We start from the raw sequence: 72,089 nt of genomic DNA, 5'->3' as shown, positions 1-72,089 counted from the left end.
GAGTTATTAAGACCGGGAAGCATTCCTCCTGTCTGACTTTCTGAAGAACTCTCTGGATCATCACGAAGGGGGGAAATGTGTAAGCCTGAATTCCTTTCCAGGATTTCAGGAAGGCATTCACTGCTAGAGCACCTGGGTCTGGCATACAACTAAAATATATCTTCAATTGGTAAGCCTGCTTCCAAACAAGTCCAATTTCAGTGGACTCCACAGGACGTACAGTTTTCTGAGTACTGATATGTTAAGTTTCCAGTCACTTTAGTCCCTCAGAAACCTGAAATTCCAATCTGCTGAGACATTGGCTTCCACAGGCAAGTATTCTGCTTTGAGGGTGATCTTGTGTTCCAGACAGAACATAGATAGATCTGTGGATTTTGTGACCCTAGATGATTTATATAAGCTACTGCCAAACATTGTTCATTTTCAGTAGTACTGATCTGCCCTGTAAAGAATACTGTAAACTCATAAGAGCATAAAGTCCTATGGTTAACTCCAGAAAGTTTATATGGTGAGACCTCTCTGTTTGGGACCACAGGTCCCTGGTATTCTCGGTTGCCAGATGAGCACCCCATCCAAGGAGGCTCGCATCGGATTCGAGGATGTGATCCAAAGATTGCACGTCCATTCCAGGCACCCAGGTTGTTCAACCACCAACTCAGCTCAGATTTGGACTCCTGATCCAAGGAGATTTTGTCCCCATACCACAAGCCTTCGCTTGCATTCTCTGAAGAGCCGGGAATTGAAGGGGCCCGGAAAAATGGCCTGGATATAAGAGGACAATTTCTCTCAGGGTTAGAAAATTTGGGTTTTAATACACAACGTATTTCTATGCTATGTTTGCCAACTTTCTTCGAAGGAAAAAGTAGAATAGACAATAGAATAGACTTCTCTGTGTTCATAGTGAAGCCCAGAAATTCTAGGGATTTCGAGGGTGCTAGAATAGACTTCTCTTTGTTTATAATGAAGTCCAAGCTCTCTGGTAGATATCTAAGTTTTTGAGAATTTGAGTTATACATTGGGACATTATGAGAATGTTAATGAGGCGTATTTCTCTCTCTCTGATAAAAGACATGCCCGTTCTCATCACCTTGGTAAAGCACCAGGGTGCTGAAGCCAGTCCGAAGGGAAGTGCCTGAAATTGGAAAATGGTGGTTTTGCCAAAAGAACTGGAGGTAACATTTGCACTTTTTGGCCATTGAGATAGAAAAATATGTGTCTTTGAGGTCTAGTTTTACTAGCCAGTCTCCTTTCAATAACATATCTCTTAAGAGGTGGATACCTTTCATCTTGATGTGTCTGTATATTAGAAATCTGTTCAGTTCAGTGGGACTTCTAATTTGGCGCCTTTTTTTAACAGGAAGGACACCTCCTTCTCTACTACCCTCTGTTGGTCCTGGGATAGACTTAATTCTCTCGGGGAATGAGGCTGACGTAGTAGTTGTAGTAGGTCTATTTGTAACCCTTGGATAGTTTCCAGAACACAAGGGTCTCAAGTAATTGAATGACAGGTTTGGGAAAAGAGACTGAGGTGCCCCTTACTTCTTCCTTGAGAAAGGAGAAAGGTTGAAAGTTTGTACTCACTGTTAAAGGTGTTTGCGTTTTGTCCACATCCCTGGAAACCTCTTGATCGGGAACATCATCCACGTTGTGGGTAGAAGGATGATGGTACTGTTGGTTGGAAGCCCCTACCGGAGCCTCTTTGTCTTAAGTTTTGGGCTGTAATAGGTACAGACGGTAGATAGGCTCCTTCTTCAGGTCCATCCAAAAACACTCTGGTTAAAGAACCTCCTCATGTTGGATTGGGCCTTATCTAGTGCGGTACAAGTAGCCACATATTTACCCAGGGATTTAATCATGCATTCCCCGAATAGGAGGGCTTTGGGGTTTTCAAATGGTTCTTGAATGGCTAGTTCACCCAGGTGGGGTTTATCTTGGTCAAGATAACCCTACGCTATTTGGCGCTAATGCTAGTGTTAGCATTACCTAGTAGGATTAGGACCCTCTGGCACCAACCCCTTAGAATAGGGACATCCACAGGAGTTTTGTCAAGGTGGCATTCCCCAGTCATGTCAATAATCCTGGCTAGGGGCCCAGTATGTCAAGGACGCAGTCTTAACATGCCTTAAGAGGCCTCTGCTTGCCCTTTCTAGGGTCTCTGTTCATTTTAAACAAGAATGTTATCAGTTCAGTGTCAAGGTTTGGGGTTAAAGAGGTCTTATCCTGTATGACAGGCCTTGAGCATTCGGCTCAAAGAAGGTTATGTGCCTCCCTTTCAAGTGGGTTCCTTATCCACTTCTTAATACATTTCCCCACATGTTCCTGGGGTCCCCATTCTGCACTTCTGAGGTGATAAATGTTATTAGGGTAGAACATCTCCTGACCAAAAGAGTCCAATATTACGCCCTTAGATTAGGAGGGAGCATCCTCATCAGTAAGGAGTCCCCCAACATCCAGGTCATGTTGGTCCAGATTGAATATATATTTATCCAATAACTCTTCATACTGAGATTGGCTTTCTTCCAAGGCATTCTCTTACGTCGTTCTCCAGGAAGTTACAGACAACTAAGCAATTTTGTGCACTCTTCCAGTTTGTGTCGCGTAGGGCACCCAGCATATTTGAGGTGCTTAGACCTCCAGTATTTTTTGAGGTGCTTGAACCTCACTTTACATTTGAGGTGCTTAGACCTTAAAATAGGTGCAAAGGACCTCCCATAATGCCCTCGGAGGAAAGACTGCCTACATGTTTACTCTTTTCTAACCTCTTTACCCCTTGCTTACCGGTATCTGAGTCCTTACCAGATACTGAGTTTGGATCAATTTCAGAAAGAATGGGTCTTTTATTGCCCATCAATTGATGTAGGGTTTCACGCACACAGGTGCGCATTTCCTGATGGATTAATTTTCTGATCAAGTCCTCGACTACACTTGAGAGGGGTTGGGGTCTGGGCTCTGGGTGTCCTGATCAGACATTTTAATAATGGAAGGTTTTTTTGGGGGAGGGGGGTTTGGTGCTACGCTAGTGGTAGTACTATTTTTCGCAACTAAGTGCCAATTTAGTAAATAAGGGTAAATAAGATGTATTTTAATTGTTTCTTGCAAATGCCCAATGGGATTAATATCTATTTTGCTTTCCCCACGCAATACCTACCCGGGAACAGTGCATTCTGGGCACTGTAGTTATGACTGTCCTACAGTGGGTGTGCCACCACGTGATCTGGGGTCAGAACTCTCCCACCAATGGGGGTGAGACAGGACAAGCTGTCTCAATAAAGGCTTCTAAAGATTTCCCAGAGTGGCCTCTTACCTTTCTTCATTGGAGAGGTTTGTGAGTGGATTAATGCGCGCCAGCCAGAGGCGTGAAAGAGGCCCATTCTACAAAGTGGTAGGAGCATCACTGGCATCAGCTGCTGCAGCTTTCTTTCATCCAAGGGATCGGAAAAAGCTCCTGCCCGCCCCGAGTGCAGGCCAAGCCATGGGCTGCTGCCAGGTGCGGCTCGTGATTCTATGAGGAGCCGAATTCACTATAATTTTCGACTCGAGGCCCAGCCGACACCTGCATTAAGGGCTGGAACATCAAGGGGACCTGAGGAAGCCTTAGGACACACAAACAAACCGGGACTCTCCATTCGGACATACCGCGCCTTGGTCCTGATTAGCAAATGCCCAATGGGGTTAATATCTATTTTGCTTTCCCCACGCAATACCTACCCGGGAACAGTGCATTCTGGGGGTTTTAGTTATGACTGGACTACAGTGGGTGTGTGACCACATGATCTGGGATCAGAACGCTCTCACCAATGGGGGTGAGGCAGGATATTCAAAGGCGTGGGTGGTGCTATATCCTGGTAACAGCGGCATCAGACAAAGGCTACTGACGCCGAAATGCATCATGCCCAAGCTGTCTCAATAAAGGCTTCCAAAGATTTCCCCGAGTGGCCTCTTACCTTTCTTCATTGGAGGGGTTTGTGAGTGGATATAAATATATATATATATATATATATATATACATATATTTCCACAGCGAGGACTCGTTGTTGGCGGCATTTGCCGCTCTTGGCGGTGCGAGAATTGTGGAGACGGCAGAGTCAGCCGTTGTAAAATTCAATCAAGGCTCCTGGTTCAGGAAAAAATCCACACGCACTCCCTGGTATGGTGCAGTTCCAAATCAATTTAATAACATCCCAAGCATGGCAAGCAGGTTTTGTAAACCTGCTTGCCATGCTTGGGATGTTATTAAATTGATTTGGAACTGCACCATACCAGGGAGTGCGTGTGGATTTTTTCCTGAACCAGGAGCCTTGATTGAATATATACATATATATATATATATTCACTTAAAAAACCATAGGTTTCACACATGTTATAGTTAGCTGGACATTTTACTGATAAAAAACCAATGAAATTCCCCCGTTATAGTTACTGTAGGCAACTATAACTCACGCGACCGCAATCCTCTGCTGATGCTAATACTGTATTTAGACACTTATTTGCCCATGTCTTCTTCCATTAAATTTTAGCTATACATATATTACAAATATTTTTTTTTCATAAAGACACATATGTCATCAGCAGAGGATTACGGTCGCGTGAGTTAAAGTTGCCTACATTAACTATAACGGGGGAATTTCATTGGTTTTTTATCAGTAAAATGTCCAGCTAACTATAACATGTGTGAAACCTATGGTTTTTTAAGTGAATTTGCAAGGTTTTTTAAATGCTAATTCCTAACTATAACGTGTGTGAAACCTATGGTTTTTTCAGTGAATTTGTACGTTTTTTTAAATGCTAAGTTACTTTACGCCATTTGTGGCGTGCGCGCCCACTTAACGCAGTTCGTTCCGTGTGCGCACGGTGCGCTTCGCGCACCGTGCGCGCACAGTGAGCACGCGGTGCGCTTCGCGCACCGCGTGCCCACGTTACGCTAGATGGGCCATGAACGCACGATGCGCTTCCCGCACCGTGTGCACATGGAGGACATATGATGAGCATCGTTGTGACTGATAAAATATAGGTTTTGTTTGAAACTAATAAGCCATGCTCAAATGGTGCCCTTCGGGCACCATTTGCACACGGGGTGGGGAGAATGTGGATATTTTAATTTTTTTTAATTTATTTATTACCGTACGCGTACGGTAAGCGTAATCGGAGAAATTTTCGAAAAAATTGAAATTGCCTTTTTTCACTTGGGGGATCGTTGGGGACTCCCTCGACATGGCTAGGTGCTTGGGAGCTGTCTAAACAGCCCCTTTACTTGTTTTTGCACTTTGTTTTTCAACCCCCTGTCAGAGTGCGAGAGAGAAAATGGCGGCCGCCGCTTCCTGGTTTCGACCGATTCGAATGTTTACTAAGATCTAACGGCCAATCAGAATCGCGCTCGCGCACGTCACCGTACGCGTACGGTAAGCGCACCGTAAGCGCACCGTAAGCTGGCTCAGATATATATATTGATTTAAAGGCTATTTTCTCAGAATCTACTGAACAGATTTACACCAAACCTACAAAAGGCACTTCCTTGACCTGAGGACTACCTCTCTGCCAAATTTCAAGTAATTCTGTTCAGCCGTTCGGGCTGTAGCTGTGTCTAAAGGTCCTATGGAAAAATGCATGGGAAAAACGCGTTTTGGGACCCCCCTTTTATCTCAGCCCCCACTTGACGAATCCCCCCGAGACTTTCAGGGTAGGAGCGGAGCGTAGCGCCCCACCTATTTTGAAAAATTCGCGAGGATTCGTCGACCGGCGCCAAAGTTATTCAAAATAGAATGTTGCGGATTTCCTATGGTAAGAGGGTCCTATCTATAACTACCTACTGGCGACCGCCAGTAGGTAATATATATATATATATATATATATATATATATATATATATATATTTGAACTTCTCGTTTCACAATTTTCTGAGGAAAGAAGACGAGTATGGACCCAAATCCGTGCTGCAATAGGTTTTATTCGTTACACACCACCAGTTAGTCCGCCATGACGCGTTTCGGCCGTCCCTCGGCCTTGATCACATGACACGCTACAGACTGTGAGAGCTATTTTTAAAGTGCCAGTGCTTCCATAGTGCATGATAGACATAGACAAAATACTTATGATTTGTTAAGAATACAGCGAGCCATGTGTAAATACATATGTCTTTTACCTAGATACAAATCTACTAGTAATTCATGTCCGCTATACACAAAATTATATATAGTATTTATTAATTGCATAAATGCTAACTGAAGTTAATGAGTATATATAATGTGTAGTGTCATAGGCCTATCATGTGCAAAATAGCAAAGTCTGAATAAGTGAATAAATAAATTAAATATTTCTTGTTCTTACATAACAAATTAATGTCATTGTTATGGTAAATCAGAAGGAGCAAAAAAATATAATAATAATAAAGTGAGATTATGTGTTTGAATTCTTAAATCTATTAAAAGTTATATTATAAAATTACATATAATATAATAAAGTGCAGTGCTGCCTAGATGTATTTGGTATAAATACCTTATACTAGCTTGGCTTAAAATGAAAACTATATTGAGTGCTTGGCAAAAGCGGAAGGAGATGAAAGACAAGGATGAAGTTAAAACTAAGTGCGAGGGGTAAAAACGGTTAGGAAGGGAGAAGTGCGAGCTATGATCTGATGGTATAGGAGGTGATCATATTTGATATAAACCTGTCCTAATACCTCCTAGGCTGTGTAATGGAGGATAGTTGAATTCAATTAATAAATATTACATATAAATACACTTAATAAATATAATACACTTGTTAAACAATTTGTAAAATAACGTTCAATTTAAATTAGTGCATATAAATATAAATATAAAAATCCGTAAAATATGAATTATATAAATATTCTAAAATCCTACTTCCTAGTCATTGCTCTAACACATCTCTCCTATCCATTCCTGAATTTACCTTCTCTGGTTGGTATATCATATATGGAGTTTTTCTATTATATTTTCGCATGGGGTACAGATCTGTCTCTTCTCAGTGATCATGAGCAGTGCCTCAAATAGTCATTGTAAATAAGTATATGTGTATTCTCGAGTCTTACGGGGAATCACCAAGTATAATTACTATCACGTAAAATAGAATAGAATATAAAATGTAAAATTAGACTATAAAAGGAGTAAAATACTATGAGTAGTATACCAGTTAGCAAGTTAAATCTTTTATGAGGGTTTATTAACAATAACGGGTACCCCAATTGTTAAAAGGATTTCCCTGTATTGAAAGCATGTATGAAACACCTCAATCGGTATAAATTACTTGGCGGACCTAATAAAACTCGTAAAATCACATTTATACAATACAATACTAAAAGATGGTAAAATGATAAAATCATATGTATGTGTGCAAATCTTCTGTTGTGTTAAGTCCTTTCGGATGTATGGAATCAAATTCTAGAATGTATCTGGTTTCCAATCGTCTTAGTTTACCCTCACGGTCACCACCTCTCTTGTGTACTGGAACTGAATCTAGAGCGTAATATCTAAGGTCTTTCAGATTGCTATCATGGATTTCTTTAAAGTGTCTTGCAACTGGATATGTGACATCGTTATTCGTAATGGCTCTCATGTGTTGGAGGATTCTTTTGTGCACTGCTAATTTGGTGCTTCCTATATACTTAAGGTTGCAGCTGCATTCCAATACGTATACTGCATATTCTGTCTTGCAGGTGAGATGTTGTTTTATAAGATGTATTTTATTGTCAAATGCAGTGCAATAGGACCTAGTATTAATACCTTGTTGGCAAGCTTTGCAGGTGGTGCACTTAAAGAAGCCTTTCCTAGCCGTTAGCCACATTGTTTTGCCTTGATCTTCTGGGCTGCTTTTTACTAATGCATTGCCCATGCTGGCAGTTTTCCTGAATGTTATAGAGGGATTGTTTGTTATGAGCTTCCCTATGATAGGGTCATCCTTAATTAATGGCCAATTGCGTCTAACGATGGTGCGAATTTGTTTATCCTGTTTAGAGAACCCCAGAATAAGTCTGATTGGGTCAGCTGCATTTTTCTTATTATCAGACTTATTTCTATATTGTAGGAGGTCTGTCCTAGCTTTCTGTTTGGACTTCATGATAGCTGCTTCAATAATCTTACTCTTGTACCCCTGTGCTAGGAACCGATTGCGACACTCTCCCTGTATTTTGTCTACCTCTTCCTCTTCGCTGCATATGCGGCGTATGCGTAGCATTTCCCCATATGGGATGCTATTGATGAGGTGTGTCGGATGTGCACTCGTTGCATGGAGAAGCGTGTTACCCGCAGTTGGCTTCCTAAATAGGGTAGTGGTTAATTTGTTATTGACTATTTTGATTTGGACATCCAAAAAGGTAACCTGTGCACTGCTTATATCATGAGTAAATTTAAGATTGACATTGTTTATATTGAGGAGTTCTATGAATTCTAATGCGCTTTTTTCACTGCCTCTCCATATAATAAATAAGTCATCTATAAATCTAAGCCAACTTACAACGTGGGTCTTAAATGTTAGTTCATGCTGCCTCATGAGGACCAGCTCCTCCCACCAGCCCATAAATAAACAGGCATAGCTGGGAGAAAAGCTGGCCCCCATGGCTACTCCCTGAGTCTGTTGATACATTTGACTGTTGAAGGTAAAGAGATTATTATTGAGACAAAATGTTAGCATATTGTAGAGCATTTTGTTGTGCTGTTCAAATTGAATAGCTCTTTTGGATAAAAAGTGTTCTACTGCTTTGAGACCATCTATGTTTTTGATGCAAGTATAAAGAGACGTTACATCCAGAGCAATAAGTAAATAACTCTCATCCCATATTATATCTCTAACCTTTCTCAAAAAGTCGCTAGTGTCTTGTACGTATGACTTCAATTCTTTCACATGATCTTGTAGGAAGTAGTCAATATATCTAGACACATTTTCTAGGGGTCCATTGCAGGCAGCAATGATGGGTCTACCCGGTGGCCTCGTAGTGTTTTTATGTATCTTGGGTACAAAGTACATAACTGGTGTGGTTGGGTGATCTTTTTTTAAAAATTTATATTCATCCCAATTAATCATGCCCACACTTTTCCATGCCAATAATAGAGAGAAAAATTGTTCTTGCATCTGCTTGTATTTTAAGATGGTACATTTTCGATAACATTCCCCATCCATAAGTTGATTACGTGCTTCCTCTAAATATTGTTCCAAAGGCCACAACACTATATTTCCACCCTTATCTGCATTTCTAATGACAACCTTCTTGTTCTCGTTAAGTTTCTTAATTAATGCAAAATAACTTCTTTCTTGATGGGTGTATTTTACTTTTGACTTATTTAATGAATAATTGAGACTTTTGATCTGTGCCACCAATTGCTCACTGAAAATGTCCAAAGAGTCACGTAGCATAACAGGTACATATTTGGACTTCATCTTAAATGGAGTGCTCGGTTTCACGCCTTTCACCGTCGGTCTATCCAAACTTGGATCCTGATTATCTGTAATAGTTTGTGCCGTCATGTTGCTGGTTGTTTGAAATTGTTCCATTTGAAGATCTTGCATATCTTGCAGTAAACCTGCATCTGATACCATTAAGTTCCATGGTTCTTTCTCTTTGTCTTTGTCACTGATTGTGCTCTCAATAGGGTTGGTTTGATCCCTATTGGCCTTTGACAAATGATATTTAGCCAATTTTAATTTTCTAATGAAACAATAAATGTCCGCCCTAGTTTGCACATAATCAAAATTGGATTCCGGGCAGTATGATAGCCCTAATGATAGTAATTGCTGTTCCGCTCTGGTTAGATTGACATTAGCCAGGTCAATAATAGTATTTTCTACAGTAGCATTGGGGGCCGTGGTGTTAGTTATGGCCATATTGGTTGCATTTATCTGCGATTGCCTCGTCCTCGCCCCCTCCTCTTGTTTTCTCCTACTTCTTTGGGCCTTTCTTCTCCCCCTTCTCCTCTGGGTACTCCTGCTGCCACAGGTCCCTTGTTTCGGGGTCGCAATGTGTCTCTCCTGCTTCTTTTTAAAATGTCCAATTCTTCCCCCGGGGTTAGTCTTAGTGCCCCTTGTTCTCTTCTTCTTTGCCTGTTTTCCGTATCCGATTCACTGTCCACTGTGGAGCTTAGTTCTGACCCAGATTCCGAACCCTTTTCTTGTTGATTTGAATCTTTGCCAGCAGCGCCTTGCATCCGTCGGCTCGCTGTGGCTGTTCTCAGCGTGTCGTATCTCCTTGCGAAGGTAAATATTTGGCCATTTGCATAGTCGTCTCGATCGCGTTTAAACTTGTATGTTTTCCTCGCCTTGATTTTCTCTTCTTCTTTGCCGAGTCGATTGACCATTTCTTCATGTAATTTGGCTCTGCTCTGCGGGTCCCCTTGCTGTTGAATTTCACTTTCTAATGTCTCTATTTTAGTTTGAAGTTCCGCTCTATCAATTTCGGCATATTTAACTAATATGCTCACCAAGCGTCGTGACGATTCTAAGTTGCATTGGGCCCACTCTGTCATCATTAATGGGTTCGGAGTCTCGTAACTGGGGGCAATCATGATGCGGAGACCCCTCGGGATTCTCCCCACATCAAGATACCGCTGCAGAGATCTTGCTTCCCACCATTTCGATTGCTCCTGTTTTTTTAAGTTTCTCCAGTATACGATAGTTGTCTTTAACTCCTTTACTTTTGCCATTATTTTCTCCTCCCGTTACTTTGTTCGTGTTAGGGCTTGCAGCTGGGTCGTCCGAAAACATTTCCTCCGCCGCCATTTCCCTATTTTTTAGCGTGTCGGCCGACATATTAGGCTGGTGTAACTACAATATATAACTATGAGTCCAAAAGTTCATATACCTTGCCTCTATGTTGGGCTACTTGGTTATATGATTTGGTGCACACCTCCTCCCCTGTTCGCAACTGTTTCAAACGTACCTGACAGCGGTACCTCCGGACGAAGGAATAGCTTCCAATCCCGCCTTCACTCCTCCGAGTAATCCACAAGTTGAATGCCGCTCCTCTTCCTGTGTTGCCTGTCAGGTAATATCCGTAAACTAGAAGTTGCTCAGGGGGCTTCGGTTACTCCTTTGCGGGAATTATAGTTCAGTGCCCTTGGGGTCCCTGCTGACTCCAACTAACGAGCCCGCGTCGTTGTCAGCTTTGTTCCCGTCCGGGCGGTAGACTGCCGTTCCGAAGCCTGCTTAGTGAGGAAGGGGTCCATAAATTGGAGGCAGACACTCCATGCAATATTTGAACTTCTCGTTTCACAATTTTCTGAGGAAAGAAGACGAGTATGGACCCAAATCCGTGCTGCAATAGGTTTTATTCGTTACACACCACCAGTTAGTCCGCCATGACGCGTTTCGGCCGTCCCTCGGCCTTGATCACATGACACGCTACAGACTGTGAGAGCTATTTTTAAAGTGCCAGTGCTTCCATAGTGCATGATAGACATAGACAAAATACTTATGATTTGTTAAGAATACAGCGAGCCATGTGTAAATACATATGTCTTTTACCTAGATACAAATCTACTAGTAATTCATGTCCGCTATACACAAAATTATATATAGTATTTATTAATTGCATAAATGCTAACTGAAGTTAATGAGTATATATAATGTGTAGTGTCATAGGCCTATCATGTGCAAAATAGCAAAGTCTGAATAAGTGAATAAATAAATTAAATATTTCTTGTTCTTACATAACAAATTAATGTCATTGTTATGGTAAATCAGAAGGAGCAAAAAAATATAATAATAATAAAGTGAGATTATGTGTTTGAATTCTTAAATCTATTAAAAGTTATATTATAAAATTACATATAATATAATAAAGTGCAGTGCTGCCTAGATGTATATATATATAAATATTAATGGAGGGGGATGACCCGCTTACAACGTTGCCAGCCATATCTGGACTTCCTTGGCTATCTGGTATTTCGTTGAAGAAAGGGAGAGGAGGAGGGTGTCCTCCTTTTTCCTACAACTTCGCTGCTGAAGCGCACATTTTAGGAATACTGCAGAATTTACTTAAGCACTTGGCAACAATATTGAAAAGCAATTGGCAGCAGAAATATAATTGTACCGTCAGGCTGGCAAAAGTATTAGTGATACTGGGTGAAATAACGCTATTGAGCAGAAAGACACAAGTCCAGTACACCTGCGGATACCTACCTGATGCATGCTGGGACCCGCAGTTCAGCAACAGCGGGACCAAGCCCACTTGGAAATAATTAAGACACACCTACCTATGATTAAGGCGGAGTAACGCTGAAACGCGTCAGGACTACTTAAGTGTGTCACAAGCTGCAGTGCTCGAGACGAATAAAGTCGACTTCTTGCTGTTAGACGAAGTTGGGCTCTTGTGTGTTTTGTGAGAAGTTACAAGCGGCAGGATCTCCATTCCTGCCTTTGAGAGCCCGCCCTGCAGGATCGGAGCCCTCGGTAAATGGAACTCTTTTGAAATATATATATATATATATATATATATATATATATATATATATATATATATATATTTACTCAAAAAACCATAGGTTTCACACATGTTATAGTTAGGTGGATATTTCACTCGTAAAAAACCAATGAAATTCCCCCATTATAGTTAGTTCAGATAACTATAACTCGCGCGACCGCCACTCTATCACAAGGATGATGTCATCAGTGATGTCATGAGTGATGCCACTGACCGTGTCATGAGTGATGTAATATGTGACGTCATGAGCAGTGGATTGCGGGCGCGCGAGTTATAGTTATCTGAACTAACTATAACGGGGGAATTTCATTGGTTTTTTACGAGTGAAATATCCACCTAACTATAACATGTGTGAAACCTATGGTTTTTTAAGTGAATTTGCAAAGTTTTTTAAATGCTAATTCCTAACTATAACGTGTGTGAAACCTATGGTTTTTTCAGTGAATTTGTACGGTTTTTTAAATGCTAATTTATTTATGTATTAATTTTTTTATATATTTATTTTACAATAAACTACGTATTAAAAATTATTATTTTTTTTTTTTTGGTTTTCACCGTGCGATTTTTAAAAAAATAAATAAAATAATAATAATTTTGGGGGGGGGTTTTCATGGTGCGCGCACTGTGCGCGCACCCCCGCGATTTAAAAAAAAAAAATCGGGGTCCTCCAGGGACCCCCTGACAAAGGCTAGGGGGTCAGGCACTCTCTACCCTGCCCCCTTTTCACGTTCGCCACCTTCCTTTTTCACTCTCGCACTGAAAACAAACAAAATGGCGGCCGACACTTCCTGATTTCGACCAATTCGAACGTTGACTAAGATGTAACCACCAATCAGAATTACGCTCGCGCACGTTAGGGTGCTCGCACGGTGCGCGCACCCTGCGCGCACCCTGCGCGCGTATAGATGTATATATTGATTTAAATGCTATTTTCTCTGGAAATACTTTACAGATTTACATCAAACCTGCAAAAGGCACTTCATGGACCTTATGGCTACCTCTCTTCCAAATTTCACATAATTCTGTTCAGCCGTTCGGGCTGTAGCTGCGACTAAAGTCCCTATGGAAAAATCCATGGGGAAAACGTGTTTTGGGACCCCCCCTTTTTCTCAGCCCCCGCTTGACGAATCACCCCGAGACTTTCAGGGTAGGAGCTGAACGGAGCGCCCCATTAGTTTTGAAAATTTCGCGAAGATTCGCCAATCGGCGCCAAAGTTATTCAAAATAGAATTTTGAGATTTCCTATGGAAACACGGTCCTAACTATAACTACCTACTGGCGACCACCAGTAGGTAATATATATATATATATATATATATATATATATATATATATATATCAGCACCACTTCACGCCACCGTATGCACAGACGAGAAGGCAGACCCAATGTTAGTGCCAAGAAAACTGATTTATTTTCGGAAAGCCTGCACCACCACCATAATATATATATTTTCTTTTTACATATAGACAAAAAACATCTTAAATTAGCGGCATGTAGCAGGTAGACTATCTGCTGTTCTCTGAGATGTGGCAATTGTCAGTGTTGTTCATTACATGTCAAGCAAACAGTTGTGTCTATGACGGAGGCATGTGGGCCGTTGCTTCCCTCATTCCTCTAATTTCTCCCGATGTGCATTGATGACTTTACGCATTGGGAGAGAGGTTTCAAGAAAGGAGGACATGGGGAACGACTGTCCACTCACTTTAGACTTGGGAAAAGCAGTCACAAGTGCTGTTCGCGAGGAGGAGGCGTGTCCAGTGAAGGTACGCAGTAGATTTAGCTCCGCATAGTGTGCGCTGACAATAGCTGACAAGCTTGCGACCACGGCACGCGTTTAGTCGCTACACCGGGTGCTTGCAAAGAAAACAAGCATTTGCAATGCAATAGGTCTCGCAACTGCGAGTTTTGGAGCTATTGATATTGTAAATGACAATGCCTTTAATTTATTCACAAGCATCAGACATCCACAAGCATCAGACATCAGGCATAAGACATCCACAACCATCAGACATCAGTCATGAGACATCAGGCATCAGACATCCACAAGCATCAGCCATCAGTCATCAGGCATCAGACATCCACAAGCATCAGACATCAGTCATCAGGCATCAGACGTCCACAAGCATCAGACATCAGGCATCAGGAATCAGACATCCACAAGCATCAGGCATCAGTCATCAGGCATCAGGCATCAGACATCCACAAGCATCAAACATCAGGCATCAGACATCCACAAGCATCAGACATCAGGCATAAGACATCAGGCATCAGACATCCACAAGCATCAGACATCAGTCATCAGGCATCAGACATCCACAAGCATCAAACATCAGGCATCAGACATCCACAAGCATCAGACATCAGGAATCAGACATCAGGTATCACACATCAGACATCAGGCATAAGACATCAGGCATCAGACATCAGACATCCACAAGTATCAGACATCTACAAGCATCAGACATTAGACATCAGGTATCAGACATCTACAAGCATCAGACATTAGACATCAGGCATCAGGCATCAGGCATCCACAAGCATCAGACATCCTCAAGCATCAGACATCCACAAGCATCAGGCATCAGACATCATGCATCAGGCATCAGACATCATGCATGAGACATCCACAAGCATCAGACATCAGGCATCAGACATCATGCATCAGACATCATGCATCAGACATCAGACATCCACAAGTATCAGACATCTACAAGCATCAGACATTAGACATCAGGCATCAGGCATCAGGCATCAGGCATCAGACATCATGCATCAGGCATCAGACATCATGCATGAGACATCCACAAGCATCAGACATCAGGCATCAGACATCCACAAGCATCAGACATCAGGCATCAGACATCCACAAGCATCAGACATCAGGCATCAGACATCATGCATCAGACATCAGACATCAGATGTCAGACATCATGCGTCAGACATCCACAGGCATCAGACATCATGCGTCAGACATCCACAGGCATCAGGCATCAGACAGCCACAAGCATCAGACATCCACAAGCATCAGACATCAGGAATCAAACATCCACAAGCATCAGACATCCACAAGCATCAGACATCATGCATCAGTTATAAAGGTCTGAAAGATACTTCATATCGACACACTTATGCTTACTGAAGATTCACTGTGTGTTGTGTGAGACCTGGTAGAAAATAAACTGAAGAATACACCTGTAACTGGGCCAAGGCTAATATTCAATCTATTGTGTACTGTCAGTAAGTTAAGGCAGAGTGGAACATTTAAGTCACATCTTTGGCAGTCTGCCACAACTGGCCAGGAACAATTCAAAGAGAGAGGAGGTGAAGCCGACGGGAACTCAACGCCCAGCTTCTGCAGCAGACCTAAACTTTTTTAATCCATGCCGGGAGACAGCGAGCTGCCCGCCCAGGGTCGAAGTTTGTTAAGAGGTGGAGCCAGGGGTACGCTTTGTGAGTTCTTTCGAGCCTTCAATAAGTGATGCAATTGATTAATTCAATGGTTTTCACTGCTTGACCTCAGAAGGATAAAAGTCAGAGTCCTCAGAGCTGGTAACAGAGATTTGAGGAGTCACATTGGTATAACGTAGGAGTGGGAAGTAAGCACGCACCACCTCTCCTGGTGCACGCCTTCCCCAAGCGCTTCTAAAATGTTTGAGCTCGGCTAGCATGCGGTAGAGAGATTTCTTGCCAGCCTATCACGTCCGACAAGCCGTCAGGGCTGGGGCAAGCAGCAATGAGTCAGGCTTTCCTGAATGGCAGGAGTGTATCTGGGCCTTCATGCTGTGGAGAGTGGTTAATAGAGACACCAGACACTGGGCTTGAATGCACGTAGCTGAGAGAATGAGGGGGTTGCGATACAGGGGTGGGGTGTTACACACAACTCAAGAACGCCCCTGATGCCCACAAGTTTATATGATGTGTTAGGGAAAATCTGACTCTAGGCTCAACCAAACACACTGTATGCATACTCCCTACTTGGAGCAACACTACTGCATTACATTGTAAAAGGTAAAAGTTTAGCTTAAACTAGTGAGTGCCAATACATAGCGCACAGTAACGTCACACAGGCTTATAATAATCACATACAACTATAACAGTGCGCATAACTTCAGCATCCCTAATGTGTTGTGTTACAACACGCTACTCGACTACAATATTACATCAAGAAATGCATGTGGATAGGACGCACACGCTCCCTCACTGACAGTCACACGAAGAGAACTTAATATAAGCATGGTAATTGAAATAGTATAGATGCACATCCCTCAGTAACTTACCGGCATTCGGCAGCTCCAACAGTGTTCAACGTATAAAAGTAAACTAGTCGTAGAGCCCGGGCAGCAGTCGTTCCACACGTTAAGGGCACAGCACCATGCCCCCTTTAGCAGCTACACCGCTGACTTGAATGTTTAAAGGTGCGCATATTGTCGCGTACGGGTCAGCCATGGAAAAGGCATTGCAAACAAACTAAACGCAGATGTCTGCAGGCCATCCCATCTGCTATTAGCTGCAACCGCCTCAAAGTAAACCCCCCAAAAAGGGCTAGGCTCAAAGTCGGCTCAGCAGTTCCGATAAACAAAAGAGCATAAAAAACAAGTACAATAGAAACCGTAAATCAAAACCCTTGGCGTGCGTGGTACTGGTGAACTTTGAAGCAGTTATTCATGGCTAGGGTCTTAAGGGGCTCGATGTGGAGGCTGAACAATGTGGCGCAACCACAGAACAAGAAACACTAATCAGAGCAGGGACTCTGCTCTGTACATTCACTGCAAGACACTGAGCCTTAGGAGAAAGGAAGCCCTTGTATGTTTCTTACCAGGGGTATACTTGAGCACCATGGACTGTGTGCGGGGGGAGGCGCCCAAGGTGGCCGTTGGTAGCTAGATGCTGCTGGGCAAGGCCGGGAGGGATGCCAGCCCTGCTCCCGATGTGTGCTCAGCAGCAGTGCCCTCAGAGAGAGGGTATGGAGGGCAAAGGATACCTCTGTTGGTGAAGGGAGACATAGGAGCAGCGATGGCACCGGAGCAGCCCCAGCACCAAGCCTCCATCTCGTCCCCATAATAACAGCAAACTCAACTCAGACGTGCACATTCCCAGCGTCTTGTGAGTGATGTGCACATGCTGAATGTAAAAAAAAACAGCGATCTGGGAGGGGTGGTGGGGCGGCAAACACGCACAGGGAGACAAGCGCAGTATAAATTACATAAACAGCGTCCTGCGAGTGGTGTGCCCGCGCTGGCACAGTCATACTTTATATGGTCACACTTGGTTACTGCCCGCAGCTGGTAGCCTCTCCTGCAGTCTGGAGCGCCCGCCGCACTGATAATCAAAATGTTACCTGCGGGCTTGGGGCCTCCTGAAGTGTCCACCATGGTTAAAGTTGAATTGAGGTGCCGCGCTGAATGAGCGAAGAGCTGTTACAAACAAGGAAACAGAACAAGCGGCCGCAAAAGTGAAAGCAAATGGTGTGCAGGCTGCCAAATGGTGTGCGCGCCCGGCGCACATGCACTGTATTTGGAGGCCTGAAAGCACTCGTTTGCACTTCCAGATCCCCCATTTACAAAAGCTCTCGCGAGTGCAGCGCTAAAGCGCTGTCTCAGGCGATACCTAAAAAGCCACTCGAAGGCCTGATAAACTCTGAAATTTGCCAGAGGGGCATTGGGTAACTAGAGGCAGGCGCAGGCAACCATAAATTGGTAGCCTGATATGAAAGTGACGAGACAAACCAGAGTTTAATGGCAGGCATACAATCTTATACAGATGTGAACAAACGCTATAAACAGATATGGATATGAACAAATGGCTCAAGATATAAAGAAAGCCATAAGAAACTACAGCAAAAGGTAATAGAGCCAAAGATAAGGGAGGTACTTATCTGTGTGGAGCCACATTTAAAAGAGGCTGATTGTACTGTGTGCATGCCTATTATAGAATAGCTGTATAATGTTTTAGAACAATCTTTATTGTGATGTAATACTTCAAAGTGGCTGTGTGGAGTTGGCATTAAAAGATGAATGCATAATGGTAGCCTTCGGTCTAGTAATGAAATTCCAACTCATAGATTAATCCAGCCAACCTTTAACAAGCCGCCTTACATACATCATTCCATACTATCTAACATATACATAAAACACGAAATACAAATTAAAATCACTTTAACCTTAAAAACACATTTTGTTTTCATTGATGAGTCATTTCCCATTGACATGGAATTTGAATAGGAAGATGAATAAACTAGTAATAAAAAGGAAGGAATTCATACTTCACCTTAGATTTCAGAGGTGGTAGAAAGAAAACCGCCCAATGGCGGATGCAGTTATTCAAGTCTGCTGCCTGCTGCCTCAGAGGTGTAGAAAGTAGAACTTCAGCTCGCCATCTGCTCAGTGATGAATGTTCCCCTAAACACAGCATCCAACCAGCAAGACAAATCTTTAAAACGAGTGTGTGTTCTTTTTCGTTTGACATGAGGATTTGTGCCATGACATTTCGTGAAATTGCCTGCTATGAATAGGCGTCATGATGTCAAATGGGCTTCCGGAGACTGGTGCTAGAAAGTACTTTGCGTTCCAAAATCCAGTGAGTATATTTATTCTTCTTGAGCGTTTAGGCTTTCAAAGAACAGAAGTAAAAAAGTGCATGAAATAACTGTTGAAGGTTGCTGCAAGCTCCCACTGCATGGCTTTTACATATTTAAATTATTATTGCAATAAACAAGTGCAGGTCCTCAGAGGTGCTCTGAGATAAGACAAATCAGTATTGCATTTATGTAACATTAAACTACAGCCATGAAAGAAACCTTAAAGGAAGCATTGATCATCTAAGAGAGACAGCTTGCCCTTGCTATTGAGAAATGAGGTACCTGAAATAGCCGACCAAGGCCTAGCAAGTATCAGTGTCCAAATCCGAGCAGCACTAAGGGGCATATCTGCAAGCTAGCGATAAAAAATTATCGCCGCTTTAGCGTCCGTTTTCGGACGAAAAGCGGCGATAATTTTATCGCTTAATCAGCAAGATCACGCTAACGCGTGATTCCTTGCTTTAGCTCCCTTTCCCATAACGCCCACCTTTGCATCTCTAATGAGATGCAAAGTGGGCGTTCCGTCCCAAAATAACTGGAGAAATGTCGCTAAGCAACATTTCTCCAATTATCAAGGGAATCGCTAACAGGCTTAGCAATATGAAAAGTAGCGCTAACCACAGCTACTTTCCTTACGCCTGCTTTCACCCTGACTTAGCCATTATATCCAATGTAAGGTGGATATAATGACTAAGTATGCCCTGCCTTATCAGCAAGCTAACGCCAAAATGTGTGAGATTATCGCTGGATTTCCAGCGATAATCTCACTTTTGGCTGTTAGCGCGAGGAATTTTATCGCTTTTGAGATAAGCGTTGCTGATAGCATGCTTTCTCAGTGATAAAATTCCACGATAGCCGGCGATAATTATCCTAGCGCTAAGTGCGCTTAGCGATAATTATCGCCGGCCCTTGCTGATATGCCCCTAAGTATGCCCTATCAGCAGGCGTAGTCAAGCAAGAATGGTGCATAGATGTTGGGCACTGCAGGCAAAATAGCATTTTGTCACTTGTGTGCGACCCATCCACTAAGGAAATGTTTGTTTTACAGGCAATTTTTTAGGTCTTGCTCACGCACAGGTTTTGCTGTCTTCTGTTGAAGGCCTATTGTCTACAATTAAATGCATGACGTGGAATTTGAGTCAATCCTTTGCTAATGACATGGCTTTCTTGTCTATATCAGTTCCCTGCTCCCTATTCGATAGCTTTCCTCACTTTTCTCACGTCAGTTCATTTCTTCATTACATCATTTTGATTGGTTATATTGTATCCTTCTTCTGCTGATGAGAGAGGGCTATTTCTAAGACTTCCATCAGCACTGAAGGGGGGAGCATCAATATTCTCTCTCTCTCTTACCTTTCCTTCCTGTCCACCCTGTTTCTTATATATTATTTTTTGGGGCTTTTAATAAGTACCCATCTGTTGCACACTCACTCAGGGCCATTTACTTTTCCTATTTGCTCCTCACAAAGTGTCATCCACCCAAGCCACAGATTCTGGCTCTCTACTTTTTCTTTTTTGTAATAAATTTACAAAGGCCCAACAGCTGCACACTGCCCACCAAACTGCTCACTATTTGCATGGCATTTGAGGCATAGTTTGATTTTTAAATCATCATTCTGAAGTGGCCAATTGCCATCTTGGCAAATTAAAACAAACTTTAAAAAAGCGATTAAAAATATTCTCAATGCAAGCATGCACAGCAGCCATCTTTGAATGGTTTTCTTGCAGCAAAAGCAAGTAATTCCAAGATGGAAGTCATCTGCAATATACAGACGAAATAGTCCTCTTAAGATGTCAATAAATGCACTGATTGGCTACATTCAGTAGCAAGGTCTTGAGCCGAACCTAAATAAAACATAGGTGGTCTGCTTGGTTGATCCAAAGGAAAAGTCTCCCAATTGGTTTGTTTAAGGGCAACGGTGTAGACGTTTTATCTACTCACAAGTACCTTGGAATATTGATTGAACATCAGTTGAGTTTTCAATACTTTGTCATGGTATGGGCCAAAGCACATTCATTATCTTTTGCATTCAACCAGTTGCTAAAGAACCTAAGTTGCCCATCATATCAGCACTTGCTTATAGTTAAGACCACACAGCTACTTTTGACGGTTGCCCTTGGAAAAGTGGCAGCCTTCTTGATAAATCTGTTACAAACAAACATCTATACATCCATCTTTCGTTTGCCAAGGTTGACCTCTCAAGCCCAAGTAGAGGTTGGATTTGGCCTAATGAACCAAGAGCTAAAAAAAAGAACTGCTTTTGTAAAACTATATTAGACCCTTCGTGCCTCTGAAAAAGGCCCTCTGAACAATCTCTGCTAGCAGGAACTAGAGTATCAGATGAGTAAAAATTAAAACAAATAATGTGTTGTCATCATCAAATGCACTAGGCACAAAGGAAGAGTGAGCTAACCCCATGGAAAGATCATCTTTCATCCAGCTGTGTAATACCTCGGCCAAAGTCCAGTCACAACTGCAAAACAAGAATATATTTTCAGCCATACACCACCCGTGGGCAGTCATCTCTTCATATCAGCATCTAAAGCTCCAAACATACCCTACAACCCACTTTTCACTTGCATGAAAACATCAGTGTTGTACTTGGCCCATTAGCAGGTTCATCCCAGAACCTTTTGCTTTCCATATGTATTTTTTCTGACCTGTTCCGAAGTGTTCTTGGTAGTTTAATGACTCTGGGCACTTTACCACCTCTGAGCAGTGCTTCAGTGCTCTCTCTTGTAAACTTGATAAGATTGGTCAACACCTGCTTGGCATATTTAATTTACCTGTAAGTCCTTTGTACAGTGGTATCCCATATACCCAGGGCCGGTAAATTAAATGCTACTAGTGTGCTTGCAGTGCCGCTTGTCCCACCCACCGAAGAAGCCTTTGAAACCTGTCTCTGGCCTCTGCCACTGCAGGGCCCGCACACACAGTTTACTGCCACAGTGACGTGTCATGGCAAGTGGTTACCACGTACAAACTCCCCTGTTACTACACATAAGTCACCCCTAAGGTAGGGCTTAGTTAGCCCTTTTGGCAGGGTGCGGTGTAGGTGAAATGTAGGACATGTGCCTTAACTGTGTGGCATGTCCTGGTAGTGACAAAAAGCCTATTTGGTTTCTCCCTGGTGTGAGGCTTCCCTCTCATAGGTTTGCATTGGGGATTCCCTGATATGTGCTTCAGTGGTAATTTCTGATCTGAGAGGGGTAGCATGACAGTTTTTGGTATGTTTGGAATAGTAGCGATAAATCCTGCTTATTGGTGAAAGCAGATTTATTATTACTGTTTTAAAAATTCCACTTTAAGAAGTGGGCATCTTCTTGGATGTGTGTTGACCTTCTTGTTTTGATTGACAGGAGAGAATGGGATGTGCATTCACTCTAGACAGTCACAAGGGGGGTTGTGGTGTGTCCTGCCTTTTCTGGGTGACTCATCCCTAGGCTGAATAGACCTTGGCTGCATTTAGAGTGGCTGGAGGAGTTTCCCCTTGCACCTGAGTAGGCCTGGTCTGCCTTTAGAGTGGTGGGAGGAGTAGCACCTGCACCTGAATAGGGCTGTGCCTTACTTTCCACAATGCTGGCTCCGCCCCCTGTACTGTGTCTGGGGTGAGGGATTGAAATGTGAATGGGGGTGTTGTGCACTAAAAAATGGTGATTGAAGTGCCCCCGAGAACAAAGACTTTTGCACTATAAATGCAGGGTCTATGACCCCATGAAGTTGGACACTGCATGAACTTGTAAGTGAAAGACTGCACCTTGCCAAGGATTTTCCATGAGGAACCGCCATTGGACCAGATGACTCAAAGTGCTGACCTGTTGCCTGCTGGGTGGAGAGAAGGACTGCTACCGTCGTTACCTAGACCCTTGTGCTGGCCTGCCTGTGCCCTGTTGTTGGTACCCTACAGTGATCTCCCAGGGTTGTGTGGCTTGCCCTGGGTGATTTGAAACAGCACATGGTGAGCACTGTGCTTTTCACCCCATGATCTTAGGCGTGCTAGTTGAGCGCAGGAGGGCGTTTCCCTCATCCCTTTCAGAGCCTTGGCGTTGCGCTCCTTGAAGACCTAAGGAAGAGGTCATCTTGCCGTGATGTGCAGAGCGAGAAGCATGTCCTAGCGCAGCCACTCGCTGGTGAGACCAGCCTAAGGGAGTCCCCAACCCAAAGCGGGACCGGCAGAGATTTCGCTCCAGGTTCAGCCGCTGGGGGCATGGTGCTGCCAAAAGAAACTTGCGGTCTTCGTGCAACAGACTCTCATGGAAGAGGAGGGCGACCATGTGCGACCTCCTTGGAGGCACGCACCGTTTCACAGCCCAAACGTGGGCCGCTGCGGGCTTTTGCCTCCTGTTGGGAAGAAGCCTGAAGATTGTGGGCATACGGGGGGGCACGGCTGGCCCCGTTGGCTTGAAGTAGTGGCCGGGCCCCTCTCCCGCTTTATTGCTAGCTGCACCCCATGATGTCGGCAGTTGGCCCTCACTTTTTGGGCATAAAGGAGAAACCTTGACAGAGTCCCCCAATCCTGAAATTGAGGTGTAAACAGGCCGAAAGAAAATGGCAAAAGCACTATGCAGACGATGATAAGAATGCATGGAAAATGGCTATATCCATTTATAAAAAAGCTATCTTTTCGGATAAAACAGAATACTTTGCAGAAACTATTCTGAAATCATCTAACAAATCTAAATGTGTTTTTAGATTGGTCGAAGAGATTAGTAATCCAAAATGCCTACAAAATTAAACTCTGCCAACTCAAGGTCTTTGCGATAGTTTGGAAATCTTCTTTGAGGAAAAGATTAGTACCATCATAAATGGGCTTAAAACAACTATACCAGTTGTATCAGAAAGTTGGACCAGTGGAATAACAACTACCTCGTCCACCGATGTAGGAAAAATGTCCTACGTAGAGATGGATGCTGCGACTGTGAATCCGAGCACTCTGGACCATTTCAAACTTATACTAGAGGAGGATTTGGGTAGGTTGGCTCTGGGTATATCTTCCGGCTCCCCACTGGACCCTCTTCCTCATAAAATCTGGAAGGAATATGCTTCTGATCTGTTTCTTAGTCTTAGACAGATTTACAACTATTCACTTTCCAGTGGGGATGTGCCATCTAGCCGGAAACAGGCTGTGGTTACACCTCTCCTGAAAGGCTACTCTTGATCCAGCCCGCCCAGAAAGTTATCGACCAATCTCCCTCCTACCTTACCCTGTGAAAATCCTTGAACGCTGGGTCAGCAGATCTCTGTCTGTGCTCTTAGAAAGTAACAACAAGTTAGCGGACGTTCAATTTGGCTTCCGTCCAGAACACGGTACAGAATCTGCTATGGTGACCGTGATGGACGATCTTCGCTTGTTGGCAGACAAGGGACAGTCGGCTATATTGATATTGCTCGACTTGTCTGCAGCTTTCGACACGGTCAACCATAGTATTTTGCTGACCCGCCTTGAGGAGGTTGGAGTGGTAGGTACTGCCCTGGGCTGGTTCCGCTCCTATCTTTCTGGTAGGCGTCAGGCAGTGGCCCTTCCGCCGTTTCAATCTGCGTTTATTAATATCGGCCATGGTGTCCCCCAAGGGTCTGCCATCAGTCCGATTATGTTTAACATCTATCTTAGTCCTTTGATAGATATAGTCCAGGCTCACAATGTGAAGCTGATAAACTATGCTGATGACACTCAGATTATTCTATGATTGGATGGCACTCAACCTTCGGCGCTGGAGGATTTTCATGCTTGTATGCGTGATACTGCGCATTGGCTACGGCTGAATTTTCTACAATTATATTCTGAGAAAACCGAAATCATGCACTGCGCAGTAGGGAAGGTTCCTTTACCTCTGCCTCATAACTTTTGGCCATTAGGTACTTCTTCTTCCTTGGTTCCGGCCAAAACGGTCCGTAATCTGGGAGTTCTGTTTAGTGCTAACTTGTCCCTGGAGGCACAGGTGAACACAACGGCGGGGTGTTGTTTTGGTCTTATTAGAGACTTGAGCAAGATCCTCCCACTGCTGCCGGCCTCTGCCAGAGCATTAGTAGTGCAGGGCGCTATTTTAAGTCGCCTTGACTATTGTAATGCTCTGCTGCTGGATTCTCCTTAATATCTGATCCAGCCTTTGCAACGTGTTCAAAATATGGCGGCAAGGTTAGCTCTGGCTAAACCTCGAGACTTTTGTGCCTCAAAATGTTTGGCTGAGCTACACTGGCTTCCAGTGTTGCAAAGAGTACAGTTTAAGTCCTTGTGTATAATGTTCAAGGCCTTGCATGGGTTTGGTCCAAAACCACTGCAAGAAAAATTACTTTGATATATTCCTACTCGACATTTCCGTTCTTCTTTGGTCTTTCTGGCGAAGGTTCCTAGGTTCAACAGGGTCAGACTGGGTGGACGAGCCTTCAGCGTCGCTGCTGCAAGGCTGTGGAATGAATTACCATTCGGTATTAGACAATGTAATTCCCTGTTGCTGTTTAGAAAAAGGATTAAGACCTGGTTATTCCCTAGAATTTGATTTTGCCCTCTGAGTACTGTCCAATCCTTCTGCCTGCCTTCTGATTAATAGTGCTCTGTAGTTACGTAATGCAGCACCAGGGTAGCCGTGGGGTGTATGTTGCGCTTAATAAATATCATACACAATACAATACAATACTCCTCTTTTGGAAAGAGGAGCAGTTTTGGAGATCTCTAAGTGGGAAGAAATCCTCCTGAACTACCGCATTCCATGGTGTAAGCGGGCAGATGGCCCAGGAGTCTACGGAAGAGGACAGAGTTACCTTATAGCCCATAATAAGAGTTGAAGGACTGCTCTGAGTGTTGTCCATTGATATTCTGGTAATCCTTGTGCGTAATGCCTCAAGATAACTGCTTCTTGCTCCTGCCTAATGTGATATGTGTTGCTTACGCCTTGCAAATGTCAGGACGTGGCATATAGGGGTTCAAGGATGGTGCTTTGGTAACGTGCACAGTGAGGATGTTTTTGCAATGTGTGCAATCTCTAATGATTCGCTTATTGCACCACTAATGTTGTTATGACATCTGCCTGATTGGCAAAGTGATTTTATAATCTATGTGACCTCATGACATCTGCCCGATTGGCACAGTGATTTATGTGATTCTGGTCTAATGTGACAAGTGATATTTTTCTATACCATTGTATGGAGTCTCTTTATATAGTGGACTTAGTGTGTCGCTGGTGTGTCTGTGTGTTGTGCAAACGCTTTACACATTGCCTCTGGGATAAGCCTGACTGCTCTGCCAAGCTACCGAGGGGCTGAGCAGGGGTTATATTAGGTGTGTAACTCCCTTACCCTGACTAGAGTGGTGGGTTCCTGCCTGGCTTAGGTGGATACCCTAGCCAACCAGAAACCCCATTTCTAACAATCAGTTTATATCAGTTTATATTGTTTCATTTTAGGCAATATGAAACAAAAGACCTTATTCCTTCGTGGAAGAGTCAGCCGTCAATTCTAAGCTGCCATTTATGTAGGTATAAACAAGAGGCAGAATCCATATGTTATGCATATGTCCAGCACATTAGAGCACAGAAGGAGGTTGCTCAGATCAGTCTTCTTGCAACTGCACGTATGCACTTGTAGGCAAGCTGTAACGCGTTGGCTCGGCAGAGACTCAATCCTCCTGGTTTGTCAGGCCTCATTTGGAAAAAAAGGATGCAGCACAACGCCGCATGCCATTTTGCTGTGCCAAGCTGCGTCATTTTAAAAGCACAGGGATGCGTCCGATTAACAACAATACGATGCATCCTTGCACTTTCCCCTGCACAGGAATACAATTGACTGCCATGCACCAGCTCAGGCACCCTTGCGTCATGTTGCAAGGGCGCCTGCATGTGCATTTTGTTTCTATTTCTTTACTTTTGAAGCAATAGCGGCACGCAGGCTTTAGCTTAAGATGTTTAAAGCTAAAGCGTGGGTTCCGCCATTGTAACAAAATGTAAAAAAACAGAAATAAAGGCATGCAACCTCTTCAGCACTCACAATTAACAAAAGAAAGGTGTGCCCACCATTATTCCAGCCGAGGCGAGCCGCTCTGGTTAAATTTTTTTTTAAAGCGTTGAGGGAGAGCGTTGCAGACAGGAGAAAGCCATTTAAGAAAGCAGTGCTCCGAGGCTGTAATTAAAGCGTACCGAGTAACAACACATGTAACAGAGGTTGTCCTCTTGGAAGATTACAAGAAGAGAAAAGGCGGTATAAAGGAGGGACTACTAAGCCTATTGACCAATGAAAAGCCACCATTTACAAAGGATGGTAACAGGAGCTAATTAAAAAGATGAGCAGAAAGTGGGCAGAGCTTCATGCTCATATCCTTAATACAGCATGTCTCGGAGAGACAATGCAAGCGCTGCCTAGGCAAGACCTAAAAACTGCTATGAACAACACACTTGCACTTTTGCTATCTGATGTTTATAACCAAATAGTTGGCGCTTCACTGCAATAGATGTTAAACCAATGGCTCAACCATTCCAAACTAAGATTTTTTAAGTTTTAATTGTAATGATTTTAATTAATCAATAATAAATATTTGCTTAGTTGCTAACTTACATTCCAAGATGGGAGGAGCAAATTTTTGTGCATGTGGACATCTCATAGGGGCTGATTAGGATAACGGGCGGATCGCCACCGCCCGTATGGCGGTGGTGATCCGCCCGCTAAAAACCACCGCCCGCTTCCAAATTCCCCCCGCCACATTACCATGGTGGGGAGGACCCCGGCGGACGGAAAGACCGTTCGCCGGTTTTCCGCCCCGTCGCAGAGTCGACCGGGCGGAAAAGCAGCTAACATGGTGGCGGTGTCAGGGAGACACCGCCATCCATATTAGCATGTTTGCGGGGATGTGCCTTTCCGTGGCTGAAAGGTAGGCGGTTTTTGCCATTGGGGGCCCGTAGCGGGCCCCCAGGGATTCTGGGGGGTGGGGGTGCACATGGGGGGTACCTATGGTACCCCCCTGCAGTTCCATGCACAACATGGCAGGCACCGCGCAGTGCCTGCCACGTTGTGCATGGAAGTGCACGACATGCCTTCCTGGCATTGCGGCGGGCTGTGCTTAGAGCACCGCCTGCCGCAATGTCAGGAATGCAGGATGCGCCCGCCAGTGTGGCGGGCGCATCCTAATGTCTGCAATGGGACCCCGCACCGATGGCGAGCAGTCCCATTCTCCGACAGGATGGCGGGCGGACTTTGTCTGCCCGCCATCCTAAAGGCCCTATTAGTGTTTTGTTTTTGCTTCAGGAAAAAGCATTAAAAATGCGGTTTCTCATGCCTGCACATCAAAACAATTTATTAGAAAGATTTTTCTTGAAGCATCAGAAAAAACATTCCAAAACGGCTAGGGGGCAGAAAGCCAGATTAAACACAATAGTAGTAGACTGTTTTAGAAGCATAACTAGTGCTACGTTTATTGCTGTGTCCCGGCTATTGGGGCTGTCTCCAACTCATTTTCAGTTCTGAGCAAGAGCTCCTCAGGGTGTACCACAGCCCTCATTTAATTGGCCTGACTCTAGGGCTCTGCTTATGTAACAGAATCGGTCCAGACGTCCACGCTGCTCTTGCATCTGTTACAGTCTGAGGGCTTCAAGTTTGCCACTTCATGTCTGGGTTGGCAGGTTGCATGCAGCACACTCAAAATGTAAAAGAAGGCCCTAAGACACAGGGAAAGATGTTTCTCTATTCTCCCCACCATGAAGATGCCCTACTGCAGTGCTCCACTCGTGGTGAAGCCACTTTAGACAGATGTTAAACCATGCCTGAGTTTACACAGACATTAGGATTGATTGAAGCCCCCTTTTTATGCACCATGACCAAAGAAAACACATGGATTTGTCATCAGCCAGAAATAGAAAAAAAAACAGATGAACTCACCATGTGTGGGGGAGGTTCTGAAATTTCTTGGAACTGAGCTGAGGTTTTATTAGGCTATCAGGCAGCTGATAAGTTGAGAGGTGAAATTTACCTTAAGAACCCACTAAATCCCCACAATATTACTTCAGTAACACAACTCAGCAACTTTAGTAGGGTCAGCTATAAACAACCTATAAGGGCCGATATTCTCTTCATAGCCAGCACCAAAACATCTTTGCAGATCTATCATACGTGTAAAGGACAAGGCCAGCATTTTGCAACAGGATGCCAATAGTGCTTAATTTGTAAATGAATGAGTGCTGGTGCCCAGGGCTCTGCTCAGAAGCCCCCGCGGCCGGTGCAATCAAATGTCAGTGTGACCAATACCAAGACTGCATAGTCACGAACCCAGCTCATATCTCTTAAATCCATACCAGAGGCTTATGCCCATTTATCTCACTCTTGCTGGTTCCTGCTTTCTCCCTCTGTGACGTTTGTCCGTCTTTCGCTTCCTCCATCTTTCCTCTTTGTGCGTTTTTCCCTCTCTTGCCCTTGTAAATGTCCGATGCCGAATAATAAGTGCTGGTTCACAAAGGTTAAAGAGTTAAATGCAGGGGGTGTAATATTCCCAGCAGAGTTTTGTTATTCATGCAAAAAGCTTGATTTACGTTGTCTCAAACGATAGGTTGTTGTGCCACAGGGCCTATAGATAATACACATTAATTGCACTGTCTCTTTCCCTGTGCTCAGATGATGCTGGGATACCATGGAGTGGGACTGTGAGAGCCTAATTGTGCAAGAAGGACCAGAAAACAATAACAATTTGTATGCCTGCAATCCTTTGCATGCCCAATTCCATTTCCATTCCTCATCAAAGACTGTGTACCAGTATATCTGCCAGTGATATGTTCATTTGGTGCTAAGGGCTTTTGAAGAGTTGTGGGCCAAATGTACAGAACCATTTTGCAGTTGCAAAACGTGATTTAAAAAACTGCAGGATTTGCAATTGCAAACTGTTTTTACTGTGTAGTAAACACTTTTTGTGAATCAGAAAAGCATTTCCAACTTGTAAAATGGCTTTTGCAAACTCATTCTGAATCACAATTAGAAGAGGGCGTGGAACTGGAGTCCACTCATAACTGCATTTAAGTATTCTATGCCTCAATGGTGTAGGACTGCATTTGCATTCATAAACTATTAATAAGTTTCCGACTCCTCAGAGAAGGCGATAATAGATTCACAAACTGAAAGCTATTCCTGTTGGACAGCTTTCCCATTGAGAATTCTGTCAGGCAATCTTGGGGGAACAGACAATGGTCCCCAGTGTGTGCTCCCAAACAGGATATGTTTTTTAGGACCATGGACATGCAATCATAGGGGTTGTAGTCTGCCTTTCCTTGCACCATCCCTATGTTTGTAGCCAACCACAGGGAGTTGCAAGCAGCAAAGAGCAAAATTAATATTTAGTAGGTAGGTTGTTCATCAACCCCTTTCTACTGTAGATTTTCCAACACAACTTATCAGTTGTAGATTGCATCGCAAAATTAGACACGGACCACAAAAGGATGGCTTGCAATTTGTGACAACTTTTTGGGACTTCTCTCTTTTCACATTGTACCTTGAATTCTTTAGGTGGGTCCTCAGAGTTGCTTGCCCAGATGCCAATGATCTCCAGGTCTCCTTGTCTCCCAGTCTACAAGGATCAATTATACTGATCTAATTTTAGTGCACCCACATCAGTATCCCAGTGCTCCCAAGTCCCAGCATTGAAGTCTGGGCCAGTAACCCTCTGTCTCTGTTTCCCCTTGTTCCAGTTCTCTTATCCCAATCTCAATGTCCCTGCAAAAATAACTCAGTCTTCGCATATCAGTGTCTCACTGTCAGAGTCAGTCTCCCTATGTCTGTGTTTCTGTCCAAATACCAGTCTCACCATGTCCTAGTACCATAGCCCAAGTGACAGCATCCCATATCAATGACAGTATCCCGTTTCAGTGTCTTGGCACACCCATGTACCCAAGCCCCATGTGTTAGTGCTCGCCTGTCATTGCTTCTCTGTCCTTGTGTTGGTGTGCCCATTTCTGTGCCACGTTATCTTAGTGTCAGTTTCCCATGTCAGAGTGTCTGTGGCAAATGTTAAAATTACTTTGTCAGTATCACTGGATCACTGCTCTTGTGTCAGTGAAATTGTAATACTATCCTTGTTTACTAGAGACCACTGTATCAGTGTCCATTTTCAGTTTCTTCATGTCAGAGTTTCTGTGTCACTATTAGTGCATGTGTGCCAATGTTTCTATGTCAATATCACCATATCACTGCCCTTGGACCATTGTTTTGTTAGTATCCTTGTTTCCTAGTAGGGTTGTAACAATATCTCAGTTTGATTAGGGTTCGCTCGGTCATTGTCCTGTTACCAGTGTTCCTGCATCGATGTGTATTTATGTGTCTCTGACAGTGCTGCTGTATCAATTCATCCTATAAGTGTTATGGTTTGCATGTCTGTGTCCCAGTGCCCATGTTAATACTTTTGTGTTAATGTGTCAATGCTTTTACCCAATGTGTGTGCCCCCACATCAGTTTGCATACCGCTGTGTGAGTGGCCTAGTGTCAATTTTTGTTTCCCTGTGTAATTTTCTAATGTTTACGTCACAGTATCAGTATTGTTGCATCTGAGTCTGTTTACTCGTGTCATTAGCCTAGAGCCAGTGATTGAGTCCCAGAGTCATTACTACCTTTTCGTCCTGTATTAGTTTCCCGTTGCTTGTGTCTCTGAAACGGTGTTGTTGCTCCTGTGTAAGTTTAATACTTCAATGTTCCAGCATGAAGTCTTAGGGGCTTATTTATGAGCCCTTGCAACACTTTTGCGCCACCATTGCATCATTTTTGTGACGCAGCCGTGGGGTAAACAATGCGCCACATTGCGCTATATTCACAAAGTGACGTATCTAGGCAAATGCGTCACCCTGTAAACCCTTGTGCCACATTATACCTGCGTCAGGAATTATGTATGCAAGGTGAGCGTTTCCCCGCAAGAAAGCCTCGCAGAAGTGGCACATTGAAATCTATTAGATTTCAGTCCCCCCTTCTAGGACGCCTTTGCGTCAAAACCTAACGCCTGCCTCATGGCAGGCGTAAGGGTAACACGATGCATTAAGGATAGGCCTCCCCCACGTATTGCTAGAGTTGTGTCATGCTTGTGACACAACTCCAGCAATGCGTGGCTTTTGCGCCAACAGATACTTCAGGATTCCTGACGTATGTGTCTTTCCTTGCGACATGGAGCTCTGTAAATTAAATATGGAGCATCCAATGTGTCACAAGGAGGGCGCAGTGAAAACTGTTGCATTGCTGTTTTGTCGCAGCGATACGACAGTTTTCATAAATGAGGCCCATAATGTTACCTATATAGTACTTGTGACCTCCAAAAGCCATTTCTAAGAAGTAAAAGGGGAACAGACTAGGAAGAAGGGAATAAAAGACCTATGAGGAATCAGGTTGTCCGTCCAGTGCAAGTGCCCCCTGTGTTCCTGCACATAAATGTAGGGGCTGTGGAAATATTGGGGACGCGGGTTCATGAAATTGAGTGCAGTTCCGGGCAGTGATGCAGGTACAAGTGATACAAGGTCTTTGCCAACACCCTCCTATGGCATGGAGGGAGCATTCAAGGCTCTCCCTATGACCTCTGACCTGGACAACCTCCCACCCCTGAATTGAAGTTTTCTTCAGCTCTCCTTCACCACTTACTCAAAGGAGGTACTGTATAAAAAATGGAAAAGTGCCCATTTTTAAGCCTTGCATAGGAACACACGTGTATTTTTTCCCTCGTAGTTCTGGGTCTGTCAGTTAGTACCCATGCCTGGTGAAAAATGTGTAATTGATTGCTTAGGAATGCCTTACTTACCAAAAGTGGTCATTCCAGACCCAGTAATGTCAGCACCAGTAATTTCTAAATAAGTATTTACTGTCACCTGCGAGTGAAGGATGTGGTGCAGTTCGGGTTCTTCAATTTCCCCCTATTACCACGGACAGAGTGATTTCGCAGTCACACACACACATACACATCATACGCTGGTGGGGCCCATAACACCAACATTCATTCTATCAATCTATCCGCACCTACTCAGAAGGGAAACATTGGTTCCGAACCACACTGCTTCCTTGATGGGAACTTTATCACTTTCCCTCTGTATCAAACCCTCGCTTCTCTTCCCATCAAGAAATAGGTCAATGAATCATTTAGTTGGGATTAGCTTAATGACTCCTTAATTCTCTAACATTATTCAATAATACATTTCAATAAAAGAACAACCCAACACATGAATTCAATTAATATTTCTTTATCTAAATCAAAGGCAGGTTAAATCCTAGTTAATAAATTTCATCTTTTGTCATATTTACCTATTCTGGCTATTTGTCGTTTTCTAAGTCAGAATCTGGTCCTCAGTCAAATCGTCAAAGTTCTTATTCTATCATGCAAAGTCACCGTCCTCTCCGTCAGCATAACATCAGGATACTGGAAATGAGTTCAAGAAGTGGCGCTAATACCTCTCTAGTCTACCATTATTTATTCTAAATTTTACATTCCAAATGTTGCAATTGACATTTTCAGAGATTCTCATTGGTTAATAGAAATACATTCTAATGCATCAGGAAACATTCGATGTCGTTCCCACATATTAAAAGTTCCAAAACAAATGTATGGGAATATTAGCAATCCATAGTTCAGGTTGCAACAATTTCTGTTGAAGGGTTGGCCTTTCGCCCAGAGCAGCCTTGATGGGCACAGTGATGACAGTTCACCGGCAGGTCGCAGCTGCTGAAGTTTGTGCAGGCGCATCTCTCCTTTCCCTTCATTGATATTACTTCGTAAATGTCTGATTCAGTCGGCGGCCATTTTATAGCAGGCCCAAATGGTCAACTTAAGCAAAGAAACACAAAAACGTAATTAATACATTGAAATGGTTAAACAGTGTTATTTCCCTTGCTAATACCCATATGTGTGTGCATTTATCTAGCCATATGCAATGTTCCAAGCCATTAATACTCGTTTATTTAAGCATAATTCACGATAACATCACATAAGCAACGTTTATCCTATTAATATGCATACAAACTTAGTGTACATATTATTTTAGCCATGCAAAGCAATCCCACGTGTATTCTCTCGGTTACTAAGGTTGATTAGTTTCCATACAACAAACTGTTAATTATTATGATTAATTATTAATCGTTTTAATACAAACATACATAAATGGATTGGGTACATTAAAGGAAAACATTTTACCCGCTCCATCAATCCCCCCTTTGGTGATTTTATCACCATAAAACAAAACCCACAAAATTGATTTATTTTCCCCTTTTACGGAAATTCAAATGTTTTCTTGCTCAATTATAATTCTGTTTCCCCTTCATCTTCTCCTTCCATTCTTCCAATTCTATTTCTTCAAAATCTCTTTCTTGTTTCTTTTCCTTCTTTTTGATAATCTCTCATCTAATTTTCTTTTTATTTCTTTTATGTCTGCAACACATACATCCTAGTCTAAGTATTAATAATATGAAAATTACACACGTTAATGGAAATAATATTTTCCCTAATATAGTACTACCTAATTTACCTAAGAAAGTCTTAATAGCAGCCATCTTATTACTAATTTTAGTCCAGATACTTTCAACCTCCAGTGGTACTATTTCATCATGCAATTCTGTAATATTTTTTAAATAAACCTTTAGATCTTTGCTTTCATCAGGAATGTAAGTACAACAATGTTGAACTTTCAGCATTCCACAGACTCCACCCTCTTTCGCCAATAAGATATCAAGGGCAAGACGATTTTGCATTATCATAGCACGCATAGCAACCATTTCGGTGTTTACCAAAAGAAATCCTCCAGCGGTGCTTGTTGACAAGCGATCCACTATTGTTGACAATTAAAGAATATTATTTGCATTCAAAGATATTCCCACTGCTGGTATCAAGGCTCCAAAAATGTCACCTACAATTTCTAACCAAGTTTCTCTTCTACTACGCATTAATAGGTTATTTTGTCCATTATTTTCTACTCTATCCATGTGAAAGATCTTTGGAAAGACCAGGCCAACATAACATGTGCCATACCAATGGTCAGGCAACCTGTAATAAGCCTTGTTCCCACAAATGTAGTACAATCCAGGAAAGACTGGATCCTACCCGCCTCTAAATCCCCATCCGGATGAAATAAAAACTGTATCATGGCACTCACTAGTCCCTATATAATAATAATCATATTGGGAGCTTTCCCTCATAATACATAATTTGCCTTTCTGTGGTGTATCTATAGCTATTGTTGGACTAGCTTCATTTTTCAGCTCCTTTTTTCCGTCTATGTCCCAAGCATTTTTCCTTAATTCATGTCCTTCTGCCTTTTTATGCATTCTTGATCTCCTTTCTTCAACCATATCTAAAAATGTTTTCTCTTCTTTCTTCAAACTGCAAGTTAAATTGTTTCTAAAAATATATTCTAAGGTTAGTTCTTTAGTTTCTATAAAAATCTCACCTAATACATTAGCAGTTTTAGCAGGATTCAATTCGTTATTCATGGGCAATTGTCCAAGAATGTTATCTATATTTGACAGATTATATTCTAATTTCCCGACTTGATAAAATATACTTGTTAAAACACTTCATGTTAATCCATAAGTTGCTGGGAGGTGATGATAAGTCACTCCTTCTGAAACAGAGGCAGGCATCTGCATACATACGTAGCAATCCCTTACGTCCATTGTTTTTACATATTCATACAATAATTTTGAAAACACATTGCTAGAAAAATCAGTTATAGACCTATCCTTGTGTATATGTTCAGTGCTTGTTTTAAATGGAACTACCTTTTGTGAACTCTTCACTATGTTAGTCATATTCTCTGTATGCCCTTCTAGTGTATCTAAAGTTACCTTGAAAGAGATCAATAGAGCGAGTACGCTCCAAAGAAGCATTAATAATCCTGTACAACAACAACATATCTTACACCATCTTCTCATAAAGGTGCATCTACTCTTGTTATCATCTATGTTAGCCATCTTGTTAAATTGACCGTGTCTTTTGACTTAGCCTCTTCCACTCCACTCCTTGTTCTTTCCCCTGAAAGAGCTAAGCACTTATCAGGTTATCCCAGTCCTTCGATTTCTTATTCAATCCTTTATATTTTCTACAAAGACCTTCTTGAAATTACTCAGTTTGGCATCTCATCGTTTTTCACTTCCTTCTCATCATCCACATACAGAAATTCCTGAATTTCCGCTTCTTCTCCAATATCGGATAGGATAACTCTCAGGATTTCCGCTGTTTCTTCTTCCTCCAACACTTTCAGTAAAGTCTCCTCTGGATTTCCTTGACTATCTACCTCTTCTCTTTGTTCAGGCAGTGCCACATACGTCCATTCAGGTGACTTATACTTCTGGTTTGGTTTTCTTGACCGTTGTTTTCTTCAGACACCTCTGTCTCCCTCTTTTCCTTTGAGCTGACTTGTCACTTCGTTCACTTGTTGTTTTGAGGGTTTAACTCATGTCAATCGATATCTCAGTCTCTTTATTTTCTTTGGCCAAAGGTCTCCTTTAGCATTTCTTCTTAGTTTGCCTTCTTTACTGTTTCTTTCCTCGATCCAAGTTCTCTTTCTCAGAACTCGTCCCTCTGGTATTTCGTTTTCACTGTCTTCAGATTCTGTCACGTTTGGCTTTTCTTTTCCAACAGTTTCTTTTTCCACCTCTTGTGTTTGCTCTACTTCTGTCCCTCCTCGGGTCTCCGACACGCAATCTTTCTGCTTGCTGCTTGTCCCTTCACCTAACTCTGTGTTGGATGTCCCTACACCTCCTCGGGGGTTTTCCGCAGAAATCTGTCCCTCTCTCTCTATTTCTGTCCCTTCTTCCCCTTCAAGAATTTTCTCAGGTGGAACTTCTCCTACTCTTTCATCTGGTGTAAATGTCACTTCTGTTGAAATGTTCTTTTCTTTTCTTTTCTTATTTTTGTGTTCGCCACTGGCGTTTTGCTCGTCTACAGAATCTGAACTTGTATCTGAAATCTGCAATCTTTTCCTCAGGATTTCTCCTCTTGGAGTTGGAGCTAGTCTTGGCTCCTTCTCCCCCCTTTCAGGATTTTCTTTTGTCTTTGAATTCTCGTTGTCTGAATCAGCACTCGATTCCGAATCATCAAAATATTCTTTTCCAATGCTGTCTGCTGGATTTGGAACTCTCAAAGTGTGACTTGCATGTATCCAATTTTTCAGTCCAGCACACTTCACAGCAGTTGTTGTGGTCAGGACAACTTGCCTTGGCCTTCCCCACCTTGGAACCAAGCAATTCCTTCTTCTGTGGACTTTTATTCTCACCCAGTCCCCTGGGCTCAGGTCATGGGCTGGTTTTATTTCAAGGGTAGTGGCATCCGCTTCAACCTGGTGAAACTCAGAATGGACTGCGTCAGCCAGGCCTTTACAGTAATCCAAAACCATGTCATCAGTTATTGTCATCAATTTGTTGACTGGAACAAACACGTGTCTCATGGCCCGTCCCATGATAATTTCGTGGGGACTCAAACCTGTAGTTCTGTCTGGAGTAGATCTGATTGTCATCAAGACTAGAGGCAAGACATCAGGCCATTTCATTCCTGTGGCTAAACACATTTTCCCTATTCTGTTTTTGATCGTACCATTCATTTGTTCAACCACACCAGAAGCCTCTGGTCGATAGGCACAATGTAGTTTTTGTTGTACACTCAATGCTTCACAAATCAATCTCATGATTTCATTGTAAAAGTGTCCTCCTCTGTCTGATTCAATGGTCACTGGGAACCCGAACCTTGGGATGAATTCTCTTAACAATTGCTTGGCCACTGTTATTCCATCAATTCTTCTTGTTGGGAATGCCTCCACACACCTGGAGAACAGACAGACTATCACCAGTACATACCCTAACCTGTTACAAGGGGGCATTTCAATGAAATCTATTTGCATTCTGGTGAAAGGTCCTCCCTCTCGGCCTATTATGCCTAGGCTCACCACTGTTTTCCTTCCAGGATTGTACTGCTGACATATCAGGCATCTTTGACAGAGACTCTCTGCTATCAACCTGAATTTTGCATTGTACCAGGTCTACTTAAAGGCCCTTATCCTGGCATCTCTTCCTAGATGTCCTTGGCCATGATACATCCGTGCCATGGTTGACATCATGCTATCAGGCATTACTGGTCTTCCATCTCGATAGACCCACACATGATCTTTCTCCCTTGGTGCACAACCTGCTTTTACCCACTGTTTCATTTCTTCATCTCCTGCTTCATCCTGTAACTGCCTCACGTATTCCCATGTTCCCACAACGTTAGTAAACATTAAGGAGCAAGAAGACATTTCCTTTTCCTTGGCCCGATTGATTGAATACTGGTTTCGGGCACAATACTGAGCCATGTCATTTGCATATCGGTTCCCGGTAGTGATGTAATCACTACCTTGACTATGAGCAGCACATTTTACAACCGCCAGTTCTTTGGGCAACTGCATTGCTTCAAACAATTTTCCAACCACTTCTGCATTCTTTATAGGAGTTCCACTTGAGGTCAGGAAACCTCTCTGCAGCCAAAGTTGGCCAAAGTCATGGGCAACTCCAAAGCCATACTGGCTGTCAGTTATCACAGTCACTCTCACATTTTTCCCAATTTTGCATGCCTTTGTCAATGCCACTAGTTCTGCTACTTGAGCGGATTTAACTCCTTTCAAGTGTGATGCTTCTACGACTGCTGCAACTGTGCATATTGCATATGCTGCACTCAACAATCCTTCATCCGTTCTCAAACAAGATCCATCCATAAACATCACATAATCACTTTCTTGCAATGGTAAATCTCTTATGTCTGGTCTGGGTTTCGTGCAAAAATCAAGCACATCCAAGCAATCGTGATCAACATCATCTCTTACCTCCACTCTCTCTGCATCTGGCAATAGTGTGGCTGGATTCACATTCACACATCTTTCCAGACTCACATTGGTTGCACCTAGAATGACCTTCTCATACTTAGTCAGCCGACTATGTGACATGAACTGTGTTCGGCTCCTTGTTAAAAGGACCGCCACATCATGAGGTATAAACACTCTTACTGGATATCCCATCACAATTCCTTCACTTTGCTCTAGGCTTCGGCATGTAGCAGCTACTGCTTTCAGACAACCTGGCAAACCTACAGCCACTGGATCTAGCATTGACGAGAAATATGCAACTGGTCTCCTCAATCTCTCATGTTTCTGTATTAACACTGAGAGTGCACATCCGTTTCTCTCACTGCAGTACAACTCAAACTCTTTCTCATAGTCTGGCATACCCAGAGCTGAGGCTTCACAAAGGCTGTCCTTTAATTGTCTAAATGCTGCCAATTCTTCTTTGTTCAATTCAAGGGGGTCTTTAACCTCAGTTTTTGTCAACTTTACCAATGGTTTGGCAATCAGGGAAAAGTTACTTATCCACTGACGACAGTAGCCAACCATCCCTAGGAACATTTTCACCTCTCTTTGTGTCATTGGGGCTCTCATTCCTCTGATAATTCTGATTCTGTCTATTGTTACTTTTCTCAGCCCTTTTTCAATGTTATGTCCTAGGTATTGTACTTCCTTTTTGCACAATTGCAATTTTGTCGGAGATACTTTTAGTCCTCCAACTGCCAAATGATTCAGCAAAGCTTCACACGTTTTCGATGCGACCAGTAGGTCATCGATGTACTGGACCAAAACTGAATTTTCAGGCATTGTTAGACTTTCCAGAGATTTCTTCAGCAACTGATTGAATATTGAGGGGCTCTCTGTGTACCCCTGTGGGATTTGGCACCAGGCCAAACTACGCTCTCCAAACCGAAATGCAAAAATCGGCTGGCTGTCATGATGCAACGGAATGGAAAAGAAAGCATGACACAAATCAATTACTGTGTACCATTCTGCATCATGGGGAATCTGATACAAAATCACTGATGGATTTGGAAAAATGGGACAACATGACACAACAATTTTGTTAATCTTTCTCAAATCCTGCACAATTCTGAACTTTCCATTAGGCTTCTTCAGTCCCATTATTGGTGAGTTACATGGACTGCTCATTATTTCCCTCAAAACTCCTTGTTGAATCATTTTCTCAATTAAAGGTGTCACTCCTTCAATTATTTCAGGTATCAGTCTGTATTGTGGAATGTCTGGATAAACTACTCCTTCTTTTAATGTAATTTTTACTGGATCTATAATTCTCATAAGGCCTACATCTTCTCCAGTAAAATCCCAGACTCCTTCTTTCACAGACTGTTTCAGTTCTTTGGGTAATTCATTAGGGTTGAATACTGCATAAGTTCCTGTAATCCCATTCTCTTGATTAGTTATTGTCATTTTATACAGTACATCCTCGTCTGGTGTCTCAAATGCTATTCCATCTGAGGTACAGAATATAGTGCAATTCATCTTGCACAAAAGATCCCTTCCTAGCAAATTCACAGGACTGGTGTCGCACACCACAAATCGGTGCATGTCTGTGAATTTCCCTCTTTTAACCTTTACTGGTTCTGTAAGGTATGTCCTAATCTGGGTGTTTGACACACCAACTACTTGGATTGTTTCATCCGAAAGAGGAAGATTCTTTACATCTGCTGACCTGACAGTTGATCGCGTAGCTCCAGTGTCTACTAGAAAAGTAATGTTTTCATCATTAACTTTCCCATCCACAAATGGTCCTGTCTGATCTATTTCTAGAGTTGCGCCAAGCACGCACTCTTCTTCCTCCCTTCGGCACCGTCAATAATTCTCCTCTGAATCACTCTCGTCATTTCGCAGCCAATATTGTGAAACAACGCTTGCGCGTTGCGGTTTGTTTACCTGTTCTTCATTGTAGAATCCCACTTCTTTGCTATATTTCTGGGTATTTCTGCTTTGCGGTAATGGCGGTTTTGGCACCTGATTCTGTGGATTAACAGTCTTCTGCTGTTGCTGCAGTTGGCCACTCACCTCACACTGCACCTGTGGATTCAATGATGGATTTTCATTATTAGTACTTGGTGGATATTTACACTCGGATTTCCAATGCCCTAACCTACCGCAATTGTGGCATGGAAACTTCTTTTTGGCTTCTACTATATTACCTTTCCCCTTTCCTGGGCCAAATCTCGGTTTGATTCCTGGGTTATTGGCTTGTTCGACTAACTGAGCTTCCTGTCTTTATGCAACCTTCACTTGTACCCACATTGCCTTTTCCTTTAGTTTTCGCTGCTTTGCCTCTGGCGTGTGTCAGAATTTCGTCAATTTTCTTGCTTTGCCAATCAACTGTGTGCTGCTTTATCATTTTACTAATTTCGAGACGTAAACCATACACAAATCTGTACACAAAATGACTCAGATCCTTTTCACCAAGATTCTCATCTCCACTAAACTGCTTGAAGGCTAGTATTAGTCTTTCATAGCAAGCATGAACTGATTCTTTCACTTCCTGATGTGTTCGATCTATTTTTACCCAATTTGTTTCTTTGGGAGGCACTTTGTTTTTCAAAAATACCATAACTTCTTCATATTTCCTCATTACCTCGGGGTCTGGTGCTCCTGTTTTGGGATCTCTCGGGTATTCTTTAGCTGGCCAACCTATGACTATTTTGCATTCTGCCCATAAGTCTGCTGGCACTATTATATCGAATAGGCTATTTAGATCAATCCACAGTACCTTTGACAGCTTAACAAATCTGTCCACCTGTCTGTACCACTCGACGGGCTTTTCTCGCAATCGAGGGAAGTCATTTGTAAATGACAAAATGTCCTGTGTTGTCCATGGGACATGCACATATCCCCCTCCTGGAATCTCTCCCACGGGAAACTCTGTCACTACCTTCTCTTTTTCTCTCACAGGAAATGCTGGGAAAGTTCTGTCTGAGGTATCATCTCGCTTTCTATACCACCTACTTTTCCAATTGTCCACATCTCCCCATTTTCTTAACAATGTGATTATGTCCTTAATCTGACCTATTCGTCCTGTAGTGTTCAGGTTTTCAATATCTTTTTCCGTGAAATCCACTTGTAAAGCTTTCACCTTGTCCATGTCAATTCCCATTTCACTTGCTATTTCTTCTAACCTGTCATGTAAATTATTTGCTCTCCAAGTGACACTCTTGCATAAGAACAACATCTCCTCATCCTGGTAATTTTTCAGCTTTTCTGTGGGGATTGTCCCTACTATTAATTCTTCTAACACCATGCGTAATTTCGCCACATCAATTGTTTGGGATTCTTTTTCTTTTCCTTGCAAGCCCTTCAGCCATTCGCTCAATTCGTCTGTAGTTATACCTACTGATTTTTCTACATTCCCTTGTTCTGTCCCTCTTTGTGGTTCTAATATTGGTCCTCCTATTATTCTGTTTCTTTCTACAGAATCAGGACTATAAAACGGGTTATTTGATACATTTAGTTCACCTTCACTCATTGTGTGTTTCCAAGGATTCTCCCTTGGTCTCATTAGGGGTTGTTCCACTTGTCTAGTGCTTACATACGGAACTGTTAGACCATGCTCACTTTCTCTCTTCTTTTCAAAAATGGGCATAACTGGACCTATGGTTACAGGGACTGTAACTGCTTCTAGATTTTTGGTCAATTCTCTTATTTTCTCTGTTAGTTCTAACGTGGTTTTTGCTAATTCCCTGGAATTTTCACTTCCAGCCTTATTTTCCATCTCTCTTTCCCTAAGAGAATTTCTTCTCTTCACCTCTGGAGTCATAACCTCTATTTTGATGATTCGCAGAGTTTCCTTCACTGGAGTACCTGAGGTTAATATCTCTGATTCCTGTCTGTACGGCGGTGGGTTTTGGTAAAACATATCATCTAGGACATCATCCTCTGATTCATTTGCTCCATACCTTTTAGGTTCTACATTATGTCTTTTCTCTATACATTTCCTTCCTTCATTTTCTCCTGCAGCTCTTACGGGAAACAGTCCCTCAGTTATACTTGCGTCTCGCCACCTTCTCATTCGATCACAATGAGTTTCACGATCATTTGGCCGTCCAAACATATATCTATATCTACTGCCATTTCTCTGTTTTTCTCGCTCTCGGTCTTCCCACTCAGTCAAGGCCTCAAACTGTGTCGGTCTAGGCCGTGGATCTAAGCTCATCATTCTTTCCCTCAAGTTCCTTAAAATTGCCAAATTAAACGAACCATTTTCTGGGAACGCTAAAACTCCGTCTTCCCTTGTGTACTTTGCCCAAAAGTCTAACCAAATGCAAGTATGGTATCCATATTTCGCAACCATGAAGGATGCAGGTGTTTTCGTCGGAGGAAGTAACTGTCCTTCCCTAGTCACAATCTCTTTGTCTTTCACAAACCATCCTTTTATTTTACTAAACAAGGATTTTTTCTTCTTCTCGGCTGAGTGATAATACATTTTCCTTTCTCCCGTGAACCCCTAGTCTTTTCTTCAACTGTACGATCTTTAGTCCAATAGCAGCGCGACTCTCACTAACGCACCAATCCTGGCGCGTCTACGTCACTGTCACAATGCTCAAATCCCAGCGCGACTCACACTAACGCACCAATCCTGGAACGTCTACGTCACCCTGTACTTCTCCAATTCTAGCGCGGCTTTACACTAACGTACCAATCCAGGGCATTTTACTCTTCTGACTAGCTGTCCAATCCCAGCGCGGTCTTTCTGACGTCAGCAGTCGCTGCGGCAGCTCCTGCTCCTGCCTCCTGTCTCCAGTCTACCCCTCCTTTACAAGACTACTCGGTAGACTTTGTTTCAATTTTACAATACCGTTAGTTACAACATATAAACATCTCCATTGTCTGCTTCGCTAACCACAGAATAGCAATAGACCTTTCTCACGAGAATCCTGTTTTTCCCGAGAGCAGCGCTTACCTCTGCCCTACTACAGAATCGTTACTTCCGTTGATAAAGTAGCACATCCCTCTACTTCACCCTTCTATCAAGCATCAATTACCTGTTTCTCCAGAATTAAGACACATAGTTGGAAACGTAATGCTCCTGAGAAATAAAACTAGTTTCACAATTAACCCGAATGCCTTTTCATTCACGCACTTTCACACAAGAAAAAGTAGTACATTCACACAGAATCCTGTCTTTTCCGAGAACAGCGAACAGTCTGTCCTACTACAGAATTATGACATATGTTAACAAAGCAGCGCTTACCTCTACTTTGTCCTTCTAACAAGCTCAGAGAACACCTGCTACCTTTTAAGTGATAAGCGTTATCGGTATGCCAATTGGTTTCCTGGTACTTAAAGAACAAGGGCCCGATTCACAGAACAAACTTAAGACTAAATCCTAAACTTAGTACCATTCTGGTATTCACAGAATGCACCTAGTACTTCTGGTATTCACAGAATGAACTTACTACTTTTGCTATTCACAGAATGAACTTAGTACTTTTGCTATTCACAGAATGGATTTACGACTCCTAAACTTACGTCCGCACTCGGGCCGGAAATTCCGGCCCGGAGGCGGAGCTTCCGGCCCGGAGGCGGGGCTTCCGGCCCGGAGGCGGAGCTTCCGGCCCGGAGGTGGGGATTCCGGCCGATTTAGCTATGGCCGAAATCTCCACCTCCGGGCCGGAAGCTCCGCCTTCGGGCCGGAAGCTCCGCCTCCGGGCCGAAAGCTCCGCCTCCGGGCCGGAAGCCCCGCCTCCGGGCCGGAAGCTCCGCCTCCGGGCCGGAATTTCCGGCCCGAGTGCGGACGTAAGTTTAGGAGTCGTAGAACCATTCTGTGAATAGCAAAAGTACTAAGTTCATTCTGTGAATAGCAAAAGTAGTAAGTTCATTCTGTGAATACCAGAAGTACTAGGTGCATTCTGTGAATACCAGAATGGTACTAAGTTTAGGATTTAGTCTTAAGTTTGTTCTGTGAATCGGGCCCCAAAATTTCACAGATACCCTTCGCTATCATACACACTCTTTTCACACAGAAATGTCTCTAACGGCAACATACGACGATGTCACCAAATCGAACCCAAACAATGTGACGCGCAACTTCAATTGTTACACGCTTTTCCCTGTGTACCTACAGGGCCAACAATTCCGTCTTTCCCGAGAGCAGCGTTTTCTTTTCTCTGCCCTACTACGGAACTGTTACCGACTTCCTACATCCCAGAAGCCGTACAAACTACATAAAACTCAATACGACTTCAACATAAATTGTTAGTACATATATCAATGCCAATCAATAATCGATAAGCTATATACAGGCCAAAAATCATTAAACCAAAACAATAAAAACCATCTCTAGCTACCAGAAAAACTGGTGCAGTTCGGGTTCTTCAATTTCCCCCTATTACCACGGACAGAGTGATTTCGCAGTCACACACACACATACACATCATACGCTGGTGGGGCCCATAACACCAACATTCATTCTATCAATCTATCCGCACCTACTCAGAAGGGAAACATTGGTTCCGAACCACACTGCTTCCTTGATGGGAACTTTATCACTTTCCCTCTGTATCAAACCCTCACTTCTCTTCCCATCAAGAAATAAGTCAATGAATCATTTAGTTGGGATTAGCTTAATGACTCCTTAATTCTCTAACATTATTCAATAATACATTTCAATAAAAGAACAACCCAACACATGAATTCAATTAATATTTCTTTATCTAAATCAAATGCAGGTTAAATCCTAGTTAATAAATTTCATCTTTTGTCATAGTTACCTATTCTTGCTATTTGTCGTTTTCTAAGTCAGAATCTGGTCCTCAGTCAAATCGTTAAAGTTCTTATTCTATCATGCAAAGTCACCGTCCTCTCCGTCAGCATAACATCAGGATACTGGAAATGACGTTCAAGAAGTGGCGCTAATACCTCTCTAGTCTACCATTATTTATTCTAAATTTTACATTGCAAATGTTGCAATTGACATTTTCAGAGATTCTCATTGGTTAATTGAAATTCAATCTAATGCATCAGGAAACATTCGATGTCGTTCCCACATATTAAAAGTTCCAAAACGAATGTATGGGAATATTAGCAATCCATAGTTCAGGTTGCAACAATTTCTGTTGAAGGGTTGGCCTTTCGCCCAGAGCAGCCTTGATGGGCACAGTGATGACAGTTCACCAGCAGGTCGCAGCTGCTGAAGTTTGCGCAGGCGCATCTCTCCTTTCCCTTCATTGATATTACTTCGTAAATGTCTGATTCAGTCGGCGACCATTTTATAGCAGGCCCAAATGGTCAACTTAAGCAAAGAAACACAAAAACGTAATTAATACATTGAAATGGTTAAACAGTGTTATTTCCCTTGCTAATACCCATATGTGTGTGCATTTATCTAGCCATATGCAATGTTCCAAGCCATTAATACTTGTTTATTTAAGCATAATTCACGATAACATCACATAAGCAACGTTTATCCTATTAATATGCATACAAACTTAGTTTACATATTATTTTAGCCATGCAAAGCAATCCCACGTGTATTCTCTCAGTTAATAAGGTTGATTAGTTTCCATACAACAAACTGTTAATTATTATGATTAATTATTAATCGTTTTAATACAAACATACATAAATGGATTGGGTACATAAAAGGAAAACATTTTACCCGCTCCATCAGATGTACCAGAGCAAGTAGGTATATTTATAATCTTTGTTAATCCTTTTATTGAATCCAGTGTATTTTATAATCAAGACTCTTTCCTTTTCAGCCATTCAAAGTCGTAGAACAAACAAGGAACAAGAAATTTATAACACAGTCGCCAACACGTGTTTTGCCCCCAAAGTTGGCTTTTCAGTTTGGGGCTTCATCAGGGCTGTTACATCAATTGTGATTCACATGGTTAGCATGCATGTGTAATATATGTTTACCACACTGCCAGGAAACATTTTTACACAAATCTGCAAATTTCTGCCATCATAGGAAGATTTTAGACACAGAAAGAAATAATTCAAAATAAAGGAAAGATCAAAGAATGAAACAGGTCAGTAAAAAAGAAAAAAGAAAGGAATAAACGTGTGTCATAATAGAGAGTTCCATCCATAAAGGCGAGGAAAGGAAACAGATAACAATAATACAATATGTATATGTCAATTGGGTTGAACCGTCATGATCAAGTCAATTTAAAAGCCACATACAAAAGGAATAATTCATAAATTGAGTATACACATACGGTTATGATGTGGTATAGTTGAGACCATCTTCTTGAGGCTACTTTTTACCCCAAAGCCAGTGGCGACAGCCTGTTACTGCATTTGCAGTTACATTTAGTCATTCATCTTCTTCAGTTAATTTTTCCATTTTTTCACCGTGTTTTTCCACTTCTGATTTTACTGAACATACAGTATCCCATGCAAGGAAATGCAATTTCCAATTTTTCCTATGTTCTAGTGGGCCATCCGAACCTCTTCGAAGAACACGAATAAAGCGACGTTCGTCGAAAGCAGTTTATTAAAACCCAATGCATTTCGGGCCCCTCGGGGCCCTTCGTCAGGGGTAACTGTAAATGAACAATAAGACATATATTCAAAACCTAAAAGCACACTATTACAAATATACCATAACAATACACGCTGTTAATCCAGTTACATTAACACGATTCATTTCTCCATGTGTTTTAAAAAACGTTTAGTAACTGTCAATTAATGTCCCACATTCTTCCTATAGCCTTTTCTTTTCAGCTCTATTACCTTCTATCAATAGTTCCCATCCTTTTCTTTACAAAGCCTTCCTTTTATCAAAATTCCTCCTCCCGGCTTATACTTCCTTACTACATGAACCCTCACTCCTATCGTTCCCATGTCTTCCTCACCGTTTCCATTGTTCACACTTCTCACTTCTTTCCTCCCCCTTCCTCCTTTAAACCAAGTGTTGCCCAAGTTTCTCTCCACCTTCCGTTGTTCTCACCCCTTCCCATTACACCCACGTTCCCTTTCACGTACCTGCTGAAACATAAGCATCCTCTTTTCCCGTTTACCAGAGGAATTACCATCTCTGATTATCTCCAGCCTCTTTAAACAAACCGCGCTCTTTCTAATCCCTCCTCCTTCTCTCATATGATTATTTTCACCTGAATCAACAAACCTCTCTGGGACACTACAACTCCCACAATGCGTGCTAAACGTTAGGTTAAACATTTGAACATTTACAATGCGTGCACTACCGATTAATGTAACTCGTTTAAAAATGCCGATATGTCCAATGTTTTAGCTTGTCATTCCATCATACATCTGACTCTTATTCCAAAATAAAGTTGCTTGACAAACAAAGACGTTCCGCCTTGCATGGAAAAACAACGCCATTTACGCGACAGTCCATTGTTGAAACTCTATTTGATTCACGTGGGTGCCAACCCGATAGGGCAAAAATATCTACATCATCAATTATGGGGGGATGCACTCCGTATTTCTTGTATTTTTAACTCACTTTTAAACCACACAATTCATCTTAAGGCGTGCTCACTGGTGACGTGCCAAGCCCAAACAACACGTTTTAAACTAAACACCATCTTCTTGAGGCTACTTTTTACCCCAAAGCCAGTGGCGACAGCCTGTTACTGCATTTGCAGATACATTTAGTCATTCATCTTCTTCAGTTAATTTTTCCATTTTTTCACCGTGTTTTTCCACTTCTGATTTTACTGAACATACAGTATCCCATGCAAGGAAATGCAATTTCCAATTTTTCTTATGTTCTAATAGAGCTGAAAAGAAAAGGCTATAGGAAGAATGTGGGACATTAATTGACAGTTACTAAACGTTTTTAAAACACATGGAGAAATGAATCGTGTTAATGTAACTGGATTAACAGCGTGTATTGTTATGGTATATTTGTAATAGTGTGCTTTTAGGTTTTGAATATATGTCTTATTGTTCATTTACAGTTACCCCTGACGAAGGGCCCCGAGGGGCCCGAAATGCATTGGGTTTTAATAAACTGCTTTCGACGAACGTCGCTTTATTCGTGTTCTTTGAAGAGGTTCGGATGGCCCACTAGAACATAAGAAAAATTAGAAATTGCATTTCCTTGCATGGGATACTGTATGTTCAGTAAAATCAGAAGTGGAAAAACACGGTGAAAAAATGGAAAAATTAACTGAAGAAGATGAATGACTAAATGTATCTGCAAATGCAGTAACAGGCTGTCGTCACTGGCTTTGGGGTAAAAAGTAGCCTCAAGAAGATGGTGTTTAGTTTAAAACGTGTTGTTTGGGCTTGGCACGTCACCAGTGAGCACGCCTTAAGATGAATTGTGTGGTTTAAAAGTGAGTTAAAAATACAAGAAATACGGAGTGCAACCCCCCATAATTGATGAAGTGGTATAGTTGAGAGCCATAGATATAAGTCCATACATAAATGTGAAAAACATTATGAAAATGCCAAAACATTAGCACATGTCATACTATATAGATTCCATATGTTTTAGTGATAATATAAGTAAATATGTGAGTAAAGTATAGCTCCTTCATAGTGTGGAGAAAAACATTCTGTCCGGTAGGTGAGTAATGTTTAGATTAGTCAAAATTTCAGCAGGTGCAAATGGAAACAATACACAGGAGTGATACCTTGGGAAGCGGCCCTTTAGACAGTAGATTGCCCGTGAGAGAGTCTAAAAGCCGGCGTAGTTGGAAGGTATATGGGCACCATTGTGAAACAAATTTTACCAAGCCACACATGCAGGGTGGAGTATTTTGGCCATGTGGTTTAGTGTACAAACTTGTAGCCCAGAAATTGGATTGGGATGCTTACCGTAGGTTAATCATAAATTGTGGTTTCTGTAGCTGACATCTATTGTCACAAATGTGGCACATTTAGTCCATAACTTACGATGTTCAATAAGTGTCCCAGATGGAGACGGTCTTTTCATATTCGAAAGGTTGAGATAATCTGAAGGGAGACATTTTTGCTTGTCAGTGGATGCAAGGGAGAGAATATTTTTGTAAATCTAGATTGTATCTATGTTAAGCTGGGGGCCCGTGTGCAATGCGGGATCACGAGTATCATGGGCTTTCGCGAAGGATCTTACCTGTTGGCTATTCTGGCTACACTGTCACCTGCAAAGTAGCCCACCTCCTAAAGTCACAAACTTATAAAGATTTCAAGCTGTCAAGGGCATGGAGCTTAATTTTAAGGTCGTTTTTAAAGTTACTGACAGATCTGTGACTAGATTCTCAAGACTCAGAACTGAAATGTAATAATGGTATAACTCGAATTCTTGACTATGTCATTTTCAGCCGCGGTCCGTGCAGGTAACAGCGGTAGGCGGTGGGGCTGGGTGGGGGCACTTTCGAGGGACTATGTCGAGGGAAAATTAATTATTTATTTAATTTTCCCTCGGCATAGTCCCTCAAAATCCCCCCCACCGCTGTTACCTGCGCAGACCGCGGCTGGTCATTTGGTGACATTTTGTTCCTATTCTGAAGGCCAATCTGTGCTTTTTGACTGCCTCACACTCCTCTTCCTGAACAGGCTTACTTAGTGACCCTGCTCAATATTTTGGGAAATAGAAATTTGAAGAATACATCAAAAGTAACACGTCAAAATATTTTCATGATCCAGGGTGCCAAATGAGAGCACTGCATGGACTCCATCCATTTCGATCAGTCACATCTTCTACCAGAGGCCCCCAAAAACTCTTGTTGAACTACAGTCAAGGCCCATTCACACCCAGACCACTGTACTCTTTTTTCAAATGCCTTCTCCATTTGCACGGTTTGTCATAACCCACGGACACTGGGACTTTATTGGACACAGCTGTCTACCAACTACTGCCTGAGGGAACATTTGTTGTTTATTGGGCCATCCTTCTCCTATATTCCATCTATGTCCCTGATTGGCTTTACCAGCACTGAATCTTGACCCCAAAATGAAGTTTGGTGGAGTAGGGCCATTCAATAATTTAGCAGAGCTCCTGCCCCACCAAGCCTGTGGGTCAACCACCTCAGACTGGCTTAACTGGCTATCACTCATGAACGTGTGGTTCAACAGCCGTTGGCCAATATGATGGTCATCCTTGCAGATGAGGGACGGTCATGATAAGGTCACTTAACTCAATAGGTGTCACAACCATTATTTGCTTTACAAAAAATACATTTCTGCTTTGGGAGTTTAAAAAAAAAAAAAAAGAAAGAAATGCAGAGTGGGGCAAAAACAACTTGAATTCCACTAAGTATTTCACCGATCCTACAGCGGAGCAATCATGGCTTGCCTGTCTAAATCCGACAGGCTTTCCTCTAGCAGGGGAGCTGAGGCAATGGTCTGTGCTTACTTGGCAGGCATGTGGGCCACCAGTCAAAGTGTAAATGACCCTTTTCTTGAGCATATTTCTTTTCCCATAAGTTAAATTAGTTTCTCGGATACTTTTTTGTTTAAATAGAGGTCCGGGCCATTTAAAACCATTTTGTTGGTGTTGTGATATTCTTGTTCCATTTTGAATCTTCAATATCTTAGTAATTTCTGAAAAAAAATACATAATGTTATTTTTAGGCCTGGGCGAAGCAGTACGCTACGCTCGCGTAGTTTGCGAAGTTCGCGCTACTTCGCACTACGCGAACTGCACGTAGCACAGTGCGAACACGCGTAGCGTAGTGTTGCGTAGTGCTGCGGTCATTTTTTGATTGCTCGCGGTCCTCAACGCCAAGTTGGCGACCGCGAGCAAGCAAAATGACATCCCGGCGAGACTTTTTCCTTGTTCGCGATCGCGAGCATGGAAAATAAACCTCGCGGCGAGATTCCCAAGTCGAGGAGGTCAGGTTTCTCATTGCGAGGGGTCGCGTATGCTCGCGACCGCTCGTGATGAGAAACTACCAGTTCGCTTAGAGAAAGCTGCCGCTCGAGTAAAAATCTACTTGAGTAGCAGAAAACTACAGCTCGCACTGTGCAAGATGCCATTTTCAATGATTGCACAGTGCCGGTTGCTTGTCCGCACTGTGCAATCATTGAAAACAACATCTTGCACAGTGCGAACATGTTACTACGCAGTTCGCGAAGTGCTACGCGTAGCTCGCGTAGTGCGAACTTCACTTTGCGTAGCTCCGCGAAGTGCTACTTCGCGAACTACGCCCACCCTTAGTTATTTTACATTTTGCTATTTTTGGTATACCCTTTGTCACGGAATTATGTTCAATGTATTTTAACTGCTTTAACCTGTGGGTGCTGTTTCTTGCACACCCTGTTGCAAAGTTAGATAAAAGAAATTGTAATTAAAGATACCTAAGAGAGCCTTTGGCTCACCTTTGAAATAAATATCTGAGCTGCAGGCATTTGGGACCCAAAGTTGTAGATAGAGCCAACAAGCTTTTTCCTTGTCTTCCACCTCTAAATGTACAGTAACCTTCTCTCTCACACATAAAATGAAAACATTAAGCAACTGCTGACAGTGCCACCTTTATTTTATATTGAATTGCTATTCTGAAGGTCCCTTCCTAAAATAAATGTAAGAGACTTGATGATGAAACTTGTAAGCAAATAGGGAGGGCATGGATTTAAGCACATTCTCCTGAGCAAAAGTCATGCAGGAGTTGCTGAAAAGCGAAATAACTCTTTGTTGCAATGCACACAAATCTTGTTAATTGTGAAACTGTTCTCTTAAGACCAAACACTCCACGGGCCAGATGCATTAAGAAACCATTTTGCGATTTCCTAATTGCAAATCCTTGCGATTCGCAATTAAGAAATCGCAAAACGGCATTCATGAAAGGGTGTTGAACACTTTTTTCGATTCCTAGGGGATCGCAAATGACCTACCTCATGAATATTAATGAAGTGGGTTGCAATTTGCGACCTGCTAGGAATCAAAAAAATCACAGGGATGGTGGCCTAATGGGGTCAGCAGACCACCATGTCTGTGATTGCTTTTTGATATGCAGCCTGTTTTCCTTAAAGGAAAACAGGATGCGTTTCAAAAACAAAAATGAAACGTTTTCTTTAATTTTTTAAGAGTAGGCAGTGGTCCGTGGGACCACTGCCTGCTCTTAAAAAACGCCGTAACAAACATTCACAAAGGGGAAAGGGTCCCCTGGGGACCCCTTCCCATTTGCAAATGGGTTACCACCTACTTAAAGTCGGTGGTAAAATGCAAAACATTCCTATATACTGATGCGATTCGGTATTAGGAAGGGTCCCCCTAAACACGCCCCTTCCTAATAGCTAATCGCAAACCCATTTTGCAATTCGGTAACAGGTTACCGAATCGCATATTTAGTGGCTACATGCACACTAGACCCTCGGAAGGATATCCTTCCAGTAAAAATCTAAAACCTATGAAAGACATCACACAAACACCTTTGCAATTTGGTGCAACAGTGTGCGCGTGGGGCTAGACAGGCTTAAATAGAACCAGCACTAAGGAAGGGAGCAGCAGTGCCACGTCTTAGTGGATGTGGTACTGCCATGCTCTCTCTCCTCCTATCACAACACAACAACTTTGGTTGCTGTGCTGCACCAGAAAATGGTAAATCTCCACCATGGTTTGCACCAGGATTTATGTTGTATGGACAAACATCAGCACTAAGCATAATTAGGATCAGATTTACAAAGGGTTTTTTGATGCAGCCCGATGCTAAGTCTAATTTTGGTATTTTTCTTCGCCACGTAAAGACCAATTTACTTGGCTTTACGTAACTTTGTTAAAGAAAAGGTAACGCAGCCCTGCCTTGTGTAGGTGGAGTTTGGGCATTCTTGTGCATTCACCCATGCATTTTAATGTAAATCCACATTTACAAAGCCTTGTAGACATGGGTAGACATGAGTTTACACCAAAATGGTGTGCCTACCCGAGCCTGGCATAACGAGGAGAAATATCTTTATTTCTCCTTGCTACTTCTTCTTTGCATGCATGCTGCATCCAAATAGGAATACGAGATAGTTTTTGTGCAGGAAGTTCTCCGTTCTTGCACTATACTAGCCACAACACTGGCAACCGTTCATCGTGGCACAATGGTGCCTGTGTTGGTGCTAGGCAGCCCAAAGAGCGCCAATGCTACGAGAGTGCAGAACTGCGTCATCTCTCTGTAAATATGGCATAGTTCAGCTCTCTTCCTTTCACGTAACGCGGGGCAGCAACTTCCCTTGCTGCCCCGGGGTGCATGAAATTTTAGTAAATATGCCTCTCGGTGTCTATGTTTTAATCCCAATGTGGTGTCAACAAGAGACTACCCCAGAATCAGGATTTGCGCAATGAGAGGAATGAGGGCCTAAGTAAGATCAAAGAAGTGGTAAAAAAGCGCTAAAGTTTAAAAAAAATGTAATGTAAAAGGGAAAAAAAGCGCTTGAAATGCTGTTTCAACAGCCTGCTTTGCAGCACAGCTGTCTTGCAAGCACTCAGGTTAGGGAAAGAATGGCACAGGTACTTACCTAGGGGCATATCACTAAGGACCGACGATCATTATCGCTAAGCGCACTTAGCGCTAGGATAATTATCGCCAGGTAACGTGGAATTTTATCGCTGAGATAGCGTGCTATTAGCAACGCTTATCTCAAAAGCGATAACATTCCAAGCGCTAACTGCCAAATGTGAGATTATCGCTGGAAATCCAGCGATAATCTCACAAAGTTTGGCGATAGCTTGATGATAGGGCAAGGCATACTTAGCCATGATCTCCACCTTACATAGGATATCATGGCTAAGTCAGTCTTGAAGCAGGCGTAAGGAAAGTAGCGATAACAGAGGTTATCTCTACTTTGCTTGTCGCTTGTCGCTCTGCAGGTTAGCGTGCCCATTGATAATTGGAGAAATGTCGCTTAGTGACATTTCTCCAGTTATGTCAGGGCAGGAACGCCCACTTTGCATCTCATTAGAGATGCAAAGCTGGGCGTTCAGTAAACAGGCCCTAATGCAAGGATTGCAAGGAAGCGTGACCTTGCTGCTTAGGCGGTAAAATTATCGCCGATTTTCGTCCGAAAACGGACGCAAAAGCGGCGATAATTTTATATCGCCTCCTTGATGATATGCCCCTTAGTGCCTCAATCCGACTGACAGGAACCATCTGCAGGAGAAGCGCTACGTCACTGCGCTCTGCAGCTGTAAAACATGATATTCCGAACACTGCAGATGACTGTGGGAGCTGCTTCCGAGCAGGCGACGCCGTTGATTGAAAGGGTGAAATTTGTGATTTTCAGCCCCAGTGAACTAAGCCCATGTTGCTGTGCTGACTCAGAAGTCGCCTAAGATTGTGAGTGTGACAGGTGTGGGTCTCAAAATGCAATCAAGGATGAAAATAACATAGAGACGAGTTGCAGTCCAAATATACTGAAGCTAAGTGACATCTTTAGTGCATGAATCACCATTTGAAGGCAAACAGATTCGGGCAGCTTCAAAATGCAGAAATCCAGGGCAGCTTCATCATGATGTGCTTGTTATTTTCTTTTCACTGAAGGTTACATTAATTCTTCTGTGTTAAGCATGTCCATTGGGATGAACCCAGTAGCCGTCTAGCTGAAAATCGCAGCTGGCCTGAGGTTAAAATGAGTTGAGCGTGTTCCTAAGCGTGGCTTTGAATTGCAGAACTGAAGGACCAATTTGCTTGACATAACCAAGAAGAGAAAGGATGACGTATTGTGAGAAAAGTGTAGTCTGCCAGCTGCCTCTGCACAAGTCATCCTCCTTTAAACACCACTTACCAAATATATATCCCCCCTCACCTGCTGGGAATAGGCATAAGTGTGCTACCTTGTATTTGTTATTTGTAACATACAACAAACCCACTAACACACGTCACGCATGCAGGCTGACACACACACGCACTCACGCAACCACAGACGCACCCCTTCCTACCTTTTGCAGTGCAGTCACTTCAATAGGAATTTAAAACAGGGGTCTTCAACCTTTTCTGTAATAAGAGCTACTCATTTTCAATGAAAATTATACCAAGCTACTAATATTATGAGAGTGCTATTAGTGGCCAAGCCATGCAATATTGCCAGCAGTGATCACCTCAGTGCATCAGGAAGGGTTGCCAGCAGTAATGTGAAGAAGGCTTTAATAATTTGAAATGCCAACTCTACATGGTTAAAATCTGTTATCTGTGATGCCCCTAGCAGAGAGGTTATAATTTTACTGCTACGTTTCCACATGCCCTCATGATTTACCACTCAAATATCACCTTCAAGATATTTTCGAAATGTATTCATTTTTCTCTCAACGTCAGCTTATGAGTTCTGAAAATGAACACATTGTCATCCCGAATACACACTTTTCAGTTTTGTGATGCATATGTTAGATTCATCCAAGCAAAAGCTTTTTATTTATTAGGCTGGGGTGCACACAGGCAAGCTGGAGAGCTACTCGTTGGAGAAGCATGATTTAGAATGAACGTTTCCTTGTTAAATAAAGAAACGAAAGCGCAGGCACCAAAATGGTGTTATTACCTAATCAATAGCATCAAGATCAGATTATTTCTTTTTTTAATTATATGTATTTCTGTTGAGAAGCATTCACCACAAGGGTAGAGGAACATTTTTCAGAAAACATTAGAGAGTCAGCACACCAGAGCAAAGTATCAGCCAGCAGGTCCGTGTAGAGAGAGGAAAACTACTGGAACAGAAATGAGGCTAAGTAGAACTAATAGTGGAAGTAGGTTTTGAGAAAAAGGGCTCTTCAGAGCCTTTTAGAAGATACATTAGAAGCCGTTTTAAAGTCCTCTGGAATAACATTTCAAGGGATTGGGGCAAAACATGAAAAGGATTGCTTTGCGGCTTTTTTGTAGGACACTAAGGTGGTCAGTTAGAAACTGGCAGAGCATGTGAACCACCATTAATTGGAGGTTCATACGTCCCATGAACCTTGCAGTTCCACCATCCCATTTAGAGATGGAGGGGCCACAGGGTTTCCACTGATGAAGGCTAAGTTGCCTCTTATGGTGGAAGTCCTTGGCTTGACATCAGCGCCGTCTTAACTCATGAGCATCCTGGGCAGTTGCTCGGGGGCGCCCACAAGCACAGGGGCCCATTCTTATCTATGCACAGACCAGAATTTAACCAGCGGCAATCATCTATATTTTTATTCCTGTGAGTGGTTGTGTAGGCAGGGCCTAGTGGACTGCTTTGTCCGGGGCCCTATAATGTTGTAAAAACAGCCCTGCTTGACATCCTGTCTGCCACTGGGCTGTCAGGTCATCATATCTATCGCTCTCTTCCCCCAATTTATAGAGTGTGACTGTGACTAGATTTCCCTTCCTAGAAACGGTATGAGAAACATGGCAATTTTTGCCAGGAAAATCGAATAATTACCTTCACACACTTTAGGTGTTTGTTTTGAAAAAACAAAAATCTTTGACGATGTGACTAAAGACACATGGCATCTAGTGGGGGATCTGCTATGCCTTCAGAGCAACAGTCACACCAGTGTTTTTTTCTCAGTTTCAAGATGCACTTCAGTTAGACAGGCATCTCTTAAGATGGCTGTAATGCTTGACTTGGCTAGGGAAGGCCTGAGTCTCCCCTGACCTAACGAGGTGATGGGCAGCATTCCAAAGTCTAAATAAGTCTAAATAAGACCCATGTTATGTGCGAAAGGGAGAAAGGCAGCTTAGACTCTGAAAATGATAAGGACCTGCATTAGGGTTTGATGAACTAGTTTCTCTATTACAAATTAAATGTATATCCAGCCTGCCTTTTTACCATTGTAAGGTACTTGTAATAAAGCATACGAGATATCCATCTTGTTTGTGATGGAGTAATCCTTCCGAAAAACTCTAGAACAGGTTCTAAGAGTGGATAAACACAGTTTCACAGTGTGCAGTACCAGAAACTAAGTTCTATTGAAAGTAAGACAAGATTAGACTAACTTGCAAGAAGGGGCAGATGGGGAACCAAATTATCTCCACACGTTTCTCCTCTCTCCATGGAGTGAGCGAGGGAGAGGGAGGGCAAATATCACTTAGCTTAGTGTTGCAAAAGTCCTTGGATGAGCTCTGTATTGGGATCAGAGTATAACAAATGTTAACAACTTCCCAATTCACCTATTACATTCCACCTTCATCTTATGAAACTCTTGCTCATAATTGTTTATCATCTGTAGCTTTAGAAATGTTTCTTGTTCCATGAAATATTGAAGCAGACTTTCAGGTTGTTTTATACATAGCACTCTGATATCCTTGGATTGAGTATGCTTTATACGAATGCATAAATAAAATAAATAAACATAAGTCCAACTCTATGGACCAAATTACCACCTTACAGCAGAGCGGCGGTGCAAATCACTGTGCTACTGCTCCGCCGAAGGTCGCCGCCTGCCAGATTACTACTTTTCAGTTGTCTGGCAGGCGGGCGGCGTGGCTTTTCCCCCGGCAGTGCCCTTTAAAAGGTGCAGTTCCCTTTAAAAGGGCACCGCAATGGGAATGCCTCATAAGGTTACTGCACATCAAGGACTTGAAAGTCCATGCCGTGCAGGAAACTATGGTCACGCACATTAGGGGGGCACATGTTATGCCGCCCTGTGTGCATCCACATATGTCTGAGGCCCAGGGGGGCCCAGTAGACAAGCCTGGTTGAGAAGGAACTTGTAATATGCTTGGCTGGACCATGGCGGCCCCGCCAAGCATATTGCAGCATCTAACCGCTGCTCCTATGCCAGGGAACGGCGGAGCCAGCAGTCGTATTGCAGTCCCAATGCCTGAGTCGTAATTGGGTGGTCGGAACACTGGTGCGGCAGTAGCTGGATCTGCCACTGCCACGCCACCACAAGTCTGACAGTCTAAAGACTGCCAGACCTGTAATCTGGCAATATATGTCCAAGGCTGCTGGAGATCCTTTCAAGTGATGAAAAGTTCCCGGGGGTGTTAACTTATGTAAACAGTGATAGGAAACAGGAAATTCTACACATGTAGTATCATGGTGAAGAATGAACAGTGGACCATGCCACGATCTAGGCATGGAACTATTCAACTGACTTTCACACATTGGTACACCAGTCTACTGCCATTCATTTTAAATTATGTCACAGTATGGCCACAGATGTCCACGATATTGCACCTATTCAGTCATTTTTGCAGAGATTGAATGAGCCTTTGCGAACAACAAAGGAGTGTAAGGAGTACTTCCTTAACTATATTTCAATCACAGAGCATAAATACTAAACACCTCATATGTCAAGTAAAGGTCTCTGCTGCTGCTATTTCTAGGTATTAGGAGGAAAAGGAAACATCATCAGATTCCAGTGACATAGGCTTTGCATGTTGGTGATGTGGATCGTTTTCACAAGGTAATAACTGCACATTGTGGTTACCATGTGATAAAGGTGTGTGTAGAAAAATAAAGATTTTATTATTCATTAAACACCAGGGCACAATAAAGATGATGACTATGTAACCTGTATATAGAATAAGAGGCTGAATTGCAGGCTTAGCAAGATCAGATGCAAACTTATGAAAAGTTGGTCACAGGCAGCGGATTTACCTGGCGTAGAACGGCGGACTGTATACGGGACGCTAACGCTGTGTGTCTCCCCCGCCGCCATACTCCATCGCTGGCCGCAGTTGGGGGAGACTACAGCTCCTGTGATCCTTTGCTTCTGGCTTCCGGCTTCCTTCCTGGCAAGCAGTGCGCCCGGAGGCACTTCATAACCAGCGTCTGTGGCCGTCCGGGGCTGACCGCGGCTGGGCTGGGCTACATCTCGTTCCAGTAACATTTACAATGATTGCTTTCATCCATACCTGGCCCCATGTGTACTACTGTTAATACGGACAGTTGTTTGTTGTGTATTCGTTTACTATTTTAGTGACTCAGAAATTCTGGTAGATCCAGAGTAAGGCTATTCAGAGTGTGTAGTTTTATTATTATTTTCATTGTTCATTTAGTGAGTTAACCATGTCTACAGCCAATAAGGAGATTGTTCGTTCTAATATAGCCACCCTTGACAATTACCTTGTGAAAGTTGTCGATAAAATTAACAAAGAGCGTCGACTTTCCTTAGGTCGGGGATGTACTTTGGACCCTTTGCCTAGTACTCCCAACCTACCCATTTCAATGCCTATATTATCACGGGATGGTAGTGACAATCTAGAATGCCCTGAACAACCTATAATGATTTCCGTTTTAGAAACAGAGACTACCTTGACCACGCCAGAACCACCTCAAGTATCATTATCTTTATGCTCTCCGGTTCCGAGATTGCAGAGAGTGCTAAGATCAGGGAAGGGTGCTGCCAGGGCAACTATTTCAAAACGGGGGGCAACCATATTAAAAAAAGATTAGACCCCCCAGCTAAGTGTGTTGTGAGTGATCCAGTTATAGAAATTGAAAATACTCAAGTAAAATTAGATTCCAAGCAATTAGAGTTTTTGGTTAGTATAATTGATGCGAAGCTTGACAAGATTATTTTGCCTTTAATGAATAAACTTGATACTCTTTCAGAAGAAATTAAGAGGCTGGGCGGGCTTTTAAACTCCCACCCAGGGACCAAGCTTAATATAGAGGGCCCATTAACGGCTAAGGGATCAGAACCGATAACTCTTAACATTCCTAATGAGGATTCCTGCCCTAATATCGCAGCCATACCGAATCTAGCGGTGGGCCCAAAAATACCACCTACATCTATTGTGATGGATAAGCCAGGGAATATCGCTATTAAGCCTAAAAGTTATGGCTATCCTAGACCGAATTTACCCCCGGAATGTGCACCATATGTGGTGGTGTTAACAAATGTTCCTCCACTTCAGGACAATGGGTCCCGTAGTAATCCTGAAACCCATGAGTCCCTAAAGAATAAAACGGTGGCTTGGTTAAAACGAGAATGTGGATATCCAGTAGCATTGTCTCATCAAATTTTAACTACAACTAGAGCTAAATGGATAGAGAACTCTTCCAAAAGTATTGATGGCGATTGTGTGATCATCAATTTTAACGATCCACAATTAGCTACCACTACTTTGCTTAGAGCCACCTCTCGCCCTTTGAATGAACAGGGTATTTCACTCAGACCATTGGGGTTTTTCTATCAACATGTAATCGGTAAAACTTCTAATGTTTTTAAAAGGGGTAGTGGCAGCGCCTCTAATGTGTCCAATAGGTTTGAGGTGGTTACATCCAATCGGTTTCAATGTTTTAGCGATCTAGATTGTAACGACTGACTGGTTCCTGCTGTGGCGCCCTGCGAAGATGGGGTAGTACTCAGTGGGGCGGCGTTAGAAGGAAAGACTCCCGGGACGCCAGGAAATGTTAGTATCCCCCCCGACCTTTGTCCATCTATCCGTCCTGCAGATGATATTGAGGGGGTTAAAGGAGTATTTCATGAAACTGACAATCCCTGCTTGAGTCCAAGTACTTCTCCCCTGGTCGAAGGCATCGAATCATCTTCCGGTTCGTTTAGTAGCTTTTTTGTTAGTTGGAATATTGCTGGTCTAGCTTCGAAAGAAGCTAGCTTGGGGTGGTCTGAGTTTATTAATCTCTTTAATATCTGCTGTTTTCAAGAAACATGGTGTAAAAAAATTTCAGGTTATAATGGTTTTGTTTCTTACCAGTTACCTGCAACCGCATCCCTTTTTGGTAGAGCTAAGGGAGGGCTTTTGGTTTTAATTTCCATCAAAACCCCCATTATTGTCAAGAAACATGTTTTAGTGGGGGCCCACTCACAGATTGTATGGCTTTCAGAGAAGGATGGAAGAAATATTCTTTTAATTAATTTTTATAATAACATTTTTGATAGCACCAGGTATTTGGTGGTAGATGCACTGAGTAGTGCAATTGAAGATATTATTAATGGTTCCAAAGTTGTTTTTGAATTCATTTTTGCATGGGATTTTAATACTGTAGCTTGCCCCCTCTCTAGTCACAGTTTGTGCGGGATTACCATCCACTTTGGGGATGGGGATCTTCATTTTTCTCATAATAAATATATGGGGACTCTCTGAATTATCTCCTAGCGACCCTTGACATGGAAATATTGGATACCGGAAAGAATGATCAAGATGAGAGTATTCCGACATTTACAGGGAGGGGGGCAAATACTGTCATTGATTTTATTTGTATGTCTTCAAGCCTTGTCCCATGGAGTTTGGCACCTAAGGTCGTGGATATCGTGCTTAGTGATCATAATTGCATTGTTGTTGAGGCAGTTTTGTGGAACAAAAAATCTGTACCCATACCAGAGATCATAGATAACATTGAACCACATAGACCCAATGGTATTAGGTTTAAGATGGAAAGGTGACAAATCAGAAATGACGTCCGATTTTATTATTAATAGTTGCTTACCCGAAATCACCGAGATTCTTGTGCAGGATGACGTCACTGCCGATCTTGTCCAACATTTTGCCCGAATTAACTCTATTGTAGACCAAAAATTTACTAAATCATCTGAGGCTAAGTCTAAACAACAAAGGGGTTGGTTTGATCGTGCCTGTACCTGCGCTCTTAAAGAGCTCAAAGATGCTCTGGCATTCAAACCTAGAGATAGGGACCAGGTGTGTCAGTTCAGACTTAACTATAAGAACACAGTTAAGCGCAGGAAGATAGAATTACAACATGAGGCCTGGGATAAATTGTCACAGGCCGCTGAACTGAAAGATTGTTCACTATTCTGGGCCACGGTTAATTGCCCCTTTTTAAAAGACGAGAAGGTTCCGGAATTAACCTCAATGGTTAGTATGGATTCCTGGGTTTCCCATTTTTCCACAATTTTTGATTCAGGTAATGCATCGCTCAATCGAAATGATTGCTGGCCCATAGTGCCCCTGAATATTAATATCACGGAGGTTTTAGGTAGCATTGCCTCAAGTAAAGGTGGTAAGGCCCAGGGCCCTGATGGAGTGCCCACTGATGTTTACAAGGTAGTTCCGGAGATCTGGGGCCCCATACTGGTTATGGTTTTTAATGCTGCAGTCTGCCTAGGGGTGCCCCCAACTTGGGAGGAATCAATTATCATACCTATTCATAAGAAAGGTGACAGGGGGGATGTGAAGAACTACCGCCCCATCTCCCTGTTGGACTCCTCTGTAAAAATAATGAGCAGGGTACTCCTGGTTAGGCTGGAAGAATGGGTAGAAACCAATGGCATCCTGGCAAATTGCCAGTATGGGTTCAGAAAGGGCAGTGGGACGATCGAGCAATGCTTGAATCTCGAACTTTTAATTGGGAAATATACTCAGGCTAGAAAGGGCTCTATTTATCTCTGCTTTGCAGATTTAAGTAGCGCCTTTGATCTGGTGGATCATGCTATTCTCTGGATTAAGTTGATAGAAATGGGGGCCCCTGAGGGTATTATTTTCTTCTTGGCCCGTCTATATGAAAAACTTCGAACCTGTGTTAGGTATGGTTCTAATGGGGAGTGTACCACTAAATTCAGGATCGGGCGGGGCATAAGGCCGGGTTGTGTTCTTGCCCCCCTGCTTTTTACCCTTTTCATAAATGAAGTGGACTCTGTCCGACAGTCAGTAGTGGCTGACGCCCCTAGAGTCAATAACATCAATATCCCGGTTTTACTCTATGCGGACGATGCAGTTTTATTGTCTAGGACCCCGTTAGGTCTTCAACGTTTAATGGATAGGTTTTCACAGTTTATTACATCCAGAAAGCTAGTGATTAACAAAACCAAAACCTATACCATGGAATGCGGTCCCAGAAAGATTAAGTCTCATTCTTATTATATCGATCAACACAGGGTCAAATCAGTCGATAAGTTTAACTATCTTGGAATTATTTTCTCTAAGAATTGTAGTTGGGCTAATGAGCACACTAGTGTTAGAGCAATGATGGCCAGAAGTTCTAATGGGGTGTTCACCTTTGCAAATAAACTAGGTGACAAACGAATAAGTGATATGCTCAAGATCTTTCAGTCACGTTGCCTCTCTATCGCGCTCTATGGGGCGGGGATTTGGGGCTTCACCACGGCTGGGTGTTTACAGGTGGAGGAGAATGTCTTTTTGAAAAAATTGTTGTATCTACCTCAATCTGCCTCTAATGACTTAGTCCAAAGTGAACTTGGTATCCCATTTCTAAATGACTTGATTCTCCTCAGGCCATTATTGTTGTGGCGGTCAATTTGGCTGAAAGAAGAGACGTCTCTAAATAGAGCCATTATCAATGATTGCCTCACTGCTGACAATTATTTAAAGATACCATGGATTAGGTATATTGTCAACAGTTTCCAGGAGATCTGTGGTATTGATATCAAAACTGATAGATATGGGGCCGCAGTAATTTCCAAGTTAGAAATGAAGCATGTTTTTTTGCTGTGTAAAACTGAGAACAGGATTGGTAATTCTGGTACTCTATCTACCTGTGTGCAATATAATAATATGAATGAATTGAAGGGTTATCAGCCGTATCTCACCCTGGTGAACAGAGTCTCCCATAAGTTTGTTTTAACTAGATTTAGAATGGGGATGGTGCATAAATTGGTCACTTTCCCTTCTGTGAATAAGCAGCCTGTTGGCCCATGCCCCTGTGATAATTCGACAGCACAAAGCACGATGCACTTTCTTTTGATATACCCTTTGTATGGGAACTTACGTGTAGCTTTTTTAAAACCTATTTTTAAAAAATTTGGTGTTAGGACAGTCCACGATTCTTTTAAATTACTTTTTAATTTGCATCATCCTGATATCTGTTTTTTTACTGCAATATGTTTACTTAAAGCCATCAGTATCAGGAAAAGTATGAGTTTTTAAGTATTTTATCTTCCCCTCGTTTTGCTTTATATGTTTGTTTGCTAATTATTTGCCGACCACTGTGACGATCTGTAATGTTATCAATTTTTACTATGTATGTGCTGATATGGACATTGTTTTTTGCTCCGAATAAAGCCTTATGAAATGAAAAATGAAAAGTTGCTACAAATGCCAGCAATTATATTGTTGCAGGAGGCAATAACAATTGTGTGTAGAGCAGAATTGACCAATAAGTGTGCCAAAGTAGAAATCACAAATTAAACCACAGGGGAACCTGTAGACCCAGTTGAGACTGGGGTAATCTATAATATCTACAACAGTGTTTCAACAGGTATTAGCATAAAAACATTTCACTTAATTAATCAGAAAACTAAAGGAAGTACTAAATATATTGAGTTTATATAAATATCTCAAAGCACAAAGTAATGAAAAACAGCCTCATCATTGCTCAAAAATGGGTGCACGGAATATAATAAAGTGAACACTTAGTGCTGACTGATTTCTAGCGTAACCTGTGTGTAGCGCTTGCGCTTCTTTGAGCGTTTTAAACTTGGAACTTCTGGCCTTAGGCTCTTTGTAAATCTTCCTCGTTTTGTATTTAATTTAAAAATTGTTTGCATTACTCCCTGGTTTTACATATTAGGTCCCCTGCTCGCACCATGAATTGTATTACTCACCGCTGTTGGGCGGGCCCATCTCCCGGTCTCATTCTGGACGTTAGGTCGCCATCTTGGGAGTGCTACGTGACGAGCGTGTAGCTCGGACGCTCTAGCTGTCCGAGGTACGATAGACGCTTTAAAAGGGAGGTAAACTGTCCGCTCCCTATAGCTGACTGATTTCTAGCGTAACCAGTGTGTAGCGCTTGCGCTTCTTTGAGCGTTTTATGCTTGGAACTTCTGGCCTTAGGCTCTTTTTAAATCTTCCTCGTTTTGTATTTAATTTAAAAATTGTTTGCATTACTCCCTGGTTTTACATATTAGGTCCCCTGCTCGCACCATAAATTGTATTACTCACCGCTGTTGGGCGGGCCCATCTCCCGGTCTCATTCTGGACGTTAGGTCGCCATCTTGGGAGTGCTACGTGACGAGCGTGTAGCTCGGACGCTCTAGCTGTCCGAGGTACGATAGACGCTCTAAAAGGGAGTCATGCCTTCGCGCAGCGGACTCGCGCAGCGGGTTCGCCGGACTTCCACCGGAGTTACGCCTGAGTTCAGCCCGTCTGCGCCCGTCCGCGCTGAGGACGGGCTGATGGGCGGGCCGGTCGCAGAGATCTCCTATTACTCGCAATATACAGTGAGGAAATACTCATTAGGTGAGTTGCTAGCTCTTAGACCACTGCCCCTAGCGTGCCACTTCTGTCTCTCCCCTGAGGGCCTGAGACGGTCTTCCACATGCCGCTCGTGTGGGGTGGTGTTGTTTCCACCTAACATAGTTAGGAGGGGTCCTCCAACCTCCTTAGTCGTGCGAATCACTACTCAATCCAGAAAGGGTTTTTTGATTAACGCCAGGTCGCTTATCAAGAATAATATAGCGTTCCATGAATTTGTGACCGACAGGCAACCGGATTGGGTATTTGTCACGGAAACATGAGCGTCCGAGTCTTCCGAACATGACCTAATATTAGCGACTCCTGAGGGCTTTACGATTTATAGACAGGATAGAGTGGGACGTAGAGGGGGAGGGCTGGCAATTTTATGTAGAGCCCCTCTCTCCTGTACGACAAAAACTCTTTCTGAGCCCTCTGACTCCTTCGAGGCTATGTATTTTTGCATTTCGCTCTCTCCAACAGCTTCTTTTACTGGCATCCTTGTCTACAGACCTCCTGGTCCTAGAGCCACTTTTTGCTCCGACCGATTTCGAATTTTAGAGCCATACTTCGGTAAATCGCAGATTACTATTCTTGGGGATCTAAACTTCCATCTGGACGATCTGGGAGCAAGGGATACATCTCAGCTGATTGATTTGCTGGAAGCTTGTGAGTTTAGCCAGCTGGTGAAAAGCCCTACTCATCGAGCGGGCCATATACTAGACGGGGTTTTCACTAACGACTCTCAGCTGGCTCTCCTATTCCCTTGGCCTGGTCGGACCATCTGGCAGTACCCCTTGAATCTATAATCCTGGGTGAAGAGCCCCGCAGTTGTGCCTCCAGCAATAGAGGTTGGAAAAGAAGTTATAAAAATATTACCACTGAAGCCCTCGCTCCTTTTATAAGAGGCTCTGGGGCCCCACCTTTTCGAGATGTTGATGAGGCGGCTCAGGAGCTTGCCGACTCCATTACCAGAGCGGTTGACGTGCTTGCTCCCGCCTCTTTGCGATATGTGGCTCGGCGGAAACCCTCAGGGCCCTGGTTCACAGAGTCTTTAAGACTCCTAAGACAAATCTGTAGAGCCAAGGAGAGGAAATGGCGTAAGTCATGGGATCCTTCTGACAGAGATGACCATAAACGGATGTTACAAACCTATAAAGTTAGTGTGATTAAAGAGAAACTGGACTATTTTTCGAACCTGACGGTCTCCCTTTCCTCGTCCAAAGAACTGTTCAAAATAGTTGACTCTTTATGTTCTCTGCAGACTCCTGACCCAGTCGAGAACTCACAGGAGCTATGTAACAACATCTCCGACTTCTTTCATAAGAAAATTTCGGACATTCATCTGGACCTAGAATCTCAGAGGAATCTGTTAGACGGCTGTTCCTTCCTCGATATTAAGGCCCAACAATCCGGGAGGAAGGACCCAAATAAGTTCCTTACCCTTTTTCAGCCGCTCTCTCTTGAGGGTCTTAACGCCCTACTTGACAGGACTAAGTCTGCTTCTCCTGTTGACCCCTGTCCCCTAAAAGTTCTAAAGGAGTGCAGGGAGGTCCTTTTGCCCCCATTGCTGGAAGTAATGAATGAGGCCCTGGCCCAGGGTACTTTCCCCTCGGCCTGGAAAAAGGCCATAGTGAAGCCTCTCCTTAAAAAGCCTTCCCTCGATCCTGGAGTATTGAAGAACTTTAGACCAATATCCCTGCTACCTGCTCCGGCTAAGATGCTCGAAGCCCACCTTAACCTTCATTTATCCACCTTTCTTGACTCCTCTGAGTTCATTGATAGTTCTCAGCATGGTTTCAGGAAATTCCACAGCACTGAATCTGCTCTGACTATGGTGGTTAATAATATTCGCTGTAGGGTTGATTGTGGTCAGACGACCATTCTGGTCCTATTGGATCTCACTGCAGCGTTTGACACCCTGTCTCCCTCTATCTTAACTTCTCGGTTAAGGGAGGCAGGGGTGGCTGGGTCGGCTTTAGGTCTCCTTGACTCATTTTTACATCTTAGAGAGCAAAGAGTCATGCTCGGAGAGTTCCTCTCAAACGAAATAGTAAATTTTGTCAAAAAAATCTTTGCAATGTGGGGTGCCCCAAGGGTCTGCCCTAAGCCCAACTTTATTCAACATCTATGTTGCCCCCCTTGCTAGATTAGTAAGATCTCAGGGGATGGAGGTTGTGTCGTATGCCGATGACACGCAAATTATGGTGTCCCTAGCCCACTCTGTTAGTGCCTCGGCGTCTAGCTTTAGGTCATGTATGCAGATGGTGGCGGAGTGGATGGTTCTAAACTCCTTAAAATTTAATGCCGACAAGACGGAGGTCCTGGTCTTTGGTGGGGACCAGGACGTCTGGTCTAGTGATTGGTGGCCTACATCTTTGGGAACCTGTCCTTCCCCTTCCAAGTCGGCTCGGAATCTCGGTGTCATCTTTGATACTTCGTTGTCCATGAATCTCCAGGTCAACAGGACGGTATCCACTTGTTGGGGAGTCATCATGACCCTTAAAAAAATTCTTCATTATCTTTCGTTTCAGGCACGTAAGCAAACCGTGATCGCCCTCGTTGGTTCTAGGCTGGATTATTGTAATGCATTATCTGCGGAGATCAATAAATACCTTATCCAGCGCCTTCAGGTTGTGCAGAATGCTGCCGCCAAATTTGTTTTGGCTCTCCCAAATGACTCTTCTGCAACAACTGCCAGGAAGACCCTACACTGGCTCCCCATTCATCATAGGATTTCATTTAAACTCCTATGCCTCACATATAGAGCCCTTCTTGCTGGCCCTTCGGATGCTTTGGGGTCTCTGTTGACCCGCTACATTCCCAGTAGATGTCTCCGCTCCTCTGATGCTAATCAATTGGTAGTCCCTCGAACCAAGAAGATTAGATGGGGTAGCAGAGCTTTTTCCATCGTCGCTCCGCTACTTTGGAATTCCCTCCCTTTGGAGATTAAGTCCCAACCTTCCTTGGTTCTCTTTAGGAAGGCACTTAAGACCTGGTATTTTATGAAGGCCTACCAGTAAGTTCCTCTTATCCTCTAGTTAGCATTTTGTGGTTAGGCGCCTTGACGCCCATTGGACTTAGCAGCGCGGTACAAGTCTGTCTCATTCATTCATTCACTCGTGAACCAGTGCCAGTAAATGGTATACGTGAAGCACTTTTAAAAAAAAAGATAAAAAGCAGTGTACATATAAAGATTTTAAAGAAATCTTAGTACATGAGTACAATGATAAGGTAGAGAATTCACATAATCATGTAGTAAGTCGAGAGCAACAAATTTCTGCTGCCTCAAATGTTGACAGAGTTTCAACCCCATTTACTGAGGTTCAACACCAGGACAAGGCTGTACATAGATAATGTAGTGCTGCCAAAACGAGGGAAAGAAGAAGAAATCAGCAAATAAACGCAACAAAGAACATGGCGTGTTAAAAGGATATGAGTGCTCAAGGGACCAACCTGATCAATACATCTAAATTGAAGAAGCAAAGGTATTAAGCCATTGAAGTGACAACTAAAACCAATTTTTGGGCAACCTTCGTCTGGGGTGGCTCCAAAAGAAAGCATTCAAATTCTAAATCTCTATCTTATAAATACTTTAGTCAGACTCATGACAGTCCTTTCAAGCGATAACCCAGTGTTCAACATTTGATCTAAGCGAGACTGACCTGCATAGCACCCAAGTAAGGTCTCAATCCAATTGGTAACTTAATAGTAACTGCCAAGAAGGTCAAAGGCCACCGGGCATGGAGACACCAAAAAGCAATTCCTGTAAATCTGTGACCGATACCTACGAAAAAATACATATGACTAGTTCAAAACTTCAGTAAAGGAGTAAACCATTTCCACTTATCATTAGCAGCAAAACACATGGGGCCCATGTGTATAGAGCAGTGGCGTAGCAGGGGCGGGTGCGTCCACCCTCGGTGGCACCAGTTTTGGGGGTGGCGCCCCCCCTCGCTCTCACATATGGCTGTGGCCACCGGGTCGTCAAACGCATAGGCAGAAGGGCTAGCTACGCCACTGGTATAGAGGACAAGCAATCCCCAGCCAAACAAAAGTACAAATGTAGTATTTGTAAACAGGCATAGTTAAACAAAACCTTTATTGAAACAGAAATTTAAATGACACAGGAGTCTGACAAAGTAGACATTTTAATAAGCCGTGGAGAAAAGAAAGAAACAAGAGGGAGACAGAAAAGGCCCTCAAGCCACAAAACGATGTGTGTAATTAAAATTAGAGCAGAGAGTATGAAAGTCTCAGGAATGTCAAATCATCTAAAACTTGGACAATGTCCTTCATGGTTTTACAAGATAAATAGCAACCAATACATATTTGCACTCACAGATGCCAAATAGCAATTTTAACAGCACATGTCATTTGGAGGACAAAACATAGGTCACAGAGAAGGACAACTTTATGTTGGGATAGAGGGACTAGAGGTGTCAGTGTTACATTAAGGCCCGGATTTATATGCTCTTGACCCATGCTTGGTTGTGCAAACCTGTGCAGACAGCAGATTGAAATTTAGTGATTAGTATAATGTGTCTTTGTATAATTTGTTGGCACAAACACAGTGGAAAAATTTCCTTGCGATGTGATAGGCTGAATGTTTTTTTAATGTGTGTAGGGTAGACATATTGGGGTGAAACGTTCACAAAACCCATTAAAAACTAATGCAAAGTGAAATACTATTGTCAGACTAAGTCATTCAATGTAGCACTAAGGCAGATTTTCACAAAAAATTATGCAAGGCCAGGGTTGGTGGAAACTTCTAGGTTAACTTCACACGCACTATATAGAAAAACAAATTGTAACTCTCCTCACACTATATTAAACACTATGGTAGATTGTTATCCTGTCAACTTGGCAGAACAAGAAGACAGAGAAAGGAGAGGATCTTGAGGCAGAGGTCACACTCCTTGACTAGAGATATGAGGACTTTATCAAATGTACCTGGTTCAGCATGATCAATGCTTTTTGTTTCAAGTTGTACACATCTTGGAGATAACCGCAGCCTGGTCACTTGCCATATTTCCTCATGTCAAGCCATACTCACCTACATAGTTTTGATAATTTTATAGCATACGGCACATGGCAGGCCTCTCCAAGAGTGCACTCTGCATTACTACCATCAGACCTGAATGCCATTCTCAAAGTCACACCCTAGGACCTCAACTTCCCAAAAACTAGACTTGAACAGGTACAGATGAAGCAAGGAGTGAACTACATAACACAATCCTCCATGTGCTAGGTGCAAAGGACTTCACACATGTGACTTTGGTACCACCAGCAGTTACCATTCACCTATACTATAATGGCAACCACAACTACTCATTGAATGTTTGGGCTGAATGCGATGACCGGTATTGCTTCGCCAAAGTTACGGACAAATACCCTGGGAGTTTACATGTCTCCTGCGTCTTTCCCACTCCAACATCAGTCCCCAGTTTGAGAGCAGGATTTATGGTCATCCAGGTTATAAAGGGCATTGTAATAATCAAGAAAAATGTTCGTACTACATTGGCCCACTCCTTGACGATGTATGAGGTCCATACATTTATTTGATGTTACAGGGGTGATTGTCACGTTGTTTCAACTGCCCTCATGATACTTTCTGTGTGTATTCATGTGTGTATGTGTGTTAAAGTGAGTGAGTGTGTTTGTGTATGTGTTTATACTAAAGGGTATCATGTTCAAGATGTGTGCAACACAGCATAGAGTGCTACTGCATGACTATGTACATCCCAATATAAAATTTGATTGCTAACTGCTTGACAGGGGGACACGGAAAGTAAAGCTCTCACCGAAAAAGCACTATGCTAACTGTGCTGCTGTTAGGTTCTGTGTTAGTGCTCCAGCGCTGAATACCAAAATCCCCTTTCTACGTCACAGACCACAGATTTCTTCAACCACATTCATTCACTCATTCACTGGTGGGGCCCATAACACCAATCATTCATTCTACTTTTAGATCAATGGTCCTCGAGAGAGGGGAATCCTTTCTCTATTCCATGCGCTGGAAATGGGAGGAAAATTGCACAAATTCCCTGATGAGTAACAACAAGTTCACCTATTCCTCCCTACCTCACCAGGGTCTCTATACTTTTAACCTAGCAATTCCTCCCATACGATAGGCCATGGATCAGCTGAGTTGCTGGGAAAAGTGACACTTAATTCTTCTAAACAATATACATCAATACACTTCAAATAATAACCCGACACAGTTCTTAAATGAATTGAAATGTTTATCTAAATAAAGCATAAGAAAATCATAAAGCATTTAATATTTTGATTCGCATATTTACCTAATCTGGCTAAATGGCGTCCTCTATGTCAAACTCAAATCTTTCGTCTCTATGC

Source organism: Triturus cristatus, chromosome 6 (assembly GCF_964204655.1).
Source record: "Triturus cristatus chromosome 6, aTriCri1.1, whole genome shotgun sequence".
Lineage (NCBI taxonomy): Eukaryota > Metazoa > Chordata > Amphibia > Caudata > Salamandridae > Triturus > Triturus cristatus.
Note: the sequence above shows the minus strand (reverse complement) of the source record.